Below are 72,089 nucleotides of genomic sequence, written 5' to 3' on the forward strand. Positions count from 1 at the left end.
ATCTTACCTCTTACTTTCTTAGGTCAGACAAGAGAATAAAAACAGCTGTCAGAACTGTTGTAGTTTTTAAGAGAAAGACAATGGAAAAATATATGCACCATGTCTAGAAAACTTTAAGAATCCAAAGTGTCTGAGTGCTGATCATACCAGGTAATTGGATGGGATGAAAAATGAAATGAATATGGGAACGCAAATTTTGACACTACTTTAGTCACAAAGAGTAAATATACTTTTGAGATGAAAGTGGGTAAAGCAAATGATCACTCAAATATCCATTCCTCCCCACTGGGATGAACCCCAGAGCAGAAGCAGGCTTGGGAGGCATGATGCCAGAGGCAAGCCTTTCCATCAGCTTTTACTCTCATCTGGAACAGGGGAAGACTCGGCCTTCTGCTGCTTGATTGCTTGCAGCTCCCCTATGTATGCCAGAAAATAAATTTGCCAATGTATAATAGCTTTCTGTCAGGCAAAGGGAGCTCAGAACACAGAAAGAGAAGAGGGAATGCATTTTTTTTATAAAAAGCTTTCAATGGATGTATTGACTAAACCTGGTTAATTTTAGATCCTCTCACAAAGGAGTAGCCTTGGTTTGTCCCTTGGTACATTGACACTGCTATGCACTCTTTTAAAATATCCCTCAGGAAAATGTGCTAGGTTTTTCTGTTTTTCAGTATGTTGTTCTTGTCTACTCTTAGTGCTCTACTCTTAGTGCTCTAGTTCAAGTTGTTTTTACACAGTACTCACACACTGGTAAGTATGGATTACATCTCTGCTTTCCCCTTTGCTCTAGTAGATTACATATGGTCCTGAACACCGTATGAAAGGCTATCCATAGTTTTTTTTTTTTTTCCCAAGAATATCATCTTTTGAATCTGGAAGATGGTACTTTTTTTTGGTTTAATTCTAACAGAAGCTTTTACCTCCTTAAAGTCATTTGTTATGGATTTAGGCATCTGATGTAAGCTGCACTCAGGGCAGGCATGGGCTTCTGACTCAAACTGGGCAAATCATAACTCGTCCCTTGAGTAGGCACCTGCCCTTTCTTTCTGGAGGCCGAGTTATGAGATAAGATAAATTTTGGTCTTAGTCCTTGTCATGTTGAAGAAGACAGTCTGATTTCTATCTGAAGGAAAGGGTATGCAGAAATTACAAACAGAAATTATCAGGGATAAAAAACCAAAAATGGTGAAGAAGGGAAAAGAGATAAAGAGAAGTAATGGACAGAAGATGGATTGAAGAAGTGGGGAGAGGGGAGGTGGAGAGGAAGTTCTGTGTGATTACCTTATTTACCTCACAGCGCTTCAGCTTACATTTATTTCATTTAACATCAGACACATTTTTACAATCCCATCTTATTTTCCTGACACTTACATTATTATTTTTGCAAGTCCATGATAATTTTTATTCTGAGTTTTTATGTTTATTTACTACTCTGTCTATCTATCTATCTATCTACCTATCTAGAATATTCCATACATCAGTTCACTTCTCAAATGGCCTCAGCACCAGGACTGGGTTATCCAGAAGCCGGGGAGCATGTACAACATGTAGTTATCATGTATGAGTGACACTGACTCAGGTAACTGAGCTATTATCTACAGCTTCCCAGACACATTAGCAAGGAGCTGAAGGGGAAGCAAAGCAGCAAGGATTCCAACTAGTTCTTCTAGATGGGATATGAGTGTACTACATGATGATTTAACTCGATAGACCACCATCCTAACCATCACTTACATTTTGTGTGTGTGCACATGTGTTTGTGTGTGTGAGTATGTATGAAAAAAGGGGGAGGATATATGCTTTTTTTTTCCCAAATTTACTTCATGTTCGGTCACAAAAATTTTCTAAGCACAATGCTTTTGACCTTCATAATGTTCATTATTTATCGTGTGATTGAAGAAGCATTCATTTCAATCCACTGATGCAGGGAGTATAAGTTGAAACAGGTAGAATAAGTTATAACCTATTGTGATGCTCTCTAACTACGTTGCTTCATAATTTGATTCTTAATATTCATAGTCTAACTCCCTCTAAATTTCATTTTAGCAAGTTAATTTAACCTGCGTGTTTATACAGATGAACAACACTTTCTCTCTGAGACTTCCTAATTAGTGTTCTATTATAGTGAATCATGCAGCCGAGTAAATGACTAACTTACATATGAATCTCATTGAATTAGGAAAAGTACTGAACAAATGAGCAAGTATAGAACGTGTTTTAATATTATGTCAGTTCTGTTCAATTAAATACCTGATTATAGCACTTAAATTGACAAAGTTTTAAAAATGTTAAAAAGTTGTAGAGTTGTTAAGGGAAAGATATCAAAGAGACTGTTTTCTGTATTTCCTATTATCATTGTAATTTTGTCTCCTGGAATCCTTTTCTTTCTTCAAATAAATTGTGTCTACTTAAATACAGAAGGGCTTAAAGAACTTACAATAGAAAGAAACCAAAATTTAAAACTGGCCTATAATTTTTACATATGGTCATTTCTAGTGTGATAATATGAATTATGTTAAAGGTGATGTTATGAAGATTGGATTAATTCTCACAATTAAGAATATATTTTATTTTTGATCAAGTTATCACCCTTCTTTACTTTTTTCTTGCCATTTTTTCTTTATTTAAACTAAAAGAATATTTATGTATTAAAAGAGTGTCAGAGAAACATTGAAATATAGAAAGACAGAAAAAAGATATATTCTATTTACTGGATTACTCCTCTACTTAATCAAAGCAGCCAGCTGTGGGTATTCTGGAGCTGAGAGTTGGGAACTCTGTGTTAGAGGCAGCAGCTTAATCCAGCATAGCACACCTTCCCTCAGCTTTAAAGCATCAGACTATCACTAACCTTGTTTGTTGTTTTTTTTTTTTTTCACATGTAGGATGCCAATACTGCAGGTATCTTTACTTGCTGGGAAACAATGATGACCCAAGAATTGTAGTTCGTTATGATTTTGGCTACTAGTTAAAGGATGAATTGGGTAATTCATTTGAAGAAAACTAGTCATTTGAGTGAAAACTATTTTGGAGATGTTTCTGTAAGATATAGTAGCCAGAGAATATAATAGCAAGAAACACTGAGAATATCAATAATATTGTGGTGAATTTTGGAGATAAAATTGATGGAAATTAACAATTGTGTTGGCAGTAGAAAGATGGAATGCTCAATGATTCAAAAATTTAGATGTTGAATAGCAATGCCTTTTTGCTTTTCCAATAAGAGTTGAACATAAAGAGAACAGATGTGAATATGGGTTCAATCAAATTATTATTTAACAAAACTTAGAAGATAAATATTTTATATGATAGCAAAATAATAGAGTATCTTTCGTTGGTCGAAATAAAAATGTACACAAGCCTTATAATCAAGGCTTTTGCCAGGACAAGACAGGTTAGTAGTGTCATTAATAATGATTTCATCATATATTTAATTTTTTCTCTATACATGATAAATTAATGTTGGTTTAATTCTACATTTATGTCTAAGATTCAACGTCTGTTATCAGTCTGCACTAGAAAAGCAAATGGAAGCCAAAACACATACACACAAGAAAGGGAAAATAGAGAAATCACCACGCTAATTACTCAGACCACAGTCAAATTAGTCAAACCACATTATTGTGTGAGCGACATAACCGCAGCATGTCTTGTTCTGAAATGTAATGCAAATGGATTACAGAAGCGCAAAGGGCTGTAGTCCTAGATAGTTAGAACTAAAGAATCTATACAGATTATGCATCGACTCTTCTATTCAGTATTAGAATCCCTGTGAAATCCTCATCAAAACTTAAATATACACCTACAAACCATTAAACTAATAAAGGTGAACTTAGGAACCGCACTCCAAAATATAGGAACAGGAAAAATTTCTTTAAAAAGATGCCAAAAGCAAAGGCAATCACAGCCAAAATAAACAAATGGGACTACAACAAAATAAAAACAAAACAAAACAAAACAAATAGCTTCTGTACAGCAAAGGAAACAACAAAATGAAGAAGCAACCAAAAGAATGGGAGAAAATTTTTGCACACTACACAAGTGATAGGGGACTAATATCCAAGATTTACAAAGAGCTTCAGAAACCCAGGGACAGAAAAAGCAAACAAACAAACAAACAAACAAAACCTGTAACAAAATGTGCAAAGGAAATGAACAGATATTTTTCAAAAGAACAGGTTCAAATGGTTAACAGACATGTGAAAACATGCTCAGGCTACCTAGCCACCAGAGAGATGCAAATGAAAATCACAGTGAGGTACCACCTAACTCCAGTGACACTAGCCTCCATTCAGAACTCAACTAGCAGCACCTGCTGGCATGAGTGTGGAGAGAAAGGCACCCTCCTTCACTGCTGGTGGCAATGTAGGTTAGTACAGCCACTGTGGAGATCAGTATGGAGATTGCTTGGAGAATTGCAGATAAACCTGCCGTATGACACAGCTATCCTGCTCCAAGGAATATACCCAATAAAAAGGAAATCTGCATATTAGAAGGGGATCTGTAATCCTATATTTGCAGCAGCACAATCTACAATAGCAAAGACATGGAAACAATCCAGATGTGTGTCCAAAGAAGAGTGGTTAAAGAAACTGTGGTACATCTACTCCATGGAATATTATTCAGCTATTAATAAGAATGGAACTATACCATTTACAACCAGGTGATCCCAACTACAGACCATTATGTTCAGTGAAATGAATCAATCACAAAAGAACAAATATCATATGTTCTCTTTTATTTAAGAAAACCAGCATGGGAAGTGTAACTTCAATAATCTGATCTGTACTGGTTGTTGTTTGTATGTATGACTGCATCCCATGTGTCGTGATGTTTTTAATTTCAGTTGTGTTTATTCCAAATAGTTTCTTTTCTCTTGTTGAATTCATCACTGGCTCATGGATTGCATGGTGGCATCGTTTTTCCGAAGAGACTTTTGTGTTTTCTTTTTGTCACCCATGTGTTGGTTACTCAGTGGCACATTTTTTCATGGTGCTATAATTTATTGTTGATGTTGTTGATGCTGTGGCTCTTTTGACTCATATCAGTTGTTGACCTTGTTTCAAGGGCTTTTCACTTATAGTAATGTATAGTGATGGAGTACAGGGGTCTATCTTATACAGATGTGGGGGTATAATGAAACATTCATCCCTGTTTCCAGACAAAAGATGGATTGCCAATGAAACTGATGGGCATATTTAGACAATGGGATGCTGGACTGTCTGTACCAACAATGTCAGGATACACTTAAATAGGAGACTGATACAATTATGATTCCTTATGAAGGACTATACCATTATAATAAAATAGAGAAAATCTGTCATGGGATGGGAGTATGATGGGGAATCCCAGCCTATATGAAACTGTACCACACAATTCAAAATTCAAAATAATAATAATTCAAAAAAAGAATTATAATTTATCATTATGTGATCATAAATTACTCAGGCATTTTGCTCAATTGGGAAATGCTTTCAATCCAGAAAGATATTCAGATATTAAAAACTTTAAAAAACATTTTTTCCTCATTTAGATAAAAGATTGCCCATAATTGTCATGGAGCAAATGATTGTTAATTCTGCGATCACATTTATTCATTCATTAATTCATTCATTTACTTAGGTTTGCTTATTTTTTATTTGAAAGTCAAAGTTAAAGAGAAAGAACGAGGGAGGAGAAGAGACAGAGAGAGGTCTTCCATCCTCTGGTTCATGCTCCAAATGGTGGCAACGCCAGGGCTTGAGCCAGGCTGATAGCAGTCTGGAGCTTCTTTCAGGTCAGTCACATGCTTTCAGCATCCCAAACACTTGAACTATTATCCACAGCCTTTCCTGGGACATTAGCAGGGAGCTGAATACAAAGTGGAGCAATCAGGACACTAAGAGGTGCCCGTACGGATATCAGTGCCAGAGGAGTTGGCTTTACTCAGAACATCTCATTGATTCCAGTGTCCAGGATTTTGATTTCATGTATATCTTTCATTGATAATTCCCATTACCTAACTTTATTCAATATGTGCTATTTTAGTATCTTCATTTTATGATGAAGAAAGCAAAGATGAGAGAGTTTAAAAAAACCCTGTCCAACAACCCGTGAATTGGAATATAAAACTCAGCGCATAGGTCTTTAAGACTAGCATCTAAAACTACTTCCCAAGTAACTATGCTGCCTTCGTTAACTAATTAACTTTGTTGCGAGTCCTATTATAAATAACAAATTATTGACTATTTGAAAATATTATCAAATGTAGTAAAAATAGTAGTAACTAACACTTTTTTTTAGTAAATATCAAGCCTTTTTTAAAAACATCAATGATTATGGAATATTATGCTTCAAGCAATGTTTTCATTGGACCATGGAGCTTAACTTGCCATTTTTATGTAGACCCGTGTGCCAAATCAGGCCTTTGTTACAAACCATAGCAAATAAACGGGCCTCTCACTTATGGTACCTTCACTTTCCTTTCAAATGAATGCTTTTCCTCTTATAATAACTTACACATTTGTCAAAAGTCATTCAATTCACAGCATCTCTAGAATTGGAGCAGTTTTTTTTAGTCTCTCTCCCTAAAACATTTCTGATCAATCTTTTATCTGATTGGGAGATGGAAAATAACTTTGGAAAGGAAAACAAAATAAAGCCAGACAAAATGAGATTCAGAAGAAATGAATAATTTTATTACAGAAAATGACTAAATTGCAGAAAACAACTCAAAGAGCAACAAAAACTTTTAAAAGTTCAAACGACACAGCCAAAGGAATTGTGGGATGCTCTTATTTCATTTTTAAATTTTAGAATGAACAGTATTACTTGAAAGATATAAATGTTGCCATTATTTTTGTGGCACTATTGGCAAGTTTTTGATGACTCTGGGACTCAGTTTTCCCATCCATGAAACAATACTAATAGTAATATATACCTCAATGTGAAAATTTTATTCATATATACATATATATATATATATATATGCATCACTGCCTAACACACAATAAGCACGTTTGAGGGGCTGTTCTAATTATTTTCACCTAAACAAGAAAAAACAGAAATACCCCAGGAATAGCATGTGTAGGATCTTACAAGTATCTCATCGGCAGCAATTGGAACACCCGCAAACCAGGGCCACTCTTGTCCTCCCTGAGTGTTTGCTGTCATTCAGTATTGCATTATTCAGCCTATAGACCCTCAGTCTTTGTTTTTAGGAATACCTAGATTACCTCCTGTTTCCCCTTATTTGGAGGCTAGGGGGGGCAGCTCCTGCTGTTTTCCATAATTTGGAAAGCCCCTCTCCTTTATTTAATGTGTTGGAACAGTTTGTTCTTTCTCATTTTTTGTTATATTCCCCATTGTAGCATGGGAGTTCTGAAGATTGCTCTTTTTATAAGAAACAGTTTACACAACAGCAAAAAAAGTTCTTACCATATCGTTACTTATCACAGTAATGTGGAATTGTTTATTGGTATTTTATTCTTAAGAGACTTTTGCATCCAAACTGTAAACACTAAGAACAATTTTCTTGCAATACACTTTAAAATAAGGCTAGGGAAAATGTTATCTCTCTTTTTTAAATGCTGAGATTTTGAATAAATTCTAGTAGCTTTCATATAGATATGACAGAACTATAAACATTCTATTTTTGAAACCTTTCTAGAGCTGGGGCTGTGGCATGTCAGAGTAAGTGGGTGCTTCTGACTCTGGCATTCCACATCGGAACACTGCTTCCAATCCTGTTTGCTTCACTTTTGATCCAACACTTTTCTGCTGGCAGGAGAAAGCAGTAGAAATTGATGCAAGTGTTTGGGCCCTGAGGTCCATATGGAACACCTAGATGTGGTTCTGGCTCATGCTTGGTCCAGCTCTGGCCCTTGGGGTCAGTTAGGGAGAGAGCCATTAGAAAGAAAAACTCATTTTGTCACTCTGTTTAAAATAAACAAAATAAATTCAGATTTTCTTTTCATTTCAGATACTTTAATTTTTTGTAATCTTTAATATTGGAGTAAAAAAATGGTGTTAACAAATCATAAAAAAATTCAAATTGATAAAACAGTTAATAAATTCACACTACACTAATATGTGTCTTTGCCAAAATTCCCAAAATTTGTTATAAAAAAGTGTATGAAATTTCTCATCCATTAGACATTTAATTCATTACTCTTTGAAAATTTTATTTCATATTCATTGAAATTTATTCCACATCAGTTTTTAGATCAAACACATTCCATGATATCTAGAGAAGAAAAAGATTAAGCAAGTAACAGTGAAAGCCCTAATTAGTATTTTTCACCTTCATCATCAAAATGAATAAAAAGTGATCAAAACATTTTCCCAGTCAGAAGCAGGCAAGTTAGGAGATATTATCTTTCATCTAAAATAGCCCTTATCTCTATTACATCTGAAGGTTCATTTGTTGTCCTACTTTGAAAGAGGTTCAGATATTTTAGATTTAAGAGAAAAAATATGGGATGATATTTTATAGCTTTATTTCATGTATTTATTGTCTTCTGAAGTATTTGAAATAACTTGAAATGTGTGAGTTTTATTTATGAAAAGCTAAAAATAATACAAACTTTACTGTAAATTAATTTTCATGGATACATCCATAGAGAGGTTAATGGTTTCATTTTTATTAAAACGCTGTTTTTGCTTTTTTGAAGCAGAATTTTAAAACTATATCTTCAATGGGAAAATTGATTCTGAGATATGACCAAAGAATCTTAAACATTTAGGAACAAATTACGATGGAGGGAATTATCAAGAAATTCAACAGAAAATTTTCAAAACTTGGACATAATAACAAAGAATTTTCCGTGGTATTAATGGAATGTATTATTTACTTCTTAACATCCACATACTTTTTTAATAAAAATCCCCAGTTATCATCATATTTTTGTCTATGTTACTAAATGAGAAAATTTAAGCACTGTTTGATTAGAGGACAAATACGAAGCTAACAGGATATCCAGTATTTTAAACATATTGTTGGTTTTGGTTTACAAGTATCCATCAATACACTATGAGGTGGATATTTTTTTTAAAGATTCATTTTTTTTTTTTTTTTTTTTGCTATTGGAAAGTCAGATATACAGAGAGGAGGAGACAGAGAGAAAGATCTTCTGTCCCATGAATCACTCCCCAAGTGACCACAATGGCTGTTGCTGCGCCAATCTGATGCCAGCATCCAGGAACTTCCTCCAGGTCTCCCACATGGGTATAGGGTCCCAAGGCTTTGGGCTGTCCTCAACTGCTTTCCAAGGCCACAGGCAGGGAGCTGGATGGGAAGCGGTGCCCATATGGGATCCCGGGTGTGTAAGGCAAGGACTTCAACCACTAGGCTATCATGCCAGGCCTGAGGTGGGTACTTCTTAACAAAGTGAATGGCATAGATAGAAAAGGGTAACCATATAAAACATGGATATTGAATGGTTTCACACAATTACAATTTGTAATTGGTTGAACGAATCTACATCTTTGGAATGGAAACTTCGAATGAGTTTATGTAATTATTATTTTTATATTGAGATTTAAAATTATAAATTCAGGTCCCAGCATGATAGCCTGGCAGCTAAAGTCCTTGCCTTGCATCAACCAGGATCCTATGTGATCACCAGTTCTAATCCCAGCAGCTCTGCCTTTTATCCAGCTCTCTGCTTGTGGCCTGGGAAAGAAGTTGAGGATGGTCTAAGGCTTTGGCACCCTGCACCCGCATGGGAGACTAGGAAGAGGCTCCTGACTCCTGGCTTCAGATTGGCTCAGCTCCAGCCATTGTGGTTACTTGGCAAGTGAATCAGAGGAAGGAAGATCTTCTTCTCTGTGTCCTCTTCTATGTATATCTGAGTTTGTATAAATAAATAAATAAATAAATAAATAGAATATATATACATACACATATGTAATCTCTCTCTCTGACACATACACAACACACACACACACGTGAAAAATGTTCAGTTACTATCAGAAAACGCCTTGACCAGAAATCACACACATGACAAAATTCTTGGTCAGAAATCAAATGAGTAAATAAAATGCACTGAATGATAATTATAAGCTCAAATGCAAAACTCTGGAGTGTGGAATCATCATTATGTTTGTGACCAGATAGTTAAAAAAAAGTTTTTACTTTAATAAATTGCAGTATAATTAACAAGGAGAAACTATTAACTGGAAATCTGGAGCTATAAAGGAAGTTAGTACCTGACATCCAGCATAAGGAATATCATTATTTTTCTGTATTTTAGAATTTGAAAGATGACATTTTCTTAATCCTAACTACTCGGTCATGTCTACACTTTGAAATGTTGGGAATTTTTGTTAAACATTTAGCTCACTGCGATTCAAATATACTGACTTCTTATTTCTGAAGTGTGTTCCTTTGCACATTTCAAAAGTTCCTGCATGCACTGGAGAAACTATTCTAGAATTTCTTATTATGGACACAGGTTTTCTGTTTTAGTTCTTTGTAAGGCAGTTTATTTCACTTTCATTTTCAAATAAGGTAGCTGAACATAAGATTTCTTGAGGACAATATATTTTCTGCCAGTCTTGTGAAGATATTTAACCATTTTATGATTTCCTTCTGCTGTTTTTGATTTTGTTATAGGAAATTCACTTTGAGTTATTTTATTTAAAAGAACACTTTTATTGAACTATATTAAATATACAGAGATGTACACATAGTACAATTTTACAGATCTGTGAATTTCACAAATTTAATCTATGCAACCAACTTTCACCCATGAAAAAAAAACAGATCAATTGGTCTGACTGTAGTCTTTCTCAGAATTATTAACCCCCTTCCTCTAAATTACACTTGTTATTTGATTTTCTGACAAAATGTAGCATCTTCAGATTGTTTTTGGATTTTTGTTTTGTGTTTGACTTTTCTTGTTAGGCCACGTTTTAAAAATTGATGCCTACTGACCCAATTTGGTGTAATTTGCTCCTTCACACAATTACATCGTTAAAATGTGTGACTAGATAATATGCATTTTCTGTGTTTGGTAACATTTAGCCTCAGAATGGCAGTTACAAGCAATCTAGTATTGTCTATCCTTCAAAGCAGCTGTTTATGCCTAATTGAGTTGTAATTATATTTTTAGGCCTATGTAGCAATTAAATTTCCTTTGTTAATAGTTCAGGCATATTCTATATTAGTAGGTATCTCAAGAAGTTCTAGAAGATTTGTCCTAATTTACACTCCTACAAATAGTTTCCGTGAGTGTAAGTTGCTTCATACATCAAGTACAGTCCACAAGTTTTCACTTGTCTCAAGTTAAGCATTGTGTTATAATGAGTTATGCCATATATGGAACTCATTTGCATATTCAAACGATGAATACGCTGCAGTATCTATCCTCACGTGACCTGATGAATACCTTTATTGTTGAGTGTCTAGGAAGATTTTCTATTCCTTCTTTCAGGTTTATGAGAATTTTCTTGATTGGCACGGTTTGGATGAAAGTCCTTTAACAAACACATGAATAGCACGTGGTCACACAGATGCTTGAGAGCATCTCATTTCTTTTGTTATTTCTTCAGTGAATCTGTCATGTGTTTATGTAAATGCTCCAGGTAGAATGCAAAGTTCAGTGGCATTAAAAAGACCATTTTATTATGCTGATAGGAATTAGGTGGGTCAACAATTCAGAGAGAAAACAGCAGGGAGAGCTTGTCTTTGCTCTGAAATGTCTAGGATCTCAGCAGGGAAGATGTGAACAGCTGGAAGCTGGGATCATCAGGGGGCTCTTCTCACATATCTCTGGCAGGTCCATTGCATGACTCCAAGGCTGAGCTCAGCTGGATTTTGATCCTAGAGCAAGGCACTACATGTGGCTTCTCCATGGGCCTCATGCTGAGGCTTCCCAGAGCAGGCAGCAGAGTCCCAAGAGGGAGTGTTCTCAGAGAGAACTTACAAGAGCAAGCATTTGGAGAAAAAGAATCAATGGCCTTTTCTGTTCAATGAAGGGTGTCAAGTCACATTGGTTAGAAAGAAAGTCATTCTGGGTTCAAGGAAAACAGAATCCAATTTCACATGTTATTGGGAAGGAGGTGTAGAATAGAAATTGGAGTTCTTATTGTGTCAGTTATTGTTGTAAAATCTTCTACAGAATTTTAAATAAGTTTGAGTTGTGTTCTTACCTAAATAGAAGATTCATATTTTGCTTTTTCATAACTTCTATGCATTTCTAAATCATATGTATATGAGAGAGTATAAACTGTAGCTTATTTGTCATTTTTCTTTTTGAAATACAATACAGAAAATTTAGGACCACTTCAGCTTAACAACCATTCTTTTTATTACCATTCCTCTTGCTGTATTGAGAAAATGTGCTATAAAAGTGAGTTATTCCTTCATTTTCAATCAATTTCATTAATTCTCTTATCATTCCGATCCCTGTGGCAGGCCAACCCAATGCCAGATTCCTACTGATAATCATAACATTTGTCAACATTATAAAGTTTGAGTATTTGTCAAATGTACTTGGGCTTATTTGATAATATCTTGTTCCTAAATGATGATTTTGGCTCTGCCTTTCATTTGTTTTAACCATTCACATCTGTTTGTATTCCATTTCTGAATATTTAATACCTTAATTCTTTGAGCACATTATTTCTGCTATGGTGTGTCTTATGATTCTCATGGTTGCTTCCTTGTGTTTTTGCCAATTTAGGATTAAGAGTTTCACTGATGGAATATAAACTGTACAAATCCGGTGAAGTCTGCTTTGGAGAGAAAAGTTGCATTTTTACATGAATCGAGATGCTAATTTTTGATAATTTGTTAGTTTGGAATTTTTAATAAAATGTGTTAGGCTGAACCTAAAGGCAGGACTCCACCTCTCCTGTGTCGTTCTTAGTCCATGGCTCCTGGCCTGTCTTGTAAAAGGAAAATTCATCCAATTCAGAAAATAATAACATCTGACTAGACAAGGTTCAAATCACCAGAATCATGGAGTCATTTCTTACTCCACTCAATCGCCAATTCATACACACGAATCTTTGGAGAGCCCAGGAATTAAGCAATGGTTGCTTATTCCTTGCCCTGCACTTTGACATACTTAATTTCTTCCATGACCTCGTGTCAGTAAGTTTTTGTGCATGAACACAGCCAAGTTTGAGGGTTCCAAGTAGGTTGTTTTGCAATTTATCCGTAATTTACGTTCAAACTCAGAAACCACATGAAGTCAGGGGTCTCATGTTTTTTTCTAACCTGAAGTTACCCTACCCTGATCTAATAGAAAAGATACAGTTTTATCCCTTCAAATATTTTCCCTGTTGCCTTTGTCAGTACACCTTTGTCTTGTCTGAGTCTCCTTTCTTAGGTATGAATTTTGCAGATTCAGTGTACGGTCTCCAGTACTTTCATAGTTAAACTGCAAGCTTATTGGTTCTGACATTGGAAAGTAAACTTAAAAGAGCTGTAACTTCCCTGTTCATCAACAATCTCTCCCGATAATGCATGATGCCTATATTAAAACAACAAATATTTTATTTTTTCAAATAGTGAGTGTGTGTGTGTGCGTGTGTGTGCGTGTGTGTGTGTGCGCGTGCGTTTCAATGCTTTGGGATTTAGAATCAGGATGACATTCAAGATGTCAAGATGTCGGGCCCGGCGCGGTGGCGCAAGTGGTTAAGTCCTCGCCTTGCACGCCCGGGATCCCATATGGGCGCCGGTTCTAATCCCGGCAGCCCCGCTTCCCTTCCAGCTCCCTGCCTGTGGCCTGGGAAAGCAGTTGAGGACGGCCCAAAGCTTTGGGAACCTGCACCCGCGTGGGAGACCCGGAAGAGGCTCCTGGCTTCGGATCGGCATAGTATCGACCCGTTGCGGCTCACTTGGGGAGTGAATCATCGGATGGAAGATCTTCCTCTCTGTATCTCCTCTCTGTATATCCGCCTTTCCAATGAAAAAATAATAAAAATAAATCTTTAAAAAAAAAAAAAAAAAAAAAAAAAAGATGTCAAGATGTCGTATGCACTTACTTTCTGCTGAAGGAAATCCTCTTTATTTTCCAAGCACTTTGTAAGTCTACAGTTTATCCTTTCTATCTGGACAAGATCAAGGATCCATGGTTTGTAAACACTACTCAGAAGTTTAGCGTAATTAGGCTTCCTTTGAAAATTAATTTTATGTATGACTTTAATCATTCTCTTAGGCATTTGAAGATTAAAAAAATCTTTAAAGTATGCTCTTGTTTGGAAACTCTCTCAAAACTATTTGAATATACTCTTATACAAATCATCAGGGCGTTATAGGTTATTTTCCAAGACAGAATTTTTGTACATCTGAAGGTGATACTGCAAGTGATACTATTTTGTGTCCATGTGTGCTGGACTAAGCACAGTGACCTTCAGCAGGGCCTTTACATTATTTCTGGTGCTGATGGCTTGTGTTGCAACACCCTAACCTTGACCCTTTCATAAAAGATTTATAAATATCTGCTTGGATGCAGCTCGCAGACTTGGGTTTCTGGGAACCAGACAAGGCATTTTTGATAGTGAAGTCGGCTCTAGGAAATCATTCATCCTCCCTCCTTAGCAAACCCATTGACCTTTGGAGCCTGGGGCAACACTAATCCTTTTGTTCTGACATTTCTTAGCAGGGATTTCACTGAAATTCTTTCTGGAAATCTTTAGTTGGTAAAATTATTAAAAAATGCTGAACTTGAATTTTGTATGTGTGTGCAGAAGTCATGGTGATATGAACACCTACTTAAACCATGTTGTTCGACTCTCACACGTGGGAAGTACTGTCCTAGGAGAAAGTTACCTTTTCCTTTGTACCATGAGAACAGGCAATAGGGAAAAGTATGTGAAGATGATGACTCTATGTTTCTAAAGAAAGATAATATTTAAATAGTGGACATTTATGTCAGAGAATAAAATCTCTGAAATTCAGTATGTAAATAGAATTTTAAATCATGGAGATTTGATTCTGTCTTTAGAAATGTGCATTTAGCCAGGGATAATCCTAAAAGCAACTAAATTGTGAGAGTCAGACTCTCGCATCATAAAGTGTGATGGAGATTATGTAAACAATACTGGGACACTTAGCAGCTCGCCATCACACATGTCTACCAGTCCATGCAGAAGATCAGGTTTTGCCCATTGTCTATCATTCTCACTTTAAAAGTTAAAATTGTCTTGATTTCTAAGAGTAACCTATTTTTAATCATTATTTAAATGGACATATAAGCTACATGCTATTTCATGTAGTCACTAATTGACATGTGTAAGAATCATTCATTCATTTTAATTTCTGCATCCTTTGAAACTAGGGTTAGAAACCATAATAGGACAGCAAACCTGGTCATTCCAATGAGGGATAAAGGGGCCTTAATCACTGGCAAATAACAAAATGCCCTTTATATATGTGTTGTAAATCTATTCTCTAATTCTGTAGTTTTCCCCATTTTTTTTTCTGAAGATTTACTTGTGTCTTCATTTATTTGAAAGGCACAGTGACAGGGACAGAGACAACGACACCCTGAGGAAGAGTAACTTTCCACTCCTGGGACACTGTGCAAATGGCTGCAGCAGTCAAGGTTGGGAACTGAAGCCGGGCTGAAGGAGTTCCACAGCAGTGGGTCCCAGGAGTTGAGTCACTTGAGCCTTCAGTCATCCACTCCCCAGCGGGTGCACTAGCATCCCGGTGTGCAAAAAAGAGAGGAGCTGGACTTGATGTGACATGCCACTCTGCCACAATACCAGCCTCTCCTTAGTGTCTGAACGCTCTCTTCCCTCTTGTCTTCATTTGCTTGCACTCTTCCATTCTTTCCTTTTTACCAGAAGTTTAACTGTATTTAAATTTTTCAGTAGTGTTTTCTATGGTAAGTCTGATTTGTCATGAATAAAACCATTGTAAAAATCCAATTATGTACAAAGGTACATAATGAATGGATTTTTGTAAGTTTCTTCTAAAAGTTTTAACGTTTAAAATTTTAGATCTGCATACACAATTTTATACATTTTACTCTAGACAAAATAATATTCAATCATTTATCAACAGAAAAAAGACAATACCATCTCAATTTTTCCATAGTGTTATTTTTATCATTAAAGCAAAATTCAATTCGGCTGATTTTGAAGACTGCTGCTATAGTGCTGGTCTATACATCTCCATATATATAATTTTTATTGTTTAAATTAATGTACTTATAATAAAACTATAGCCTGATATGTATTTCCAGTTTTAATTTTGAATTCTAAAATTATTTTGATAAAGTTGGATTACATGTACACATATTTCTAAATGAAGTGACTTTGTGTTCTGTGATAAAACTAGAATATCATTAGTTGTGTTGATAACGTTTGGAGGACTGTTTTAAAAATAAATTATTCAGTTCATGAGCATAGAATATAATTGTTCAGTTAGATTCTCTTGAATGTATCTCGGTGATGTTTTGACATTTTCTATTTGTAATTATTCCTATTGTGTATTTGGGATTAACAAATCGGTTTTGATGTTTTTATGCTAATGTAAATGACAGAATTTATTCATTTTTTAAAAATATTTCTTATTTTTTTTTTGAAAGTATGAATTACAGAGAGAAGGATAAAGAGAAAAAGAAAAAAAAAAAATCTTCCATTCACTGGCTTACTCCCCAAGTGGCAAGACGAGGTGGAACTGCTCCAGGCTGAAGCCAGAAGCCATGTACTTCTGAGTCTTCCATATGGTGACAGGGAGCAAAGAACTTGGGTTGTCTTCCCCTGCTTTTCCCAGGCTGACAACAGAGAACTGGAATAGCAGCAGACCAACCAGGACACGCACCAGAGCCAAAATGAGACATCAATATTACAGGCTGGAACTTAACTTGGTATGCCTCATTTCCTACATTCAATATTTTTATGATTTAGCTATGTTTAAAATTCAGATATATATATAGAGAGAGAGAGAGGGAGAGACAAAGAAGATCTTCCTTCTGCTGATTCACTCTCCAAGTGACCACAATGGCTGTTGCAACACCAATCCGTGTGCTGATCCGATGCCAGGAGCCAGGAGATTCTTCCAGGTCTCATACACGGGTGCAGGGTCCCAAGGCTTTGGGCCGTCCTCAACTGCTTTCCCAGACCACAAACAGGGAGCTGGATAGGAAGCAGGACTGCCGGGATTAGAACCGGTGGCCATATGAGAATCCTGGTGTGTTCAAGGCAAGGACTTTAGCCGCTAAGCTATCACACCGGGCCCTCTACTGTCAATTTTCAATTGTGACAAAATATGCTGACAAAACTGAAAGACGTTCTATTTTTCCTATATTAAGATAATGTGCTGTATTCATCTGTGTAATGCAATGTTTTAAAATGCTTTGGATTTGTCATATACATGAAATTGTCTTGTGTAAATAATGACCATCTTGTTTCATTTCTTCCAGTGTTGACACATTTCAGTTTTATTTTTGTTCTAGCTCATTAGTTGGTATTTTTAGTATCGTGTTGAATGGTGTATCATGTTTGCTTTATGCCAAAAGGAAACACCTCCATATATCATTAATTGTGATGTGATTGTGTGCTTTTGTACTGCTACTTATAATTCATCATTTAGGGGAATGTATTTTGAAGCTGTTATTAATTTGTATACATCATTTCAAAAACACTATAATCAATCATTTTCTTTGTACACGTAAGGTTTTTATTTATTTATTTATTTTTGGAACAGGTTGGGCAGATTAATCCCTTTACACTCTAATCTTGTTTTAATCACTTACTTTACTGATAGCATGTGCTAGTGGTGGTATTCTGGAAATGTGGACTATTTATATGAAGCTTTTCTGCTCTGGTCTCAAAGTTGTGGAATGCTTACTCAGCCACCTTCCTGTAAGAAGTCTAAGAGGCTAAATGCAACACCCCGTCTACCTCACTGCCCGTAACACACATAACTGGCAAGTTTGCAAGTAAGCCCATTGACATTCAGATATTTCCAATGTTTCTCTTAACACTCATATTGTACTCATGTGAATTCCAAAGTGCACCCGACCCAACCAAACCAGATACTCTTGCTATTATTGGAGTGATGTGTTGCATTGCAAAGGATAACATTGAAGCATAGATTGAATAATTAATAATAATAATAACACGTCATTCTAACATAAAATGACACATTAGATGAATCTCATTATAACTGTGTAAAGGACTATTCAATAAATATTTGATAACTATATAACAATATGACAATGAAGTACAATAACATAATAGTGAAAGATACACCCAGATGAAAGCAAATTTTCATCAAGTTTTAAATTCTCTTAGCCATAATTGGCATAACATATATTTTTCAAAATTTTACTTAAAAAAAGATTTTAATTGATTTAAATAAAAAACATTTACAGAGAGAGACACATGAAGGAGGAGAGAGAGAAAAGAGAGAAATCTTCTATCCACTGATTCCCTATCGAAATGGCTGCATGACGAAAACCAGGGCTCAGGAGGCTTTTGTCTTCTTCAATGTGGGTCCTTGGGCCCAAAGCACTCAGTCATGCATTCATGCATTTCAATTAGAAGTGGAGCAGCCAGGACTCAAAGTGAAACCTAAATGGTATGCCAGCAATACTGGCGGTGGCCTCAACCCATTACGCCACAGTACAGCTCCCAAAGTTTTATTTTTAAGCTTTTGTATTCAGATATTTAATACTCATTTTCTACAAAGATGTTGTTGACCTTTTCTTGTCCTTGAATTTAGTTTTCCACAGTTTATTAAAAATACATATATATATATATATATATATATGTAGACTAAACGATACATTTAATTGTGGAAGAAGTTTATTAAATTAACTGTATTCTTGTTTTTCTCTTTGGCATTGCCCTATTTTTTTCTACCTTGTTGCTTTTTCATTTTATTAGCCCAGTACTCTTATTGATTCACTGTGTTCCCTTGGGAAGTTCATTATTGTATAGTACTGTTTTGTAGAAATTACTAATTTACTTTTCAACAGATATGCTAACCTTTTAAAATTCAGTATGCATTTATACAAATAAAAATACAATAAGAATCATATTTGTAAAAAAACAAATTGAAGAAATATCACAATAATTTTATTTCAATGCAGAATTTTTAAAGATTTTTTTTTAAAAACTGTGATCAAATATTTTATGTGTAACCTCTTTTAAAGATTGGCATTCATGTAAGTGAATAAACTTCTTAACAGTGCATGGCTATGCATTTCTTCTAAAATTACAAGAAAACATGTCACAAAGGAGAAAAATCTCATACAAACCCAGCATTATATTTGGCATGTACCACAGACAAATCCCCAAATACAGCTCCCAAAAAAATCAAAGAAAACAGTTGGCGTCCATTTTATTGCCTGGGTCTTAAGGAAAGATTGTGCATCTAATTTGAGGTTATGCACACTGATTTCATTAGGAAAAAATCAGATCTTATATTTTCTTTTTGAATCTTTGCCTTTCTTATGTATCCTATTAAATAGGATGGGAGCATCTTTCAAGTGATGTTATAAGTTACACTCATTTACACTGCAGGCTTATTGTCATGACTAAGGTCAAGGGAAAAAATATCTGTGCTTGGTGATATGTTGTAGTATAATAGTTTGGTAAATATTTTTAATGTTTTTAAAGGGTAATTTACCCGTCAATCTAGCACTACACTGGCATGCAAATTAACGCCTGTAAAGAAGATATTTAAGCATAAAAACAGCAGGAAAATTGGAGAAAAGGAGGCAGTCTCCAGAAATGATGCCAATGCATTTTCTCATTAAATAGAAACATTCATCCGGAGTAAAGATGTCTTAATAAATAAATATCCTTGTGTTCTTGAAATGTTTACTAATATATTTTTAACTTGGGCATATTGATTTACTAAGATGATATAAAACAGTGCCCCTTGGGTGAATAAATTAAAAATAGTGAGGCTGTGCCTCTAAATTTTTATTCTTGGTGTCGCATCTTCTCAATAACACCAAGTTATAAGTGCGTATCCAGGAGTTAAGATTTATGCAAACGAGGGACAAACGAATGGAGGCAGAGAGTGTGAAGTAACTGACTCCTTTGACTTTACTTTCAGATGTTTCAGGCAGGTGTATTTTGCATCATTGTACTAAGAATGTGCTGGAGCATCACAGATAGTGAAAGCTGCAGAAATCATTGAGCAAAGACTCTCAGATATTTGAGCATGAAGGACCATCCTGCTCTTCCTAGCACGCATCTTTGACAATCCCCTAACACTTTCTATTAAAATCTCAGCAGACTGTTCTCAGGGGGGCAATTTTTTTATACATCCCATTATTCTCCTTTTATCAATCACAAGAAAATAAACCCTTGCTTTGAGAATTTCTTGCTTCAAGCTAGCATTTGACAACACTCAAGTGAATGAGCACTTCTGTCCATTAAGTTATAGTCATCCAGCACTTTTTTTTTTTTTTTTAACCAAAGCATGTCTCAGATTTTAATAGTGGAAATATCTCTCAAACCCGGTGGTCTTGTTATCACATAATGGAAATCTGGACAACAAGATTATCAGTTTTGGGACTTGTAATTAAAAACAATGTTCCTTCACTTTGCCATACTATGTGTACATTTATCAACATCTCATAGGGTTACACACAGCAAAATTCAGAAAAAAAAAAAAAAAACCTTAAATGAAAAAACTTACCGTGTTGTAATTTTTTATTTTTATTTTTAAATTATACTTTACACTTTTTTTATTTTTATTGAAAATATTGATTTACACACAGAAGAATAGAGAGAAAGATCTTCTGTTGGTTGGGTCACTCCTCAAATACACCCAATTATCAGAGCTCAGCCTATCTAATCAGATGATTAGCCAATTAAGCAATTGTGTCTCCCTACCACCACCTTTTTTCTTGCTCATATGTCAAACATAACAGTATTTAAAATTTAAACACACATATTTCTAGAAGAAAGGTTTAATTAATGAAAAATCCAGCCATTTTTAACTAGCAATTGACTTAGTTATGTCTATCATGTATATAAATCATGAGAAATACCAAAAGTCTTAGATCTAAATATTCAACAACAAATGTATCAAGGTAGTTTCTATTTCAAACATTTTCTTTATTTTCCTTTTTATTTGAAAACAGGGAAACAGGGTTGGGAAGCACAACGGATTTCTTCCATTGGCTGATTTACTCCCAAAATATTCACAACAGCTAGACGTAGACCAGGCCAAAGCTCAGATTCCCAGATTCAGTTGCAATCTCCCACACGCATTACTGGGATCCAAGTCCTGAAGCCATCATCTTCTACCTCCCACGGTATGCTTTAGCTGGAAAACTGAATGAAAAGTGGAGGAGCAGGGAAATGAATCAGACATTTTGACCTGGCTGCAGGGGGCCAATGCAGAAAATCATCCATTCTACTTAACACTTTCCATGGCATTGAATATTTTTATCAATTTAGACCATGTTGCGTTTACGATATTGTCAATAATTATCTTGTATTCGAGCATACTGCCTTAATGATAGGAGAAAATCCGTCATTAAGGATTCAGTAAGAATTCTTCACTGTCATTTAATTTGTTATCTTGGATAAAAGCATCTGTGTTTTCACAGGTCAGCACATTTTTAGAATGTATTACAACCTTATTGCCTCTAAAGGGACTCCTTCCCCAGTCGTGTAATCACTAGCATTCTGGAAGGTTGAGTAGACATTCATCCACTGCGAGGCACTAAGCATTTTAGGAATTTACTTGCAGCTAAAATGACTATATAGAGTACCATAGAGAAATGTGACAATAGAGATAATCAGTCTCTCAAGGCTGTAATGTGCTTTTTGTATGCATGGTTACAAGGCAAAGAAGAATGCTGGGGCTAACACACAGGGCATCTGCCATTGAAAACACACAAAAGGATGTGGAAATATTTCAACATGATCTAGTAAATTGATGATACAGCTATTTCATCATGTTTAAATTGAATTGCTTTTGCCATTGCACACTAATGGCAACACTGTTCCTGTTACTGCTGAGTTAAAAACAATGTAGCTGTGTCCATTACAGAAGTCCTTCAATCTAAAATGAAACACTATCTGTGAGCTATCATGAGATGGGTATGCAAAGTGGAGCCGATTAGAAAACTCACTAGAATCTACCACTCCATTTTATAGCACAACTTCAAATTTACGAAACACAAACAATCTATACTGAGTTAGGATGCCAGCAAATATTTCAAAGAAAATAAAATTCAACATTCAATATCCCACTGCAAAATATTTATGGCTTTTGATATTTTTTTTGTTTTGTTTTTACTAGTGGATATAGTTGTCTTGTAACGGCCCTCCTTATTGAATCCTAGAGCAAAGTTTATAAATTCATTGACTTGAGGAAACTTGTAAATGAGTTTGTAACTTTTTTTTTAAAGATTTATTTATTTTTATTACAAAGTCAGATATATAGAGAGGAAGATCTTCCATCTGATGGTTCACTCCCCAAGTGAGCGCAACATCTGGTGCTGTGCCAATCCGAAGCCAGGTACCAGGATCCTCTTCGGGTCTCCCACACGGGTCTAGGGTCCCAAAGCTTTGGGCTGTCCTTGTCTGCTTTCCCAGGCAACAAGCAGGAAGCTGGATGGGAAGTGGAGCTGCAGGATTAGAACCGGCATCCATATGGGATCCCGGTGTGTTCAAGGCGAGGACTTAAGCCGCTAGGCCTTGGCACTGGGCCCATGAGTTCCTAACTTAACAATGGTCAAGTTTCTATCAAAATCAACTTAGTATTGTAATCCTCTTCTTATATTTTCATTCACTGAATTATCACTTGAAACAATAACATGTGTACCAGATATGTTTATTGATCACTGAATTTGAGGATTTGGACTAGAAGCAATTTCTGTTGTTAAGTATCATGCAGCTAACATTGTTTCTGCTCTCATATCTTTTGTACATAATGGGAGATTATCTGCAAAACTTGGGGCAGAAGTTGACAAAGATTTCTTTCTCATGTTTCTGTTGGATAAATAGAGTGAGTAAGTTACAGGCAGCCAGAGAAGGTAGCAAGAAACATGCAACACTGTCTATTGTTTTTCCGGCAATACTGACAGCAAGAATGGGAGTGGGGTGGGGTACAGGTATTAAACATCCACAGAAAGAACATTTCATTTCTTTTCCACATTCTGGAAAAAACAGATGGAAGTGGTCTGAAATGGGAGAGGTCAGAAGCAGGAATGAAAATAAGTCTGATAGAAGAAGTATAACATTCATGTAAATAAGTGCTTATGGCATCTAATTACATTTTCAACCTAGCATGGTATTTTCTGAAACAAAGTTTCTACAGTTTTTTTTTTTTATTCTGATAGAATAATCTGGTTTTAAGAAATGTGGCAATGCTTCATTAGTTGTGTCTTCACTTCAGTATATGGAAAATTCGGGGAGGAAAATTAATTTTAAAAAAATGTGATTTTGCAATCATTAATTTAAAATATGATTTTCATCTATCCTTTGGGGACTGTATAGTTTTTATACCTTGAGGATAATGTGAAGAAAATCCAATGGAATGCAAATGATTTTAAGGAACATCAATGTAATAATAATGAAGGCAAAACATTGCAGCACAATGGATTCATTCCACATCCGGGGCACCCGGAGCCCACATGGGTGCTGCTTCGAGTTTTGGCTGTTCCAATGCCAGCCCAGCTCTCTGCTTATGGACTGAGAAAGTAGCATAAAATGGCCTAAAACTTGGTTCCCTGTTACACTTTGGGATATCCTGAAGATGCGCATGGCTCCCTGCTTCGGACCAGCTCAGCTCTGGCAATTGTGGCTATTTGGGAAATGAACTAGTGAAGGGAAGATGTCTGTCTCTTCCTCTCTCTCTGTAACTGCCATGCAAGTGCAATGACTAAATCATTAAAAATAAACAATGACAGTGAGCTCTAATTCTCACCAAATCCATATATCTAATTATATAGAATTAGAATTGGAATTTCTTGATTTTTAGGTCCTGAAACATTTGTATTTAACTTGAAATATTTTCAATTAAAAAAAAAAATTATAGTAAAACTTCCAGTTCCATGTTTCTCAAGTCAAGAACACAAAAATGCATAATTTAATAGCCAAAAAGCTAAAAGCCTCATGGCTTATCTCTATGAAATTTACTCCTTGTCTCTCAGGCATATAGAAATTCTGGTCCTACACCCTGACTAACAAGAGTAACTTTGTGTTTCTACCGTTCTACACAGCACACTAATTCCGGTTACCTTTACTAAAACTGGGGCTGAGAGTTGAACAATCATTCCATACAGGTCTGTGCAATCCAGGCCTCCTTCTCTCGCTTCATTTTAGAACTTGATGTCTCTCAGGTTGGTAAATATTTCTCTCTCAACTTTGGTTGTTTCATTAATACGTGGATGCTATGACTTCTCACTGAGGACCTAAAAGGAAGTTCCATTTTCTCCAAACCTTAGTGTGTGTATTGTTTTCTTTTAGAAAGGTCTTGATTGCTGTAAGGATATATTGTGACTGACAATTTCGGTAACAGCTTATGAAACCACATGAGAGTTTTACTGCGTGGTTAATAGAGTTTACGGCACAGAGAATGTTCGTCAGGATTGTGTCTTCAGTGATAGATGGTGTTTGACTCTATAATCTCACTTTCCACATAAAAGGATGTATGTGTTTATTCTTATTACAGGTAAGATTGAATAGAGATTGAGATAGCAGCTCTACGGTGCAGTGGAGAAGGTAATCTTGATAATGAATGGATATAGACAATATGGAGTTAGTCCACACACTTGGACATTGTAATAGTCTGTGTTTATGTTGCTGTAACAATATACTGAAGGTTACATGAATTATGAAGAAGAGGTTCATTTGGCTTATGATTCTGGAGGCAAAGCTGAGAAAGCACAGCTGTTAGGGAACTCCGCCATATCAAAACATGTTGAATGGCTTCATACAGCAAGAACAAGTTACCATATCACAGTGCAACAGACAAAACAGACAGGGAAAGACCAGGCTTGCTTTGCTCTAAAGACTAATCTTTGAGGGAATTCAACCATTTTTGCAGGGCGTAATTCACACCTCAAGATCAGAATTACTTCTTTCCTAAACCTGGTCATTAATCAATCACCTCTCACTAGATCTTATGTTTCCAGGCCTCACACTTTTCAACACCATTTTAGCAGGGTGTGGGTGTGGGGAGGAGTGCTAAGCTTCCATGTCATGAATCTTTGGGGTACAAATGATAAACAAACAGTAGCAGGCATATAAAGGAAATATTAATTTTTGTTGTATAAGCAACCAATGGAAGGCATTATTTTTATTAAAAGCGATACATTGCTCTTTCATTTGAGGGCCCTTAGACTCTGTCTGATCAAACCCTTGTGTACTCAAGTAGAGGAGGCCTGCAAAATGGATTGCTCATGGAACTTGGTCACATGGCCCCAAAAGAGTTTTTCACCATGCATTGCTCCTTCTCCCCCCACCCCCTCCCCGCTCCCCTCCCCGTCCTGGCATTGTCAATGCAGACTGTGAGGTTTCTCTTGAAGTCTAAATCATTCTTAACATAGCTACATGTAGAGGCATTCATCTTCACAACTATTCCCCAAAACACCACAAAGCTGAGCCAGGCGAGGCATCTATGTGCAGGATATAGGATATAGGATTGGACACTGCGGTTTAGTGAAAGCCATTTCTTCTGGCTAATGTTACAAGAAACCTCTGCTTGTCTTCTGACGAGGTGACTTGTTTTATTCAAACGCATCTGTTTTTCCTTCTTTGCTGTGCCCTGATTTGTCCCTGTGTGTAATGAGGAGAATGAGTAAGGTCATTGAAACAATAGTGAACACTGACACTTCTCTCTTAGAAACCAAACCTCTCTTCCTGTTTGGCAACAGACACCCAGTCACTTGACCATCACTGCTGCTCCCAGGGTGCACATTGCTAAGAAGTTGGAGTCAAAACCCAGAGCAAATGACGAGCACAGGTACTGTGATGAGAGACACTACATCATGATCAACACGCTGATCACGGCATCAAAGACCAACCCTCAATATTAAAAAAAGAAAACAAACAAAAAAACTACATCCCTGAAACAAAATCTACATACTATAAAATATAATCTTGCTTATTGCAGTATGAGAAAAACACATTGCTGATTTTTGAATGCTTGATTTTATTAATGCTGTTAAAAATCAGCTTTATAGTTTGTAGCTTAGTAGAAAACTTCCGTTTTAGAAGGCTCCTAGATCTCAGGAGAGAAACTGGAAGATTGTGGAGATTTTTTGTAAATAGATTTGAGGTGCCATTTTCAGTCATACTTCTTTATATCAATTGTTCTTTAGTAAATAAAAAAAAAGAATGCATTTCTGAAAAAGCTTTTAAGGTAAATTCATGACAGTTTCATGATTTTCAATGAATAAAACACCGAGTTTTGCTTTTACATGCTACAAATAACATATTCATTTGTGAGCATATCCCATTACTACCTTGTCATGAAAGGTAAGATTTTTAAAGTTTCAGAGTTATCTTCCATGGAAAAGGCATTCTAAAGCCCTACTGCATTGTTTCTTTTAAAGAAAACACTTTTATTGGTGTCTAAAATAGCACCTTAAGATTTATAGGGAACTTATGAAAAATATATGGCTTTGAACATGAATTGATTCAGACTCTTATCTTTTCTTCTTGAGGGGTTTTCCTATCTTCATATAGTAGCTGCAATCCTCAAGAATGTGGTGAAAAGGATAAAGTGCTTCCTCACTGCAAGTCAGATGTTCCATTATTTCAGCATCTCATTTCTTTATCACATTCCACAAGTAAAATCTTTCGAAACTATCAAATTTCTCATTTTTCTCCTACTGAAGAATTCTTTTTTTTTTTTAAAGATTTATTTTTATTATTTTTTCATTGGAAAGGCGGATATACAGAGAGGAGAGACAGAGAGGAAGATCTTCCGTCCGATGATTCACTCCCCAAGTGAGCGCAACGGGCCGATACTATGCCAATCCGAAGCCAGGAGCCTCTTCCGGGTCTCCCACGCGGGTGCAGGTTCCCAAAGCTTTGGGCCGTCCTCGACTGCTTTCCCAGGCCACAGGCAGGGAGCTGGAAGGGAAGCGGGGCTGCCGGGATTAGAACCGGCGCCCATATGGGATCCTGGGCGTGCAAGGTGAGGACCTTAACCACTGCGCCACCACGCCGGGCCCAAGAATTCTTACAATTCTAACACAAGTAAGATAAATGTACTACACAAAACATCTTTGACATATTTACAGATTATTCAAATCTTAAAAAAAAATCTTACATGACTTCTCCACCTCTTGGCTAAGAACAAGTATAAAAACAAATCTCATCAGGCAGTGTTTTCACTTTCCTTGAGAGTTAGAAGTGGAAGCATCAAAATACTAATTTTTGTGACACATCATTCCCGATAACATTTATTGGCCTACTGAAATAACTCGTTTCTTAGAGGGGTAAAATATTTGCATGCCAGGAAAATTATTCAAAGGAAACTCACTACCAGCAAAAGACAGTTACAAGTCTCTAACCTGACTCAGTTGTTGAAGAACTCTGAAGTATTTGTAACAGGCAAACCACCAGAGGATATGGTGTTTGATAGAGTTTGTTCAACTTTCTACTGAAATGTCCATAAGAAAAAATTAAAATCCTGTCAGTCTAACAGGAAAAATAGAAAAGAAATCTGGTGTTGAAATAGAAGGGCAATAGGTGTGACACAAAGATTATTGAGTTACATTGAGAATGTTGCTTAGTGGTTTAAGATTTACCATGCTACATGGAAAAAAGTAATCATGTAAAAATGAGATTTTTATTCATTGCCTCAAAGTCAAGGTTTAAGTAAATTAAACATTTCAAGTACTGTCTATTTACAGTCAATACATTGCCTTCTAGAGTAAATAATTGTTGAATCATTTGAAGAAGTAGGCCCAACAATTTGGTGGAAGACACATTTAATGCACTTTTGATACATAAAGTTCTAGAAGTTGAAAAGAAAAGAAAATGTCTCGGTAACAATAACAAATTTAATCTTATTCCTTTTAGTAAAAAAATTAGTAACAAAGGCTATGGCGGTATATTTTAATCCATTCAAAATAAAGAAAATTTCTCTATACCTTTGTGGCACAAGAAAACAATGAAAAAGTGTGCATTAACTGAGCCCGCAGATGCACACATGATCCTAGCTCTGTGCATTTTGTTCTTTGATTTTGTAGATCTTACATGGGAATGAGAACAAAATAAAGTCCACGTTTCCTAGTCAAAAAGCAGTCTTGTCTTTTTTTAGAAGATTTAATCGTTTATTTGAAGAACTGAGTTACAGAGAGGCAGTGTTGGAAACCGAGAGCACTCTCATTGGTTGCATTGCCCGCTACCAAAAAATTTCAATCCTGCAGCTGAAACAGGCCAACACGGCCCCAGGAAACACTTGCCGGCAGACTCTCAGAGGAAAAGTAGGCAACATGAAACACTTGGCTAAAAGTAAGAAGCAAGAGAATAAACAGAAAGAAAAAGAAGAACAAATTCCATAAATGACAGTGAAGAAAACCAAGAATGAAGGGTTAAAAGGAAGGACTCAACTTGTATGCATTAAGTTCAGATTCATAGTCTACTTAGAGAGGCGAGAGGTAACTCAGTTAAGAACAAAAAAAAGAAAAAAGAAAAGATGAATGATGATGAAATTCTCCCAAGAAATAAATAGAAAATCCACAGAGGTAGAAGTGAGTGTGAACTTGTACAAAAGGAAGTAACAGAACTTCAACAAGTCACATCTAAGTACATTAGAAGTAAGAGCCATAAAAATGCTGCATTTCCATGATAACTTTCTATGTGCTGAGTTAATTGTTACAACATCGTTACATAGTGAATGTCATTGTATCTTCTATACAAATTAAGATACTACAAGAATTCACCGGGGATAATCAACTCAGATATTCACAAATAAAGTCAATTTCCAACTTTCAAACCTGGCTGTCCTTAAAGAGCATCCTGTTACTAAAAATGAAGTTTGTACTTAGAAATTCTTTAAAATATGGGAGGAGAGTTAATAGTTTACAAATTCCACATTTTAAGTTGCAAATTGCAACTTTTGAATCATATTTGATGTAAAAATATGAGAACTCTAAGTTTTCTAAAACGCTCCATTTTGATCTATCATTGTTTTATTCAGGTGCACATTCATGTGTATATATTTGCATTTAAACATATGTATATGTTTGGGCATTCAAACTTGTATATGTAAACATATGTGTGTTTATGCATGTGAGTGAAAAGGTGAGAAAGTCACAGAGAAAAAGAGTTTAAAGTATAAGGTTAAAACGAAAAACTTATTCATGTTTTACCCTGCATTTAAAATCAGCCATTTTATTCTTCACAGATTGAAGAGTGAAAAAGAAGCATGACATCTCCCACTCTGTATGAGGCTATCTGCTCATGTAAAAAAACTGAAGAAAATAAATCATTGAGATCATTTATAAAAAGTGAATCATCCGGGCCCGGCGCGGTGGCGCAGTGGTTAAGGTCCTCTCCTTGCACGCCCGGAATCCCATGTGGGCGCCTGTTCTATCCCAGCAGCCCCGCTTCCCTTCCAGCTCCCTGCCTGTGGCCCGGGAAGGCAGTCAAGGATGGCCCAAGGCTTTGGGACCCTGCACCCGCATGGGAGTACCCAGAAGAGGCGCCTGGCTTCGGACTGGCATAGCATCGGCCGTTGTGCTCACTTGGGGAGTGAATCATCGGACGGAAGACCTTCCTCTCTGTCTCTCCTCTCTGTATATCCGCCTTTCCAAAAAAAAAAAAATAATAAAAATTAATCTTTAAAAAAAAAGTGAATCATCCACCTCATCTGCAAGTGAGTCATATTGTTTGCCAAATACAATACTCCTTAAATATACGATTCTTCCAAAGCCTTTTTGATTATAGCGTAATGATTGGTACTTACACATTATGCTGCTGAAAATGTTTTTGATATTTGGGAACAACATAAATTTGCATAGAGAAAAAATGTTAGATTAACAGAGGTTGTCTGTGGATTACTATCTAATAACAGCGAGGAACTCTAACAGTAACTGAAGTGAGAGGCTTGTGCTGTGATTTCTTATCAGAATCGATTCAAATATTGACTTTGACGTTACTCATATGATACTGGTTGTGGAATTTAATACACTTGGGCTGCCTTGCTTCCTAAGTAAACATTTGCAACATTTACACAGTAATGTAATAGTCGAAAGGATTATTCATATCAATTTTACATACACTAACGATATTCTTTAATACAGTATCAAGCGCAAATTTCACAGGTGCCTCCTATGTACCAGTGACAACATTTTACTAAACAGCTTGCTTAAAAATTTATTATTCTATAGATTAGAAAATGGAGAGATTAAGCAACTTGTTTTAAATCTCTTCTTCAGGTATAGATCAAAATTTATTATCGTTTTCTTAACCAATTTACCTAACTATTTCTTACAGGCCTAGCACTGAAGAGTAGTTTAAGTATATGGAAATAAAAGGAGATTTCTTCTCAGTCTGAAGTGACTGGCAGGCAGTTGAGAATGTATATGTTACAGCAAAGGATAAGTGTGAACCATGCAGAAGGTTAACAGCAACTGCTGCTAGGGTTGTGACACAGCCTATGATGTTAGCATCCCATGTGGACACTGATTCGTGTCTCTGATGCCCTACTTCCAATTCGGCTCCCTGCTAACATGCTTGGAAAAGCAGCAGAGGATGGCCAATATCTTTGGTCGCCTTCACCTGTATGGGAGACCTACATGAAATGTCTGGCTTCTCCTGGGTCAGTTCTGACCACTGCAATCATTCAGAGCACAAGGGGAGGTATGATCTCTCCCTCCTTTTCTGTAATTCTTTCAAAGAAATGAAATAAATTAAAACAATAACAGCAACTGTTTCTTTTTCTTTAAGATTTATTTATTTTCATTGGAAAGGTGGGTATACAGAGAGGAGAGACAGAGAGGAAAGACAGAGAGGAAGATCTTCCATCGATGGTTCACTACCCAAGTAACCACACCGGCTGGAGCTGAGCTGGTCCAAAGCCAGGAGCTCTTCCAGGTCTCCCACGTGGGTGAAGGGTCCCAAGGCTTTGGGTCATCCTCGACTACTTTCTAGGCCACAATCACTTTGCTGGATGGAAAGCAGGGCCACCGGGACCAGAATCAGCGCCCACATGGGATCCTGGTGCGTTCAAGGTGAGGACCCCAACCACTAGGCTACCATTCCAGGCCCAAACTAACCATTTCTTAACAGCAAGCTGCATTCAGTTTAGTTGGAAACCGGGATTTGATTGATACAACACTAAACTGTATGCACTATATTTATTATGTACTGATTCTAAGTGCATGTATTTGAGTTTGGAATTTATGAATGATATTTTACCACTTATACTTTTCAATTATTATTATTATTAAATCCAGAAGCTTGTTTATGATCTTTGTCAAGGGACTTGGTAGGGAAAGGAAAATAAATATACATCCATTCACTTAGATGATGTGAAAACCTGAAAGTACTGTTATACTATGTAATTAGGAGCCCAGTAGCTATTTGTCTATTTTTTTCATTGAATAAACATCATATAAATGATAAATTAATCTGGTATTCAATTCTGATTTTCTGATGAAATGCTCTATCTCTATGATATCCAAATCATCCAACTGCATGATTGTCTAAATTATATGCAAATAATCTCCAACAATCCTTTGACCTGGAACTTGCTCACTTCCCAGCCTGATACTCATAATGTATTTCTCCTATATGTCTTCTGGATGGTAGCATCTTCTCACTTTAAAAAGATTTCACCAATTGATTATTCTGATCATTTAAAGCACAGGGAAATTTATTTAGCAGATCATTTGTTAAAGATAATTATTGGTTGGCTGCAGATATGACTTACTAAATTGAAATCACTTGAGGGTAAAAACCATACCTGCCTTGCTGACCTAGTATCTAGGCCTCTGGGAAAGAGTCCGGTTCATCATATACAATATGTACAGGTTACATGTTTGATTTAATTGCTTTCTTTGCTTTATATTTTGTGAGTGTCCCTCGTGCGTTTAGGGGGTATGCCTACATATGAATTGAAATGCTTTGTATGATTCAGTGATTAAAGTTTTCCATTATGACATATTTGGCACGCTTCTCAACTCTGTGGGATCTGTAGGAACACCAGGTGAAATTTCAGCTCACATACCTTGATCTGGGAACTCACTAATTTCACAGAAGAAAAAGTAGTATTTGTTAACAATTTAAATTCCAATACACAAACATGCAATTCATAACAGGAAGAGTAAGAGAGATAAGAGAAACATTTTCTATGACAAATGTGATGCATATGCAGATTAGTATCTGGCTTAGTAAAGCACTAGGGTTAAGATGGAACAAGGGGCATGTTAATACTCTAATTTATGACCTCCATCTGTCCAGAGAGAAGATAAACAAAGTGTTTTCTACAAAAATACTGCTGTTTAAATATGGGGTATCTTTTTCTTTGCTGTAAGAATAGAACATGATGTTCAAGAACAGATTACAGGTTCATAAGAAGTTTGAGGTTTTCTGTTGGCTCTATTTTTGGGAATCTCAGTGATGATCGTCCCCCACCCCCCACTCCCACTCAGTCTTATTTAACAGAATGGTACATAAAACTTTCTTTAAGTGTTATATGCAGAATAAACGGCAAAAGGTTATTTTACATTAAAATCTTTAAAAAGAACAACTGATATTTTGATTATTAGCTTTATTCACATTTTTCAACAATCCTACAATCTCCCTTAAACAAAAAAAGGCTCCTTTGCAGCAAGAACTGTATTTGATTCAACCATAACTTTGAACAAATTCTTAGTATCGTCTGTTCAGAGAATAGGCAACATGTAGGCAGACAGAAGCTATTTTAATGTTTTTGGCAGTTTATTAAAATCTGTAAAACAAACAAAAATTTCAAAAGTAAATTTTAGTATTCCATGTAGCTTTTTATCCTCAACTTAAACTTTCAGAGGTGTGTGACTTCTTGGAAAAAGTCTTTCTTAGTTATTCGCTCAATGTTAAATGAAACTTCAAACTGTACATGGGTTGGTAGCTTATAATACTACAGATACAATATTTCATAGCACAAAATTAGCCTAACAAATGTCCTTTCAGATGCATACATATGCATGTATGCATATGTATATTTTCATATTTATATATGTACAATATAATGTATAAGTTCTTTTCTAATTTCAATGTATTGTATAACAGGTTTGCCACTATGTTTACCTGTGCTATATGTAGAAAGAGATAGTTATACATATTTTTACCCAGCAGTAGAACATGATTATTTATTTTGTGATATTTTACTTGGAAGAAATCAGCATTCACAAATTCTTTGAGTTCTGATGTTCTTCTTTACAAACTTTGAAATGAATGAATAAATATAATGATGGAAGAGAGCTTGATTATCATGCGTCATGGGGAAGATGGCTTTTTATCAAGCCTGTTGGGAGTTCTGTGCCCTAATAGATGTTGTTTCCTAATTCTTTCTCTAGATTAGCAAAATTTTCCCTTATTATTTCATTAAATATATCTGCAAACCCAGTTTCTCTTTCTGCACCTTCTGGGACTCCCACAACTCTTATATTTGGCCTCTTAATAGTGTCTTTCAATTCTTGAATACTTTTTTTTTTTTTGGCCTGACCCAGCTCTGCTTCCAGCTTTTTGCTTGCTTCCCCCTGTTGACAAGAAATATCTTTCAATTCTGATATTCTTTCTTCTGCTTGGTTCATTCTGTTTGGAGACTCTCCACTGTACTTTTGATTTGCTCTACTGTGTTCTTAATTTCTGATATATCAGCCTTGATTTGCTTTACTGCTGCTACTGCTTGTGTAACATATTCCTTAACATTCTTTGAACTCTTGTATGTGCTTCTGATTGTTGATCACAAGCTTTATAATGATTTTTCTGAATTCTTTGTCCCTCATTTTCTCAATGTCTTCCTCTGTTAACTCTGAGGTTGGCAAAGGGTTTTGCTCTTTGCAGGGGAGTCTTCAATAATATCCATTTCACCTTTGTGTCTTCCTTTGCTCTTGATCATTGCACTTCTAGTTATCAGATTCTCTTTGGGGCAGGTTTCTAAACTGTGTCACCCACAGGTCTATAGTTTGATTTTACTTGTTGCCATTGGTACACAACTCTTTGCTTGCAGCCAATTGTGCCACTCCCTCCAACAAGTCCCAGGTCTGGGTTCTTATGTTAGATTACCACTATGTTCTCCTTAGCCTCAACTACTGGCTCACCATTCTCCACTCCCTGTGTTATCCTGCTGAGCTTGCATTGTTGTCTGTACTGTTGGGAGCCTTATCATCTAGGCATATTGAAGTCATTTTGAATATAGAAAAATGTCAGTGGAAAGCACCAGTTAGCAAAGTGCAACAGAAACCAAGTTTTAAGATACACTGTGGTTTACAAGTCATTTAGCAACACACCCTGTTCTGATCGCCCTTGGTGCTCATGACAAGCTTATGGCTTATGCCCTGTCTGCTGGCACCTCTTGTGAGCATGGGGGGGGGGGGTTTGGGAAATAGCTACCCAGAGTTGTGAAACCATACCCTGAACTTGTTTCCTCTTTCCCCGCACCTATAGGTCCTGTTTTGCAGACTATAAAGCTCTGTGTAAAAAATAAAAGTTTGGTCAGCTTGATCAGACATATTACCTTGCTGTCTGTTCCTTGTGTCTCTTGTCCCCCATTCTCTCCTAGGTTGGTTGCGACCCTCGTTGACTGTCCTGCTGGATGGGACATGCACAACCTTTCTCCCACTCCTGGTTGGAGCAGATCCCAGGATTAGGGAGACACCAGGTGTCCTATATAGATTGGTTGTTGATGGTGTTGATCTTGCCGGAACCTGTTGGACATTAAGTCTGGGTGCCACACAGACCTATTTTGACCCATATGATACCATAATCAGTATTATTTTCCTGTGGGAACAGTGCATTCCATGGAACTCTGTGAGTTCTCATGAGCTCAGTACATGTGAAGCTCGCTGTTGCCCCCTGCAGTCTTAAACTTTTCCCACACTGTACAAAATGGTGCCTGACTCTGTCCCTAGTAGAGTTCTCAATCTGCTACCCAGTAGGTCTGAGGGATACCCAGACCTGTCTTTGGTGGAACCTGTAGAATGCTGCGCTGCTGCAATTCACTGAGTCAAGAATGAGTTCACTCCCAGCTCAGTTTATACTCAGTCCTTTCCCTTGCCTTTGACTCCTTAGGCAAAATGGCACCTAATTCGGCCCTCGGGAGCTGACTGGGCTCTGAAATCCACCCTGTTCTTGCACTACCCATCTAAGATCTGCTGCTCAGACCAGCAGGACAGACAGTTCTTTGTCTGGGTTCACCTCCCAAGCTCCCAGTGAAAGTCCCTTCCCACCTGATTGCTGGTAGAGTTCCAGCTGCTAGTGGAGTTCAGATCACCATCAGCTGAATGCCACTGGATTATCAGTAACTGCAATACTACACCATTGTTATCGTTTCTCTTTTGTGTCTGTCAGTCTCCAGGTACCTCTCTGCTGTTGTTCTATCCTCTCCTATTTCCTGGAATGTGTCTTCTCTGCTTCATCCTGCTTAAATGTTTCTCCATCCATTTAAACGTGTCCTTAACTTATTCTGCCATTTTGTGGCTTTTCTTTTAAGAGGATATGTGATAGCTGTGTAATGGAGACTGTTATATCTAGTAACATGTTATTTAACTTCATGGCATTGCAAACTTCTATTTTTCTTCCTATTGTTTATTTTGTTCTGTGATTTTTCATTTAAAGGAATGTACAGTAACTGTGAAATGGAGACTAACATATCCAGATGTGAGGATACAATATAGTATGCATCTCTGCTTCCAGACAAAGACGGACTTATAATGAAACTATTTACTGTATCTTGACAATGGGATTCTGAACTCTCTGCCAAGGTCCATGCCTGCAATGATAGACATATGACTGTGTATGAAGAACTATACTTTAGTAATGATGGAGAGGAATTAGGTGGTGGGGGTTCAATTGGGGAGGGAATAAAGGAAGTCCCAGGAGCCTGTGGACCTGTATCATAAAATGCTAATAATAAATAGATAGATACATAAATAAATAAATTGATAAATAAATAAATAAAATCCCCTAACACAAAAATATAAAGATGAAATAGCATATAATAATTGTATATTTCTGAGTGGTGAAATAGGACTTAATTCACCAGCTTCCTCGTAGAATCTACTTTGAGACTTTTACAACCTAGTCTGATGTTCATTTGGATAAATTTAGAAAGTTAATGCCTCATGTTATGCAGCAGAGGTGTAAGATTAGGGAGAATAGAAGCCTGGCTAATTAACACTTTTCGGATCTACACACCTGATACTTTTTGCAAGAACTTTTTCACAAACATTAAAAGAGGTCATACAGCAAAAGATTACTTTTGCATTGCCATAAATAAGCAGAAATTGGAATATACATAAACATTTAGAATTTTAGTAAATATTCCAGTATATGTAGTAAACAATATCACTGATCAGACATACTGTTAAGAGATTAATTACTAAGGAGTGGTTCAGCTGATTTCCTACTTCTCAACCACAGTAAAGCCGCTTCTTCCCCTGGCTCTGGAGTTCTCTTGAGGGCTATTTACTAGGAAGATCTTCAGCTTTGATCTCAAGGAAACCTGGCACAAGGACTGCTTCGAGGCAGCTCTGCCTGTAGTTCTATGTTTGAAAACAAGCTGTTAAAGCAGAAAAGTTGATGTCAGATATCCGTTTGACAGTGGCTAAAGTGATGTTTAAACTTTGAAGTATAATTGATAAATTATACTTCAAGTTACACAATGTGATTCTTGCTACAGCATACATTCTGAAGTGATTATCATAATCAAGCTAATTAACATATTCACCACCTTGCACAGTTATAATTTTGGCATATGTAATAAGAACACTTAACAACTAAGCTCTTAGCCAATTTAAAAACTACAGTATATCATTATTAACCATAGTCATCATGCAAGAGTAGAGATCCAGAATTCACTGATTTTGTTTTTTTATCATTCAGACAACATCTCAATTCTTCCCCTCACACAGACATTAGTAAGAGCTAATGAGAGCAGTTTGCTGGAATTCAGATGTCCTTAGTGTTATGTTCTTTTGCTCCCCATCATAACTTCTGCTGTTACTGTTATTAATTAGAAATGTAAAGCACTTTTACATATCTACCTAGAATATATCCTTAGCAAGCTCTCTAGATTAATAAGTATCTTAATGACCAGTTTTATTCATCTAATAAAATTCTTGGGACATATTTTTTTGTAAATTACCACTTTTAATTCTATTAATTTTATTAATTGTGGTATTTTTTTTTTAAATAAAGACCTGTTTATTTTAAAGCCAGAGCAATAGAGAGAGGGATGGACAAATATAAGGGAGATAATGCTTCACTGTTCGAACGCCACAATGGCCATGTCTGAGCAAGGCCAAGGTCAGGAGCAAGGATCTTCATCCTGTTCAATGTGGGTATCATGTTCCCATGCACTGAGGCCATCTTTGGTTGAGTTCTCGGGTGTAAAAGCAGGGATTTGAATCCAGAAGTGGATCAGCTTGGATGCAAGTTGGCGCTGCAACATGATACAACCGTTTTGCAAATGGAGACTTAATCTACAATGCCAATAAGGTAACATCTATATGCCTTTCTATAGCTATTTGGAGTTGAATCTGTTTCTATTTGTTCTTACTTTTAAATTCATTTACTTAAGGATACATATTTTTAAAAGGTATCAGTTTCAAAAGAAACTGAATTCTATTTCTTGAGTTCTTCCACACAGAAAATGTGTAGCCTTTTAGTCAGTTTCCTTGTATGAGGCTACATAATTATCCAAGTTTATACATTAAGCTTGTGGAAATTTGAAATTCAAACTCACATCTGATCACACAGAGAGTTGGAGAGTAACAGTAATTGTCTCTAACATTTACTAAATGCTTGATTGAAGCCAACAGGTTAAGTATCACAAATATAATTATAAACAACAACCAAAAAAATGGATTTGCTTAAAAGATTTTAAGAGTTGGTACAGTGGTGTAGCAACCTAATCACCAATCTATTGTACCCGCATCCCATATGGCTGCCGGCTCTTGTGCTGGCTCCTCAACTTCTGATCCAGCTCCATGTTAATGGCCAGGGAAAGCAGCAGATCATGACTCAAATTCCTGGACTCCAGTATCCATGTGGGAGACACTGAAGATGTTCCTGGCATCTGGCTTTGAATCAGTGCAGCTCTGGTCATTGAAATCATTTGGGGAATGACTCAGAGGATGGAAGATCATTATCTCTCTGTCTCTTCTCCTCTTTCTCTCTGTAGCTCTGAATTTCAAGTGAAATGAACAATTAAATAGTTTTAAAAAATAGAGAAGATTTTGTTTCTGTTAATGATTGCCAGTGTGTTTAAGCAATAGCAAATTCTTGCTTTGATTTCAGATGTTCTCTGTATAATTGATGAGCCAAAATCACTACATATTCTTTCCTAAAGATGGTATAGAGTCAGGCTGGGCAGTACAAGTTTTGCAAATGTGTTCACAAATTACTCTTAAATAATAGAGAAAATTATATGGCATGTTGTCACATCTTCTTCACCTCATCTCTTTACAATCATGCTGATAGCATTTTCAGAATACTCTGAGAATTTACTTGCCCAAGTTAACTATCAATATGATATATAATAAAAATTAGATATAACATCATATAAGAAAAATAATAACAATTTTAAAAGCAACACTCATGAATGTCACTTTGCACACTTAAATATATAGTCAGTACACCTGTGGGTTTTGTTAAGCTTCAAGCAGCAGATTAAGTTAGTCAGTAAAAATCACGGAATATTGCCAGTTATTATTTAAAAAGACTTCTCTTGATACAAGATTGGTGGGCAGTGATATCTTGTTTGGTTTATAATAAAAAGGTACAGTTGAATTGCTAGTATATAGTTAGGAAAAAGTCCAAAGCTAGAGACATACATCATTTTGAAGATTCAGTAAAATTCTAAAATTTGCATCAATTGTAAATATTTAAAAATAGCAGTAAGTACTGTGTGACACAGATGTATGATATGAAAGCTTTTGTTGTCTGCTTTGTTTGCTTGTTCTAGGGACAGTGTTTAGTGAAGAGTTTTTCCAACAAGTGTCTTAACCACACTCCCAATACCTGTTGAGGTATCCATGGCTGAAAAATCACTGGAGAATTCTTAGTGTGCTGTTTATGCTACAAGATGGTCATAAAATAATAAAACATTTGGAACCATATTATGAGAATAATAATGATAAATGAATGTATCTACATATCTGTGCATAACACATACTCTCTGAACACACAAAAATCTTGCTTCTGATTTACAATGTAAAAGGTTAAAATCAATGGAAAAGCATGCACTCAAAATATTTTGTATGCAAAATGAAATCTAATTGCATCAATAGTTTTGTGGCAAAAATGCTTCTTCTTCCTGTTTACATTTTGGAAGAACAAAAGGCCGCAGCTGGAAAATTGGCCCATCATCACATTCTATTAAGCTTTTACTGATATTGCAATAAAAGCAATTTGTTTTTAATGTGCTCCTCCATTTTAACATTTATATAATTTTAACTTTTTTCTCTTTCTCATCTTGCAAATTAACTAAAATTTTGGACTTAATAATTTCCTTTATTGGGTTTTTGAATTCCTAAAATTTAGTAATAGCAACGATTCAGATTAGTGTGCTTATTTTTGTCACATATACCCATTTACTTGTGTGCTTAATATTATAGAACTTGTTCTACTACAAAGGCCCACTCATATCAAAAGCTAGTATTTCATGTGTGATCTATTTCTACTTCATATGGAAATGGAACAAGACAGATCAACTTTCACAACAATAAAGATTGGATTAGTCTTTGGAAAAGTATATTTAAAATATTTCATTCTATATTCAATTAATGTTACACTTACTGCAAGCATAATTAATGGCTAACTTGGAAGTGAATCACAGAAATAGAACGGCACAGACACTTCCATGATGCTAGTTCTAAAGAAAATAACAGGGTAGGGCTACAGATGGGGTTTGCCCAGTGCAATTCCTAAGCTGAACATTTTAAAGATGAATAAAGAGGGCCAGGCATGAGGAATTATGGCAAATATATCTTCTGAAATATATTTTCTCTAATAAATGAGTTCCTCAAACTCACAAACTTGTTTAGAAACTTTGATATCAATTTTAAGCCTGTCATCTGAAGAGCAAATTAGGAATATGCAAGAATGGTTTCAAGGGAGCTATAAGTAAATGACAATGAGAATGATTACAAATTGTTCTTAGACATTTGGTTAACTTTCCATTTTCAAGAAGCAGAAGTCATTATTTTTTGTTGTATGTCACAAAGTGGATGCATGTGATTGTTAGCTGGATAGAAAGTTTCACTTTCTGGTTTCTTTGTGAATGTCTAATCACAAATATGATAGTGACAGCATAAAATTATGTCAACCAGAATGCTCACATCAAAGGTTCTGTAACTACATGCTATGATGTCCACATAGTGATAAAATCATGAAACAAAACATGTCTTAGAACATGTCCTTGTCCTTAAGCGATATGTGGGTCTGTGTTTGATATATATGTATATAATTTAATTTTTTCAATCATTTACATTACAACCATATTTCTTGCCCTACTGAACAAAGATACCAAATGTCATAATCAGTAACAGGGAAATATTTTTAACTTTCCCTGAATCTAAGAAATCAACACATCTCAAAGTGCTTCTTTGAAAACAAAATTTAAGTTATTGTCACAAACACTGTAAGAACTCATTCTTTTTGGTAAAAGCCTTGAAATCATTGTAATAAAACTAGTATGATATCTGTAATAAAGTCTGCATTACATCCCTTCCATCTTACTATTAAATATGTGCATTTAAACACACCTACCTTCTCACTGAGATTCAGAACTACAGAATTTCTTATCCATAAGTTTTTTTTTTTTTCCACACAGGCTCACAGTGAAAGTGAAGAAGAGAGAGATTCAAGAAGAGTTCTGTTAAAAGAAATAAGAAGTTGCTAATAATGCTAGCCATAATGCAAATTTTCACAATTGATAATACAGAAGTTTTGATTTTTTTCTTAAATGGAAGAATGTAACCTACTTTAACAAACTAAGAAAACAAACAAACAAGCAAACAAACAAAAGGACTGGTGTGTTTTGTAAGGACTTTATTTTAGGTCTTAGAGTAAAACGTTTGAACTGGCTTGTCAGACTTCTAATTTTACGTGGCATGCTAAAATGCTAAAATGTAGGGGCTAAAATGCTCTGGTGTATAGCCCAGTCAGGCAGTGTAGCCTGTCTATTCATTAGCCTCTTGAACCATTTCTTGGAGGCTGCTCAGCAACTGCATGAGTCAGTAGCAGGAATCCTAAATTGTGCAGAAAATGATCTATGCTTTTGTCCTGTAGAAAGTCTTCTCAGTACAATCAAATTTGCTTCATGGTTTGATTTCACAGTTTGTGAAGTAGTTGCTGATAGCTCATAGCCCTGTTGTTATTCAAGTCTAAGCAGATTAGAGAAACATAAAGACTAATAACATGCAGGAAGTTAGATCCTCAAAGTAGCAGTCTAATTGTACATCTTCATTTGGCAAATAGATGAAAATAAATTGCAGTTTACTGAACACTGGCAGTAAAAGCAATGCCAGGTCAGTCAGTTATAACACACCCTTATGGGGTGGAAATGTTCTTAATAAAACATCACTGAAGGAAAGGAAATAACAAGAATAAACAAATGGACTGAGGTAGAAAAACAAATATCAACCTCAGTAAGAAGCAAGTAAAAACAAATTTAGACAATAATAAATAGAGTGTGATTTTGATTATTTTTTGGCAAAAATTAAATATTAAGACTCAGTGAAAACACAAATAAGTAAGCAATGTTATGCAATTCAGGTTAAGACAGAGTTAATTTATATATGAGAGTGTTGATATATATTTGTGTAGGGAGTTTGCCAACATAAACATTCACGCAAAAGCAGTGGATGATAATGAAAGATAAATATTCTCATTAGCACAATATGTTACTAGTTGTTTTATTTAGAGGTTTTGATGCTTTATTTGCTTTTATTTTACTACTAGATATTTCAGAGCAGTTTTCCTTTACCATAAAAGTTAAGAGAAAGGTGTATAGATTTCCCAAAAACCCGTCACCACAGATCGTGTCCCCTCCTTTTGTCATGGTCATGGATAAGAATGGAACTTTCATTACAATTGATAAACCTATATTAACACATTAGTGTCACGCAACGGACTAGTTAATTGGTAGCTTTCAGTGATGTATATTCTATGAGTCCAGTGAGCAATGACATGTATCTGCCATTTAAGATCATACAATGGGTTTTTATTGTTTTTTTTTTTTAATCTGTGTGCTGCAGATTCTGTCAGTTTCCACTACCTGCTAGCCATTTGCTGCCCTGCTTTTCTTATTGTCTCAATACCTTTTGTGTTTCCAGAATGTCAGACTGAATGTTTTAGTTTAATAATGCATATTCACCATATATTTCAACGGCTTAATAATTCCTTTCTTTTAAAGAGATAAGTAATATTCCACTGTCAAACTACGTTGTATTGTATACATCTATTCAGTTGCTGAAGGAAATCATACAGTATGATCAGGCAACCAAGAAACATGATACACCAAAAGCAGTTGACAATTAATGTTTGCACAAAATCCTGCATACAGATATCATAATATTGTTATTCATAATTGTGAACGCTTAGAATGACACTGTTTTAAAGCAATAGCGTGTGTTTCCCTTCCTTTTGTAAATGATCCTAGGACCAAATCTCTAGATGTTATCAAACAAATAAACCCATGTAACTGCTGCCGTAATCAGGACGTAATCCAACACCATCATCTCAGAATCTTTGATGCAGTCCCTTGATACTTTGTCCCTTACTCACATATAATTCCTGGCAACTAATGAAAGTGTTCTTCATCAACATAGTTTTTTTTTTTTTTAACAATTTGCTTCTTTCACTCAGCATAATTCTTTTGGAATCTATGGAAGTTACTGTGCACATCCAAAATTTGTTTCTTTTCAGTGCTGGGTAGCTGTAAGTTACTTAGATGTATCACAATTCATTCATCTAGTAACCATTTAGAGGAATTTGAACCATTTCCATATTTTGGTAATTATGAAGAAAGCTACACTAACCATTGTTTTGCAGGTTCTTGTGTGGATGTAAATCTTCCGTTTGTACAGTACATACCCTACTCTGAGATTGCTAGATCATATCAAACAGCCTTCTTCTTTTCCAAAATGAGCACACCACTTTTAATTACCACCTGATATACACAAAAGGTTTAAACAAAAAGTTAATGGAAAAGTCTATTCACCATTTTCAAGTTTTAGCACCAAAATAAATCTGCTTTAATTCTTTTTTACAAATATTTGAAATCGCCTTATGTAAGAGAGCTAATGTTGTAAATCTTTGCCAAAATTTGATCAAAGTAATTCTTACTTTTTAGCCATTGAAATAAAGGGATATTGGCAGCTCATCACAGTTTTAGTTTTCATTTACCTGGCATATATTTAATGATCTTATTTTGCGGCCCTATGTTCTTTAGGCAATGGCTTCATGTCTTTTATTCATTTCTTGAGTGTGTTATTTGATTATTACTGATTTTAAGAGTGCTTTTAGTATTGTCTTAATCTTTAGCATCTTTTTAAAGTCCTACTGTCTTGTCCTAAATTAAAAAAAATAAGCTTTTATTTTATAAAGCTCATTTTATCATTTTAAATATTTTTACTAATTGATTTGAGAGGCAAAGAGAGGGAGAGAGTAACAGAGACAGAGAGAACATTTGTGATCTCAATACTCAGCTGCTTGTGAAAGCTTGGCCTTGGCTGGAGGTGACGTGGGCAGCTGGGAACCCACCGGCATTTCCAATGACAGTGGCTGGTACCTTGCTTCAAGAGCCATGCCAGTTGCCATCCAGCGTCTGCTTTCCTAGGAAGCTGGAGTTAGATGATACAACTTGATATCCAATATGGACACATTGATATGGGAAGCAGATATCTGAAACAATAGATTAAATGATTGCTTCTGATTAATCATTTTTAATGTACTGTTTTGTGTTCTATTGAAAAAGTTTTTTAATGATCTCTTTGCAGATGATAAAAAATTCAAATATTCAACAGAAAGATATTGGTGAGTATGAAGCATTCACACAGGTAAGATCACACATGGCTATATATACATCACAATTTAATTATTAAAAATATTTATTATATATTAGGTGGAAATGGATTCATCTGACATTTTGAGAAACATATAGTTTCATATACACATATCTGAGAGAGTGTACTAACTGTACATTTGAGGAGAGGATATACTAACATATTAATAATTTCACAAGCATTGAGACCATAGCTACCTTAATCTTTTGTGTTTGTTGTTATTTTTTCATAAAGAAAACATATCTGTATATGGAAATTTATTCATAATAATTGGTTTAACCTTCCTGATTTCTTTGACGCTTTAAAGTGCTACCTGTGGATTAAAAGATTGGCTGCTAGAAATATTCAGCTTTAGAAGAGACAAAGCTTTCCATTTTAGCATATGATCATATACAGTGTCCTTAGGCTTGAAAAACTGCGTGCCTTAAAAAAAATTTATAATAAATGATTTCCTGATTTTTTAAAATATATATTCATTTTTCTTGGAAAGACAGGTATACAGAAAGGTATCCAAGAGGAAATCTGTCCACTGATTCACTCCCCAAGTGAATGCAATGGCCTTAGCTGAGCCAATCCCAAGCCAGGTGCCGGGAACTTTTTCACAGTCTCCAATGTGGGTGCAGGGTCCCAAGGCTTTGGGCCATCCTCCACTGCTTTCCCAGGCCACAGGCAGGGAGCTGGATGGGAAGAGGGGCCACTGTGATATGAGCCACCCCATATGGGATCCAGGCCTGTGCAAGGCAAGGACTTTAGTCACTAGGCTACTATGTCAGATCCATATTTCCTGATCTTTTACATAAACTTCACCTGTAAATGCATTTTCTTTGTACTAGAAACTGTAAAACTGTTGAGAATAAGATTTTTTATAATTTCACAAGTAGACTTTCTAATAAGAAAACAAGGTTTTATCACACTTTGACCTGGTGTGTATTTTAACTCTACTACATTTTTATCAAACACACATGATATCAAACAATTCAAAAGGTAAATGTAGAAAAAGTGATGAGAAATTAAAATAGATTTATATGTGAAAAAAACAAGTGCATTTGCAACATGACACTTCTTGTTTGTGTGAAATATATTGCACTTAAAGCAATTCTTACCTTCTTTCCTCCTAGTGTTCCACTATGATTTTTTAATCATATTCTTTTGTGTAAATACATAAATGTATTTTCTGAGTCAGCATTAGTTCAGATCATAGCCTCAACCCCAGAAAACTGGCGTGTCAACTGAGCTTTCTAATAGAAATTTTTGTTCCATCTGTATCAATCATGTAATTGTCATTGCAGCCACTAGAGGGAAGAGCAACAAAGTGCTGCAGCTGACACCAGCTGTGCATCATTGGAGCCGGATTCTATAGATTCTATAGATAGATTTCTATCTCAGGGGCCTATTGCCTTACAAGTAAGAATTCTCAAAATCCTTAGGATGAACTTCCTCTGCAGATTTAAGTAGCCTCACGCTCAATCTGTTCCATTCACTCAAAACATATCAGTCTTCTCTGCTGAAGGTGTATGAAAAATGCTCCCTAATTTTAACGTTCTGACAATTATACTCTATTCATCAATCTAAGACTTATTCATCTATCTCCACATCTAAATATCTGTGGTTACCCAAGTTGTGAAAGAACATAAGTTACTTGTAAAGTTAGTAGAACCTTTGACATATTCCTGATCCTTCCAGACTGGGAGATGCTCTCTCTTCAATAATTATGACTATACTGAACCATATTAATACTTATCATCAGCTTGACATGGAGACATAGCATTCCGTTTGTGAAATATATATATATATATTATATTGTGAAATATATACATAGCTACAATGACCAGGGCTAATTCAAGTCGAGCCAAGAGCCAGGAGCGTCCTCTGGGTATCTCGCATGGGTGACTGGGACGCAAACACATCAGTCATCTTACACTGCTTTTCCCAGGATATTTTTGGGGAGTTGGGTCAGAGGTTAAGCAGTAGGAGGCACAATGTGACAGCCTAATTGCTAATTCCTTACCTTTCAGCTGCCAAGATCCCATAAAGAAGTGAAGCAACAGGGACATTTCAGTGTTCCAACTGGTGTATTGACACACAATGCCACAATGCCAACTCCCATACCATTCTCACTAAATTATTTAGAAGCTGATTTTTAGAACTTTTCCTAGTAAGACTTTTAGAAATTTATTATTTACTTTTGGAAAAACTGAGAAATAGAAACAGAAAAATGTGCGGTAGGAGGAATCTGGATCCGTTAACAGAGCTGATGTCTGTCTGTAAGAGAAGGATTCCAGAAACTCACCTAACAACTGCACCCAATGTCCACCTCTTCAAGCTGTCTTCCATGTGCGGACAAATCCACTGGATACCTGAATAGATTAACCAAGGTTAGAAATACATTGCTTTTTTTTAAATTTAATAAACTAATGCTTGTGTTACAAGGATGTTCTTGGAAAAACGAAGGAGGTTGCCATATGAAGAATTGAAATATGATCCGGAGTTCATTAAATTCTGAAATTTCAGCTTGCAAAAGCACTAAGTTTAGTTTTTTTTAAAGATTGATTTTTATTTTTATTGCCAAGTCAGATATACAGAGAGGAGTGGAGACAGAGAGAAGATCTTCCATCTGATGATTCACTCCCCAAGTGACTACAGTGGCCAGTGCTGAACTGATCCGAAGCCAGGAGCCAGGACCTCTTCTGGATCTTCTGCAGGGGTCCAGGATCCTAAATCTTTGGGCCATCCTCGATTGCTTTCCCAAGCCACAAGCAGGGAGCTGGATGGGAAGTGGAGCTGCCGGGATTAGAACTGGTGCCCATATGGGATCCTAGCACGTTAAAGGCGAGATTTATTTATTTGTTTGTTTGTTTGTTTATTTAATTTAAGATTTGTTTATTTTTATTGCCAAGGCAGATTTACTGAGAGAAGAGTTAAAGAGAAAGATATTTCATCTGGTATTTAATTCCCCAAACAGCCAAACTTGCTGGAGTTGAGCCAATCTGAAGCCATGAGGCTCCTTTGGGTCTCCCATGCAAGTGCATGGTGCAAAGGTCTTGAGCTATCCCCCACTGATTTTTCCAAGATCACTAGCAAGGAACTGGATTGAAAGCGGAACAGTCAGGACACAAATCAATGCCTATTTGGGATGCCATGCTTGAAGATGGAAGATTAGCCCTGCTGAGCTATTGTGCTGCCCCGTTCCCAACCTTTAGGGTTGAAAATGTTGTTAATATATATATCTTAAATCTGTATCAAGCAATTTTTAAAATTTTCAAATGTCTTTGACGGTGGTAAATATACCTGACACAATTTTGGTGCCTTAACCACTTCTTAGTGTACAGTTTAAAAATGTTATAAAATACATTGATATTATCAAGCACATCTCCAGAATTTTTTATCTGATAAAATTAAAACTAAATCCATCAAATAACTCCTCATTTACTCTTCCCTTAGCCCCTGTCTAGCACTTCTATATTTTTTATATATTTGGCAAAAATATCTTGTATAAGTAAAATTAGAAAATATTTTTTATTTTTATGATTGCTTTATTTCACATAATACCCTCAATGCCAGGTGTGTTATAGACTCTGTCCAGATTTCTCTGTTTTTAAAGTTTAAATAGAATTCTATAGAATGTAGCCACCATATTTGTTTATCTGTTAGTCCATCCATAAATATGTGTTTCCAGCTTTTGTTGTTACTTGGTTAAATAATATCACTGTGAGCATGAATACCAAATAATTTATACTCTAGTGTCCTACACTTTGGAAGTATGCTCAGGAGCCACGTTTTAGGATAAAATAACAATTCTTCTTCATCATGATTTAGAAATCAGCACACTATTTTCACAGTAGCACACCATTTTTTATCTCTCCCAAGACTGCACAAGTTGAGTTTCTCATATCACTGCCGGAGTATTATCATGCCTTTGCTAAATGAATGGCTTGCTCTGCTCATATTAGCTTAAATACCACAACGTCTGAATAGCCTTTATGACCTTCAGATATTGCCCATTCTATCAAGTCAGGGTGCTGTTTCTAGTAACATTCATAGCACTTGTACCTTGTTCTGCATATATAATTATTGGCTCGTTCACATTTCTATTATCTATTTTTCTTTAAATTTGTAAGTTTCATAAAAAATAATGTCAGGTATGTATTTTTAATCTTTTTTTTTAACTCTGACACATGTTTAAAAAAACAGCAGTTATAATCTTGACAACTACATTGTTTAGAGACAAATATATTGTTACAATTCAATGAGCTCTACAATAGGGAAAGTTACTGCTTTGGCTTATATACACCTCACCCCCAAAGCTTTGCCTGTTTGAAGGCTGTTCCCTTGTATTGTGAAATCCAGAACCCTAAGAGTCGGTATCTAGTGGGATGTGGTTGGGTTATACTGTGTCAACTCAGCGGAAATACTGATCTTACAGGCATGGTTGACTAGTTATGGAACTGAATTGGTTACTGTGACTGACAGCAGGTTGTTCAAAGATGAGATTGCTTCATGTGTTTTATCTCTTCTGCAGGTACCACTTTCTGCTAGGTGACACCACCCGTCACGGTGCCATCAGCAAAAGCTTCCAGAAATGTGGATCTGTTCCTAATTAAACAACCAGTCTCACGTGTTTTGTTAGAACAAAGTGGACTAGGAAAAAGAAATCTCATGCTGCTCCCTTGCTATTTAGCTGTTTTTTTCTTTTTCTTTTTCTTTTTTTTTTTTTTTTTTGAAAAGGGGCATCTAGGTTTCAAGGCGCATGAATAGTTAGTAGAAAAACTGAAAAAGAAAACAATGGCTACTAGATCAAATAGTCACATTTTCATTGCAATGCCCTTAAGTAATAAATACGTGATTGTTGGATTATGTTGCAATACTGAGGAATCATTAAGCAAAGCTCAACTAGGAAAAAAGGTCAAGAGTAGCCTTGCTGTGACTCAGCCTAAGGTGCTGTGGGCTGACAGCCATTGCAGTGATGGTACAGAGACTGCTTGGCTTCCGGACACTTTACTTTTGTGAGAGGGCAAAGATGGTATTGGTTTTGTTCACTCAAATAATTTGTATGTATGATCATATGTTTTTTTTTCAGAAATTTCTGAACAAAGAAACAAATAAATGGTTGGGTTTTAAAAGAAATACCTTGTTAGCGTACCCCAAATAATGCAATGTGATACCATTGGGGGGAAAAAGAGTAACACCCTCAGACCTACTTATGTCCAAGATAATATCACATTTGACGTGCGAAGTCATATTTTTCTCAAATGGTAAGAATAACAAGATGTCAAAACAACTCATTTCATAGGAAACTGACAACATATTGTCAAAGTGCAATGTAACTTTATTTGAAGTGTTTTTTCTCCTTTTACCACCAAAAAGTTGAACAATTCACAGAATTCATTGCTGTATACATATTTTCCCAATGTCCTATTTATGATGGCACATATCTGTTTATATACATACAAGTGTTTATTTAAATACATATTTAAAGATATATGCATATATAAAGATACATAAATTCAAAGATCTAAGAAAAGCTTATATATATGTATATACATATAAGACAATGAAAGACACAATACTGATTCCATGTCCTAATTCAAGATAAGCAATATTCTTAATGCTAATAAAGAATACAAAAGCTCTAGATTATAATTACCACACTATTTTGATGTATCAGTGTCAGCTTACCTGGAATATTCATGGAATTGAAAACTTCAAACTTAATCATTTAATCACCAAAACCACATTTCACATAACAAGAGTACCACCTTATCTTATTTCTGCTGTTGTAAACAAAGAAACTTCTGTGTGTGTAGATGAGAAGGCGGTCTGCACTATGCTTAAGAAGACTGCAATCCTTTACAATCGTGAAAATAAGCTTTCAAAACTTTGCAAAGGCTTTCTGAACAGATTATTGAAAATGATGTTATTGAAAAGAATGTTAAGCAGCGTTTATTAATGCTTCTGTATGTCCTCTTGTATAAACTCATTAAATAATACAGTAAGCCTATGATACACTTACTGACACTATCATCATTGTGTTACTTTGTAGACAGATAAACATAGTTTCAGCATAATTCTGCAGGCCTTCCCTTTTACACACAGGGTTATACCACTTCCTGGGATATTAAGAAATTCACTCCTAGGTGATAAATTCCGTTTTTAGATTCTGATTAAAATCTTTAGAGATAACAAATTTTTAAACTCTTCTAATGTTTTGTCACCTCTAAATTTTTATGCATGTGTGGATATGCAATTTATAGGCTTACACATTTAAAGTCAACATATTATTTTAGAAATTTTCTAACCTGTCATCACTTTCATAAAAGATATGTTGCAGAACCGGCCCAATAGTCTAGTGGCTATAATATTCACCTTGCATGGACTGGGATCCCATATGGGTGCTGATTCATATCCTGACTGCTCCACTTCCCTTCCAGCTCCATGCTTGTGGCCTGGAGAAGCAATGGAGGATGATCTAAGCTTTGGGACCTCTCACCCATGTGGGAGACTTAAAAGATACCCTGGCTCCTGTCTTTAGACCGACTCAGCCTTGGCAGTCACAGCCACCTGGGGAGTGAACCAGTGGATGGAAGCTCGTTCTCTCTTATCTCCTTCTCTCTGTACATCTGAATTTCAACTAATAATAATGATAAGAACAATTCTTTAAATTCCTTAGAAAATACAGCGCACACTTTTATTACAATGATCATTAAATGATTTTAATTCCTCTCTTATGTTTATTTACAAGTAATATTCCACAAGATAATTACAATATATTCCAAAAGAAATACAAACCACTCAAATGAAAGTCAATTACTTCAGCTAAATATAGAATTCTGAATAAATTTAACTAAATTTGTTTTACTCAGTAAACCATTGTGTAGTTATAATGATACAATCATTAGCATTTCTTTTTTTTTTTAAGATTTATTTTACTTTTATTGAAAAGTCAGATAAACAGAGAGGAGAAGAGGCAGAGAGGAAGATCTTCCGTCTGATGGTTCACTCCTCAAATAACCAAAATGGTCGGTGTTGTGCCGATCCGAAGCCAGGAGCCAGGAATGTCCTCCAGCTTTCCCACACAGATGCAGGGTTCCAAAGTTTTGGGCTGTCCTGGACTGCATGGACTGCCACAGGCAGGGAGCAGAATGGAAAGTGGAGCTGCCAGGATTAGAACTGGTGCCCGTATGGAATCCTGGCAAATGCAACAAGAGGATTTTGGCTGCTAGTCCACCGTGCCAGGCCCAATCATTAGCATTTCAAAGAGATCCTTGACTTATTTTTTTCTTCACACCCTGCGTTGAATGAGAGCTATTAGCAAATATACACCTTGACCAATTGATGTCCAGCTTTTTTCTCTCTTCCTTCTTTGAAGTTTGGAGTGCTTTCCAGATAAAATCCTATCTAACATTTTCAACCTTTATTCTGTGAAAATGGGAAAAAACTGGTCATGGATGTGTTATTGGTGTGTAACTTTTCCAGATATATTGTTAAGTGAATTAGCATAATTGTTTTCAGTTTTAAGACACCAAAGTCTGTTAGATGTTCTTTAAGCACATTATATTTTGGTACTACTGGGAAGGAGCCATATTTCCTTCCATATTTTGTAAAGCATTAAAGTTATAAAATTTGGACAAAAAATATTTTGTATTGTAGTGAAATAACTTGAAATTCATGAAATAAAGTAGAATAGACAATTCATTCTGAATTCACTAGAATACTAAAATTAATGCTAATTTTCAAATACAGCAAAGCATGATTGCTTCATTTTATCTCAAGTGATAATTAATATTAGACAAGTAGAGTAATTCTAAGCATTAGGCTATAAACAAAGCTTTAATTAGTGAGACAGCATAGATTTGGAAAACAACTATTGCTTTAACTGGAACAAATGAAAAAAATAACCAAAGCCTGTTAAACCTCAAATATGAAATACAGGCTTTATTTGTGAACTTATGAAAACAAGACATTCACTGATGTTCATTAATCTATTGAAAACTTCTGACATGCTATTGGCATACAAAAATAATTGAATATATCTGTGAGCCAATAAATAAATATTATCTTCTATCATAAAGGCATTATCTTTTTAAATGGAAAATGGCTGCTCCCTTTTGAAAATTCTCCTGATATGTCTGAAGCAAACAGAACATGTATGAAAGCATGGGCTGTCTACCCCAGCCAAAGGCCATGGGCAGCATCAAGAAGAATTCTAATTAAGGGCAGATGTCCATGGACGTTTCTAGTCACTCACCTCCCAGCAAGGGTGGGACACAGGCAGCAACTACACTATTTTAACCCTTCCCCAACTGGGCACTTCGGGACGATGTGCCTGGAGGACCCAGGGGCAGGTGAAAAGCCGCTAGGTGGCACCAAAAGCTCCAGCCGGAGTAGCCGCCCCTACTCATTTACGTGGAGCCAGTTGATCGGAAAACAGCACATACCTTTGCATCATAGCCCTTCATCACCACTGCTTGAGGAGTGCATGGCTCATTGCAGTGACTTCAGCGGAACACAGAACTTAGCTATCTCGTGGACCAATGAACCTTACCCAGGAGCAGATTTCAATAAATTGGGTTTTACCATCATTCTGGTTTTGGTAATCCCACTGTTTTGGTGCAGTTTTGTATCTAAGAGGAACCAGAACAATTTTATTAATATGTATATTTTTTTCCTTTATGACACTGAGCTCTACTTTTCATTCCATTATGATTTAAAAGATACTTGGTGTGATTTTAATATTCTTCCATTTGTAATAATGGTTGTGAGGCAACAACCTACCAGGAAAGTATTTCCTGTATCTTTGAAAAATGTATATTCCACTGTAATTAGATAAAAAAGTGTACATATCCACCATTTGCCCTCACGTGAGAACTTTTTTTAGAAATATTAATTTCTTTAGGAACACTGTTTTAGTGTCCCACAAGTATCTGGAATGTTCCTTGGTCTTACTGATACTTGCAGACAAGCATCAGTTCCTCAGGTTGCCTCCGGGCATGCTGGATTGCATGGCCGGTGTTGAGGTTTTTTGTTTTGTTTTTATTTTGCCAAGTGTATCCGATGAGCAATAACTTTTCATCTATCTGCTATATGCTCAGTTTAGGGAAGGGCTATAGTGACTGCCAGGACCAATTCCATTCTATTTCCTTATTGGCTCTGAGTGGTTACTGTATGCCAGGAACACGGTTTCATCACTGCTAGTTGGAAACCATGTTCTGGAAAGATGCGATGTTGGAATCACTGTGCACTCTTTCCCTTTCTAGAGAGAAGCTTGTTTTGATTGATTGGAGGAGTTGCAGGAGAAGCTATTTTGACAGAAACCATCTTGACCTTCCCTACCAGCTTCATTATATTTGGTTTTAAATTCAACAAGACAAAAGGGACCTCATGAGCAGATTTTCATAAAGGAAATCTTCCTAACTACTATTGGTTAATCAGATTTTTTTTTGATCCAGTATTTCTTTTTCTACCATGTTCCCAGCCGCATTACTATATGCATTTATTTTAAAAAGTATAGAATAATGCTTTAAAATAAGACTATGGTGTGCATTTCTGATTTTCAAATAGAAAGGAATATATTTGTTCAGAGTAAAATTCAACATTTCAAAACACATATTTTTATGGAGTGTATCCAGTGATTGCTCTTTCACTTTTCTTTGTATACTCTCCACCCCACCCCTACATCCCCTCACGTCCTAATTCGGCCGGGATGTTGGATGCAGATGAGTCCAATTAGTCTTTTTAGCTACAAGCCTAGTTCCTGTTCCTGTTCCTGCCCATCCCAGTGTGTGCCAATTAACTCCTTAACCACAACACTTAGATGAGCCCGCCTGTGACTCATCTATCAACTGAGAGGGGATGGTATTGCATTGTCGTGTAACCATCCCCCTCACAAGCCCCTTTAAAAAGCCTGCGAAGCAGGGGCTCACTCTCTCTTTCTGGTCAGGTGCTTCTGTTACACTGGCACCTCGACTCTTGGCTGATCCAGGATAGCTAATTCCCCTGAGCATGGTCCCTGTATACTACTCATGTGGGGCAATGGATATAGTAGTGTTGTTTCTGGTCTGTGTACTGTCAAGAGTTCGGAGTGATGAGGCCTAGCAGTAGTGGAACATGGACAGAGAAGCCAGGGAAAGGTGAATGTCTGTAGCTTTGTAAGTGTGTCCAGGTTATCCGTTGCATGTCTCTTAGGATAACTTATATTGTTGGGGAAGCTGGGACATAGGTCTTCAGCTTAACGGATGGACTTAAGGATAATGACCATTTGTTCCCCTTCGGGTTATGTTTGGTTGGATTATGATTGGTTGGATTGCCATATGGACTTTTGATCTGCTATTTCTACTGTGCTCTGTTATCACCAAGCTTGGTTAATAAAGGCTCCTTAATAAAACCTTAGACATGTCTGGTGTGATCTCGCTTGCACCCCACAACAATATAGTTTAAAATCTCAAATTGTACAATAAATCTTATAGGAATAAATCATATTTTCAATTTTGCTTCTTATAACCAAAAGTGACTTTGCTTTAGTTTTTGTAGTTTTTCTTACAATACTCTCATGCTTTTAAGTAAAGGTTTAACATAATTTTTAGGTTTTTAAATTTTTTTTCAACAAGGAAGATACAAATTTTAAACAATTTACATTCTCCAATTATTATTTCACTAATGCACTTGTAATTATAATTGTATCTTGTTTTATTTAAATCAGTATTTTTTCCACTTATCTCTGGTTATTAACTTGCACATTGGTCCTTTTCAAAGATTCCTTTAATTTTTTTTCTACTTGAAAGGAAGTTTATGGAGAGAAGTAAAGACAGAGAGAGACAGAGAGAGAGATCTTCCCCCTCACTTTCACTCCCGAAGTGACCACAATGACTAGCACTAAGTGCATCGGAAACCAGGAGCCAGAAGCTGCTTCTGGGTTACCATGTTTTATAGGAGCTGGAGGGCTTGTGCCATCCTCAGCTGCTTTCTCAGGCGATATGCTGAGAACTAGATCAGAAATTGAAGTATCTGGACTAGAACTTGTGTCCATTTGGTACACAGGTGCAGGTGCAGGATTAGCCTGTAACGTCAGCATGCTATCCCAGTTATTCCTGAGTTAATAACTCCCTGATTTTCTCATTGCTTATTTCTAATCATTGTAGTTAGTAACTTTACCCACTGTACCAACATACCAGCTTATGTTTCCAAAATGTCACAGACAGAAAATAAAAATAAAATCTACATTTATTTTATGCATAAAATTTGAAATTCATGAGAACTTCTTTATGACAAAGTTTTTCATGGATTGTTGGAAATCCTTTCTATGTATGTTCAATTAATTTATCTTCACACTGATGAAGTATGAAACATTGTATTTAAGATTAAAGCTTACTAAGAACATTTACTTGAAAAGTGGAATTTTTCCCTTAGAAATATGTAGCGTAATTGAATTGGAGTTGGTACAAGATTTAGTTCATTGTGGATAAGTCTTCTCACATTACTGATTAGTTATGACACATTTCCATCCCACATAGCAATATTTACACCATTAAAAAAAAAAGCATACTCTCCAAAGTAGATTTTTGTTCTACTATTCAAAAGATGGCTTTCCTGGAGTATGCTATTTCCATGGAGTATCCTGTATCCTGCTCATGGTGGACTACTATATTCACTACAAATGTCATGTTGGCATTTATATTTATCCCAGGTAATATTTTTATCTGCATTCTGGGTTTTTGTTGTTTCTTGATTGTACACAAACGTTTTCATTGGTAGTATGTCTTGGTTCCAACAAAGAATAGCTTGTAGAGAATTATATTTTGGTGCATGGGTGAAGCTGCTAGTTACAATGATGGCATATAGGTATCAGGTGGAATCTTGGCTGCTCTGTTTCCAATCCAGCTCCCTGCTGATGTGCCTGGTTAAACAATGGATGACCAAAGTGCTTGGGCACCTGAACCTACGTAGAGACTTGGATGAAGTTCAGGAATGCTGCTCTTGGCCACACATAAACTTGGTAATTTCATAGACATTCAATGGGGGCTGACATTACGATATTGGAGACTAAGCCTCAGAGACACTGGGGTAAGTTGTTGTTGCTACAATTTTGATCCAGCTCCTCACTAATGGCTTGAGAAAGCAGTGGAAAATCCTCAGATCTTTGGTGCTTGTGCACTTGTAAGAAACTTGGAGGACATTCCTGGCTCTAGAGTTAGAATCAGCTGAGCTCTGGCAGTTGCAACGATTTGGGAAGGGAGGTCTCTCTCTCTGTTTCTGCTTTTCTCTGTGTAACTCTGCCTTTCAGATTAAAAAAAAAAGATAAAATAAATATCTTTTTAAAGAAAGTGTACATAATCTGGAGAAACCTCCTACAAATGTAATGATTTAATTCATTTGAAACCAGGAAATGCAACATAAAATTTAGAGAATATGTAATAAATAAAAAAACACAAAATATCCATGAAACAACTGAAAAATAGATATTAACAAATATTTCAGAAAATGATGTACAAGCAACATAATAAAGAGGACGAAGAGAAAGAAATAGAAAAGTCCAAGAACTGAAACTTGAAAAGATGCCTTTTGAGCTGTATAGGTGGTTCATAATTACAAATAGTCATAGTATCCAAAAATATTAATGGAAAGATCTGAAATTAATATCTGGAGATTTTAAATTGCAAATGTGTATGTACCTCATGGAAACACAAAAGCATTTAACTTCTTTTGTTAGGAATCGAAGCATCGATTTTCATACAACTATGATTTTATTCTTTGCTTTCACATGTACTTCCTCAATCAACATTTGGACATGAATCACATTCATTAGAAATTGTGTTTCTGATATAATGATGCCAAAAAAAGAGCTTCTTTCATTATGAGGCAAAGTTTACTGCTTTTTTTTGTCAGCTTAACTGATTTTACCAAACTTAGGAAAATAATACTAAAGCAAAAAGTTAGTTGAGATTAATCCTTCAAGTTAGTGTATCTTGAGAATTTGCACATTTATATAAATTTACATACTAAAAGTTTAGTCACTGGAACAAAGTAAACAGGTTGAAAACAAATCAAAACATGACAAGCGTAATGGGAAATTTATTTTCAGAGACTTAGATATAACTAAATGAAAATAAAATGTCACAGAATATGAAAGTCTTCTTTGTACTGGAAAGAGTGTTTACTGAACTAATCTCTCTTTAATTACTTCTTTGTCACGCTCATTTTGAATGGTGTCCTTAATTCTATACATTCCTAAGATTTTTTTTAATTATGCAGAAACACAAACTAAAACAAAAATACCACTCTATTTTAGCTAATTCTTCAGTAAAGCCATCTAATTATCAGATAACAGGTAGTGATTCAAACTTCTTATCGAATCTTCTTTTCAACTTTGGGAAAAAAAGTTTTTTGTAGCTGCTTTTCCCCTCTTGTGGTCTGATTTTTTCAAAGCATTACGTTTATTTCACTGCTCCCTTTGCCACAAGTGCTTTAGTTTTTATCAGCACTGTACTTCATCTCACACATTATACTGTGCCTAATAAAATAGTTTAAGTAAATTTATCTCAAATTAATTCAAAATCCACTGCATATGAAGACTGTATATAATTAAACATGCAGTTTCCTGGCTTTCTTTCCCAGGGATATTTTGTTGTCTTTCATTTAGAAATTCTAAAAATTAGTTGCTAACACCATTGTAATTCTTTTGTCTTTCTCAAGAGTTGTCTGGGTGTTAAACCTATGTTGATCTCTCACTCATTGAAACTGGAGGTATTTCAAATATATCCTCTTAGGCTCTTATTTTAGACCTAACCTTATGCTTTTTGCCTTTTTAATTTTTATCCTGGAATCTCATCTTTTTTTTTTTTTTAAGATTTATTTTTATTGGAAAGACGAATATACAGAGAGGAGAGACAGAGAGGAAGATCTTCCCTCTGATGATTCACTCCCCAGGCCACTGCAACAGCCAGAGCTGAGCCAATCCGAAGCCAGGAGCCTCTTCCGGGTCTCCTGCGCTGGTGCAGGGTCCCAAAGCTTTGGGCCGTCCTCGACTGCTTTCCCAGGCCACAAGCAGGGAGTGGGATGCGAAGTGGAGCTGCCGGAATTAGAACCAGCGCCCATATGGGATCCCAGGCGTGCAAAGCGAGGACCTTAAACACTGCTCCATCTCGCTGGGCCCAACTGGAATCTCATCCTTAACTGTATGATGATATCACTTGGACAGGGTTTTGACTGCCATTCTGGTTATATTCTCAATAACATACTAAGTAATATGCTCAGTATTAATCTGACGGTATGAATGATGTAAGAAAGGACATGGAGAATGAAAACAGAAAGGGAGAGAAGGGCAAAACTTTTCTGAGAAATTTGAAAATGACAACTACTCAACATTACTTACTGAAATTCATTAAGCCTTAGCTGCAATAAAATGAATATAGCAAGAACTTGAGCATTTTTTCTCAAAAAAGAAACTAATATTTGGAAGTATTGGAGGTCACTTAGTATAATATTTCACTGCCAGTTTTTCCAGAGTAAGTTTATTATCTATGTATATAGGACAAGGACATAAACTGTTAAGAAAGGAAATAATTCATCTCAGATCCTTGCAGCACTGTTCTGTGCTCCTTCAATTCCGCATACATCAGAAGGCTTTGTCACACACTTTATAGCACTCATGCTTCTTGTCAAATGAATTGATTGTTTTGGTATTTTCAAATGGTCCCTACCATAGTTAATCAGAAGCAATATGAAAACAATATCTTAAGCTAGAATGAAATTATTGTTTGTGTCATTATTTTTCAAATGATACATTTTATTTTGTCATTTAAAAAATGGTGTGGATGAAAATAGCTTTATACTAAAGACGTTTCTTTGACAAAGACTAATGTTATTTTGTCCTTAATATTGAATAAGGCTATTCATTTGAATTTCACCGTGTTGCTTTTAATTCTTGATATTTAGAAAAATGTTGTTCACTGTACTAATACCTTCTGATATATCACATCTATTATCAAGTAGCATATTTCCAAATTACTTGTGTCTGTTTCTCTTCACAGAGATAATGTATTCTATATTCATGACATATCCAAAGCAATGCAAGCATACCTAGTCATGGAGATTGATGATATTTGTTGTTACACATGAGCCCCCATAGCAAATGCATACTACATATATGTATACATACATATACATTTGCTTATAGATAATTTCCATACAGATTTTAAATTGATTACTATAAAGATCAAAATAATGTAACATTTGCTGTTTGAGTCATTATGTTATGTGTTCAATGTATATCTCTTCTGTAATGTGCACTGGTTAATACATAGATTTAGATGACATAATTTGTATTTAGAAATCCTCAGAGAAATCTAAAATGAAGACCTATTTTGCTCTAAGATAGAGTAAGTATGTGCTGTAAGAGCATGGAGACAATAAACACAAATGTACACTCTGAGGCCCAAATAGCTTAAAAAGCTGCAACTCCAAAAATCATCAATAGAAAGAAAAATGAAATTTCACTGAGTTTACTCATACCATGGTAGACCAATAGTCTGAGGTATAATAATAATCCAAGGTTGAATAATTTCTGCAGATAAAAATATGAGGATATTTTATGAAATTTTGTAATGATAAATAGGATGTGGTTGAGGGAAGTTAAAAGTATACGTAAGGGGCCCAGCGCCATGGTCTAGCACCTAAAGTCCTCGCCTTGAACACGCAGGAGCCATATGGGCACTGGTCCTAATGCCGGCAGCTCCACTTACCATGCATGTTTCTGCTTGTGGTCTGGGAAAGCATTCAAGGACAGCCCAAATCCTTGAGACGCTGCACCTGTGTGGGAGACCTGGAGGAAGTTCTTGGCTCCTGGCTTTGGATTGGCACAGCTCTGGCCATTGTGGTCACTTGTAGAGTGACTCATCAGATGGAAGATCTTCCTCTCTGTCTCTCCTCCTCTTGGTATACCTGACTTTGCAATAAAAACAAATAAATCTTTAAAAAAAAAATGGTATAGGTAAAGAAGTACAAGAAACAGACTAGTGATATAACTTGAATTCATACAGCATTTCATTTATAGAGCTTAAGGGGCTGGTGCCATGGTGTAACAGGCTAATCCTCAGCCTGCAGTGCTGTGTCTCCTAAGGGTGCCAGCAGAAGTCCTTGCTGCTCCACTCTTGATCCGGGTCCCTGCTTATGATCTGGAAAAAGAGATGAATCCAATCCTTGGGTCGCTGCACCCGTGTGGGCAGCCCTGAAGATGTTCCTGGCTCCTGGCTTTGGGTGGGCCCCATTCTTTTCATTGTGGCCAGCTTGGGGGCTAAACAGTCTAGTGTTTTCTCAGTAACTGCTTCTCAAATATAATAGTAATAATTTTAAAAGTTACATGCTATCATTTTGTCTCACAGTGTGATATACAAATTAATATTTGGTTTGTACAAAAATAGGCAAAACAATAACAGTGAGATTATAGTCGATATGACAGAAAGTAAAGGAGGACAGTTAAAAGGTGTTTCAGGGTTTGAGAAGGGAAGGAGGCAAGGCTCAGGCCCTGAATGGATTATCTTTTGTGTTTCACTTTGCCTTTAAGCGTATACTATCATCTCAGTTGATCTGATACCATTAAATGCTGGGTATCCAGTGATTTAATCTGAACTAGAGTCTGATAACTCACTGCATAGTCTGTACTTCTTTGGGTAATTTTTACCACACAGTAACGTGCTAAAATCCTAACTGATGTGTTGCTATATTTTTGGCGTGTTTTATCACTAGGGATCATGCATCAGTTTAGCCCCTAAAGTGTTTCCATGTGGGGGCTTTGGAAAGTGATTGGATTAGGACAGGTCATTGCAATAGGGTCTGCATGATTGAATCCTGATAGCCTCATGGGCAGGTCGAGTGACCACACCAAAATAGACACACGTCCTGCGAATTAGTATGTGTGCTGTGCATGTAGCGTGGGGACAAACCTCCCCTGCAAACAAAACAAAACAAAACAAAAATACCTGAACTATGCTGTTGAGTCATTGTTCTCCAAGAGCAAGTGAGCCAAAATAAATATTTTCCTTGATGTTGTGGTCCTTGGAGGTTTTTGTTGGGTGGTTGGTTGGTTGGTTGGTCCCCCCCCCGCAAAGTTAGCAAAATATGACTGTTATGGGTATTATTTCCTCATACTGTAATTAAATTTCTTGTCAAATACAACTTCTCATTGAATTGATCCTGTATATATTACTGTTGTTCAGAAAAGAAAAAAAAAACCCTCATGCATGCCTTTGATATGTTCAGAGCCCATTCAGAGGCAGACATGTCACCTATCACTGTGGCTTTTCTAAGCAATGTCTGAGAATAGTTCTTGAAAAGTTCTCTTAGTGATTGGCAGTGGGCCTGGTGATTAGGGTAATGATCAAAGCACCAATGTCCCATGTCAGGATGCTTGGATGTGATACCTGATTCTGGCTACTGGTTCCAGCTTCCTACAGGTACAGACCATGGGACGCAGTGATGACAGCTACTGCTGATGCAATCTGGAACAATCCCACAGTCTACAAGCATTTGGAGAATGGTTCAGCAAAGAAAAATGATTACTTTCTTCATATGTCTCTTTCTCTCAAATAAATAAATGAGATTTAAGCAAGAGCTACCTAAGTGGTCTCTTTGACTCCATTGGCACATACTTGCTTTATATTCACAACATGGTACTTGGAAAGATAAATGTAAACTGTGAATTGCAGGAATGAACAATTGGCCTGGTTGATAGGATACCAGATAAGCTACTCTTGATTTATATTAGAGTTCCGGGAGTCAGTCTCTAACCAAATACCTAAACCCTTAATGAAGATTCTCCGGAGCAGTGTTGATGGTTTGAGAAATTAGGTTTCTGAGCCCAGTGGGGTAGCCTAGCTACTGAAGTCCTCGCATTGCATGCACTGGAATCTCATCTGGTGCTGGTTCTAATCCTGACAGCTCTGCTTCCCATCCAGCTCCCTGCTTTTGCCCTGGGAAAACAGACTAGGACAGCCCAAAGCCTCGGGACCCTGCACTCACATTCAAGACCCAGAAGAGACTTCAGGATCCTGGCTTTGGATCAGCTCAGCTCTAGTAGTTGCAGCTGCTTGGGGAATGAATCAATGGAGAGAAGATCTCCCTCTCTCTCTCCTCTCTGTGTTTCTTTTCCAATAAACATAAAATAAATCTTAAAAAGAAAAAAAAAAAGACAAGAAAAGAAAAAAGAAAAGGAAGAAATTGTGTCCCTATTGCTTACTTGGTGGAGCTGGATTGAGTTCACTTTGGCTATGCTAGACACTGGTTGTGAGTTGTGTACTCATTCGAGTAAAGTGATAGATGGAAGCTCTACCTCTCCTTCTGTGTCTACCTCACACACTCTAGCTTGTCAAATACATACGTAAGAAATAATTTTTAAATGTTAATCACAACCAAAAGAACCAAAAACAAAGTTAAACTCAACTCTAGATCATTTGGATCAATGTGTCTTTAGAACATAGCTAAATGGTGCACTTCTCTCATTAGTGCAAGAAGAGTTCTTCAGGATAGGTTACGTAGAAATCTATGGCATATAAAGTCACAAAATAGCTTTCTAAAAAATTGAAGCAAGAAATTAGATCAGGTATCTTTTTCTATTTACAAGATAATAAAACAAATTTTAAAAAAACCTTAGAAAACTATTCCAATTTTTGAAAATTAAATATCTTATTATATAACAAGTGATTCAGGCAAGATTTATTTTAATTAATGAAATGAATGAAATTCAATAAGTTACATAACTAAACCTACTGGATACCACATAAAGAACACTAAGAAGAAAGCTTAAAACAATATTCACATCTTAAAAACAGACAAAATTCAAGAAAAGAACTATCAGTGCAATTAATAAAAAAGAATAAATCAAACCAAAATTAGCACAAGGAAATAAATAACAAAACTCAGGGGAGAAATGAACAGCAGCTAAGATTAAACAGAAAGTCAATAAAAAGAGAGATTTAATATGAGCAAGAAGACATGTGGATGTTCTTAGCTCATCTTCATTCTCCCAGACTCTGAGCTGGAAGGATTGCCCAGGTTGCTTGCCTTCAGCTTAATGTTGCTAACTGAGGCTGCAGCCTTTCACATGTCCTGTGTCAGCCTCTCTAACAGTGGGTTTCACCTGTGTTCTCCTTGCCTCCAAAACAGCTTAATATTCTTAATAATTTTAGATGCAAAATGAAAAAAAAAAATTCTAGCAGGCCTAATCCAATTGCACATGGTAAAGATGGCTTCATGTAACACACTTTCCCAATTATTGTCTTTATTATTCAATATCATTCTATCCACTAGAATTCAAAACTGTAAGGTTTTTTATCTATGTGCTTTAATAACATAATGCTACTAATTAGTATTAGTATTATTATTACTAGCATAATGATATTAGTTGCACTGAGTAGTATGTACAATGTCAGGTGCATAAAAAAGGACCTACCTTTAAACTCTTTGAATAAATGAATGAATGACTTGAATTAATGATTAACATCATAATAGAAATAGATGGATGCAATATGACAATTTCAGTGCTTGGAAATATTCTGAGTTTGGAATTTATCACATCAAATTCACATTTTATCCTGTATTTACTATTGATTTGAACTGAAGTAGATCAATATACCATTTAGAATAGTAGAAGCAGTTAAGGGTAATATCCCAGAAGTCGACAAAAACACTTTCTAAACCTTGCCACAACCAATTCTGAGATGTACCACAAATAACTCACATATGCATTGAATAACTATAAATGAGAATTCAAAATCAAAATGTTCCAAATTGTCGATGCGTTTTGAGGTCAGACATTAAAACAGGGGAAATTCCACACCTGACCTTATGTAATAAATGCACGTCCACATTACGGTTTAGTCATTAGAACTTCTCAGTTCTTAATGATGCAACACATACACTTTATCTCAGGAATAAAATAATTATATAGTTTTTCAGTCTGTGTGCTTAAAGTTTATATCAAACTAAGATAACATTTAGTTTAGACTTTGTATCCATTACCTAAATATCTCAGTAGGCATATGCAAATATTCTAAGATTCAAAAATGTCAAAAATCCAAAATACTTCTGTCCCCAAGAGTTTCACATAAGGGATGTACAATCTAGAACACTAGAGTTGATTTTAGGATTAGTGTACCTTCGATTATATGAGTAGGCCCTGTGGTATGGGAATGATAAGAAATATCTGTGCAAAAGGGATTCATAATGAACTCCTAGATACTTTTGAATGTGTACATATATGGATATATACTTTTTAAAATATTTAATTAATTTATTTGAAAGGCAAAATTACAGAACAGAAACAGAGAGAGATCTCCCATTTTCTGGTTCACTCCCCAAACAGCTGAAATGACTCGGCTTGGGCCAGGCGGGACACTGAAGACAAGAACTTCTTGTAAATATCCTAAGTGGCTGGTGGGCGACAAAGGACCTGTACGCCTTCCATGGCTTTCCCAGGCTCATTAGCCGGGAGATGGATTGGAAATGCAGCAGCTGAGACTCAAACTGACCCCCTTTTGGGTTGCTAATTCTGTAGGTAGCAGCAGCTTAACTTGCTGTGCTCTGTACTTGTTTCTTTGTTGTTGTTTATTTGCTTGTTTTAAATACTATATTGTTCAACTTTTAGATTTTGTTAGGAAACATACCGTAAAACTTATTTTTGAACCTTCTAATGTAGGCTTAATTTCTACTTTATTTCAATTCAAATGTATTGCAACTCTTGTAAAACTTATTTGTGATTTGATTTATTCTATTGGAGTACTATATGATGATGTTCAGAGCATGCCAATAATTTTAAATTAATGTAAAGAAAAATTTTTCTTCTTAAGGTTGGTGATGTTAGCTGGTTTTTAGTTCCGTGAAGCTGTTTTCTGTGCTCAATACTTACATAAAGTAATTGTTGCTGGTTTCTTATAATGTCATTTCCCCAAATCGCAGACAAGGCAATTGATAAAATTCAGAGTTTTAAATGTCTAGTCTGCTCTGAAAAAAATACAGTCTCTTTATAATGAGATTATCTCAGCACTTTGTTATATAAACGCTTTTTGCCCCTTATGTAATTCAATAGTAAGTTGCCCATGCACATAAAATAACTTAATAATGATTTAGCAGACAATCTGAAGGACAGCTAAAAAATAATTTAGGTAGTAAACAAGCACATAACAATTTAAGCTTATCTTAGTGTATCTTAGATAAAATTTAACTACGGTAAAAACTAGACTTCCAAAGCAAGAAGTAAACTTGCGTAATTTCTCTAAAATTACATAGAACTTGTACGTTTTGAAATGTGCGTTGACTGACATCCCTAGTCATTATCTGTTTACTTCCCTGTTTTAAACTATTAAGTGTTTGTCATTTATAGTTTTAAAATAATAAATACGGTCATGTTTAACTCATCGTTAAATTTATTAGAGATGCGAAACATTGTTTTGCACCAATTTTTTTTTAATTTTTGTTTTCCTTTAACTTTTGTGTATTTATTTATTTGTTTTCAGGTTTACTGATGTCTTTATCTGAACACCAGAGTGATAGATTCATAACACACACAGAGATCTCTTTCTTCTGCAGGTTATTTTCCTAAATAACTAAAGGTCCAGATCTATGTCAACGCTAGCGGCTGACAACTCTGTGCATGAGTTGTCCTTGGACTCCTTGTCTTGTAGCTAGCTTTCATTATGTCCAATGCCTTGGGTGTGAATGTTTCTCTCAGTAATCTGTTTACAAGGACAGCAATCATTGTGGTTTAGGGACCACCAAGGAAATACAGCTTGCACTTGAATAGCCCTGGAGGCCTTCTCTTAAAGGCAGGCTACCTTTTGAGCTTCCGTGAGTTTTAAGACTTCAGTGGGTGAATCTTGTAGATCGACACAGTTCAATCCATTGCACTATTTGTTAGTAAGTTCCAGTAGGAGATCCGTTAGAAAGAACTCGAGGGAAGGGTTATGTTATTTGTCTTCCTTATGTCGCAAGGACTTGGCAGATGTTCAGAAAAAATCATCCAATGTTTTTAAAGTTTGTTGCAAATTTGGTAAAAAAAAAAAAAAGCACAATGCCTTTTTGCAAGAAACACAATTGATCTGGGTAATGTAAAATTAAGTAATTATGGTTTTGTTGAACATTCACCTATAATCTAAAAATATTGGAAAAGAACAATGAAGGCATTTTGAGAGAAAATAATTTCATGGAACTTTTTAAATATCATATCAGTAGACTTTTCTATTTTGCTATTGATTGTTCTTATTTTTTATGTCTCTAGCATATAAAATTAAAGCATATAATTCCTTTGTATGTATAAAAAAGAAAATTTTGTGCATTGTTTGATATTATATACGATCTCAGACATTGATTTGTTTTGGAATGTATCCCCTAAGGATAAGAAGATGCTTTTGAGTGAATATAGCATACTCATTAACACATGAACAGTCCAAGACATTTTTCCTAATTTCATTACAGTTGTATGTGACTTTTAAGTACTAAATTTTTATCTTAGCCTTAAGCAGCAATCCAGTTTCCCTGATGGGGCTAGAGTTATGTCTGAAAAGGCTTGCTAGTTCAATGATTCATACAATTAAACTCTACTGAATACTTTCACATCTATTTAATTTTTTAAAGGGTAAAAGAAACCAGTTTCTCATGTCAGGAGAAACTGAAGAACATTTTCTCAAAACAAATGTATCAACATGTGGTAACTAAATCAATTAAGATCCAGTGACTTTTTATCTCAGAAGAATGTGGGAAGTTGTTGACAACTTCATCTTTCTGCTAGCAACAGGTTCAGAAATTTCCACTTCTGACATTCTTCCTGAGTAATTAGTCTCAAACATTTAATTTATACCCATGGACTTTGCATTCAAATGACCTGTGAAGTGTCACACTCATTATTTTGAACACCTGTTCTTACACTTACTCTTAAGGTAATTAAAACTTATTAAAAATATCCTTATGAACAAATATCACTCAAGAACTTCTTTATGTATAGCTAAGAGGTGATCAAAGGTCCATGGAAAATTTGTCCAGGAAAAAAACTTTGCATAAGTATAAAAATATATCTGCAAAAAAAAAAAAAATGACCTTGTACTACTGAGTAGCAAACTGTCCAAACAGAATTTAGTTTCAAGCATGAAAAAGAGTAAATCATTTATTAAAAAAAAAACAACAACTAAAGAACAGCACAGATTCTACTCAAAGCAAGAACAAGCATCAAAATTCATGATGAATTTTGATACTAAAATAATTATTTTCTGAAAAGATAACAAGGAATGCATCAATGAAATCAAGATATGTAAGTGGATGGCTTTGTTAAGAAAGGATGAAGCAATGGTGAAGACTAAATCTGCAGGGGCACATCATCTGAATCAGTTCAGAAGGAGTGATTGTCCTTGTTCTAGAGATTAACAGCCATAAGGATAGTCAACACTAATGACATTATCATTGGTTCAGTTTACCCAGTTTTGATGAGAACATTGAAATGAAGCAAGCTGTCTGTTCTATGGATACCAAAATTATTGAGCCCAATTTAGCTCCAATTAAAAAGAAATTGAGGTTTCAATTGAACTTTGTATTTTAAAAATTATCATTATTATTATTCCTATTATTATTTTACTTGAAATCAGATATATGGAGAGATAGAGAGGAAGACCTTCTGTCCAAAGATTCATTCCCAAAGTGGTCCTCATGGCCAGAGCTGAGATGATCTGAAGCCAGGAGTCAGGAGATTCTTCAGGGTCTCCCATTCAAGTGTAGAGTCCCAAGGCTTTGGGACATCATCAATTGCTTTCTCAGACCACAAGTAGGGAGCTGGATGAGAAGCGGGGTGGGCGGGACACTAACCGGGGTCCCCATGAGAACCCAGCGCATGCAACGCGAGGACTAGACCACTGCAGACTAGACTACTGAGCAGGGCCTAATAGACATTTTGAACAAGTGGAGTAAAGGTGTGAAGCATTTCTTCGAAGAACATCGGCAGGAGATGAAGCATGGCTTTGGCCGTATAATCCTTGTGACAAAGCACAACCTAAAAGCAGCTACATGAGGCAAAGTGGATGGGACAAGTGCAAAAATGGGCGGGTTAAATCAAGTGTGAAGGTCACAGAAGCTGTTCTCTATGATGGAGAAGGCATTTCACTTGCTAAGTTTCAGGGGGGTCAAGGAGGGAGGGCATTTGCTTACTAGGAGAGTTCCACAGGGGGAAAAAAATATATATATACATATGTATGGATGAGTTTCACCAGAGTTTTTTATCACCACACCTGTGCCCCTGCTTGTACCTGCCACGAAGAAGGAGAGCGGTGAATGCTTCGATGGAAATGCATCGAGTGTACACTTTACAGTTTTGACTTGGCTGCCTCTGAATTCTGTTGGTCTTGTTTTCCAAGTTTAAAAAAAATCATTATTTGCACTTTTTTTTTCATTCCACAGTATGGAATGGCGGAATTGATGTAGTTATACTCTCAGGACCCTGTTTTGTAGGGTCTTGCACTAAAGAGCTGTTCTAATTGCTTACAAGTCTCTTGATTTTTCTGTGGTTTATTAAAAAATAAAGTATTTAATTTTGATGTTTATATTTTAATTTTATTTATACAACTCTTTGAAGTTATTTTGTACAATCTGAATGATTTATAGTTGTCTGCTTATAAGGCTTAAAACAAAGTCCACTTGTACAAGGATTTTGCCTGGAGAAAGTAACAGAAAATTTTGAGAGAATTTTTTAAGACATATCCAATTTATTCGATTTTATTTGCAGTTAACATATTTGTTGACTATGTTAAACAAACCCATGGAAAACAATGACTGTCTAGATAATGAGTATCTAATAGAGTAAATTACATAGACATCTCTGCCTCTTTCCTCTGTTTATAGTCACATTTCAGGTCCAGTAGCCTAAAATAAAAGGCAATAAGATGCCTCAGAATAGTCAAGATAACACTTGCCAATTATTATTCATAAGTATGCAAAATGAATTGCATTTAACATTTAAATAATTCTATGCTCATATAACAATAAATGTTGATTACTCTTTTGAAAGTATTTTGTTGAGAAATAAACATTGCATATACTTGTGTATAAGATTATACATATACCAATGCTATATATTTTCAATCTTTTTAAAATATTTGTTTATTTATTGTTTTTAATGGAAAGGCAGAATAACAGAGAGAAGGAGACACAGAAGGAAAGCTCTTTTATCCCCTGGTGCACTCCCTACGTGACCACAACGGCAAGAGCTGAGCATATCTAAAGCCACAGTCCAGGAGCTTCTTCTGGGTTTCCCATGCAGGTGCAGGCTCCCAAGGCTTTGGACTGTCTCTGCTGCTTTCCCAGCCCAGAGACATGGGGCTGAATGGAAAGTGAAGCACCTGGGATACAAACAGGATGAGTCACCAAATCCGGCCCAGAATAATTTTAATTATAAACATGTGTACTGCTTTGTTTTATATGAATCAGTCACAGTTTATTGTTGAATATCAGAAGTTATCAAAATATTTTGCCTTATATATGTTTTTCCAACAGTTCTACAAGGTTGCCCTATATTACCAAGATTTTTGTGGTATATTTTTATGGAATTAAAAAAGTTGCTGTCACTTTGCAATTACTAATAAGAAAATATGCTGGATTTTTAATAATAATGTAGTGCCACTTTGAATTCAGTTGGCTTAATTTCCCATGGGGTCCTGACCTTTTTATATCAGCCAGCATGCTGACATACTTCGGTACCTTCAATTAGCTTTGTTCAGTTGTATGAACTTTAGATTAGAAGGGGCTAACTGCCAGACAATGTTATAATTAGATCTTCTAAAAAATAAGAGATAAGAGGTCAGCAGCATCTGATACTGTCAAACAATGCTTGTGATGATAATTTTTAAGTAAAAATATAAACCTTTGTTTCTCTGAAAATAGGAGAGGATCAAACATATTGCTTAATTTCTCAACATTAAGGTCGGCATTGTTCTAAAAATACCTTTCTCTAAATTCTGATGCGTAATTTTGTTGCTTCTAATATACCCTATAATCATTGTTTCCATTCAGAATGTATAGCCTATATGTTTTACAAAAACTTTAATACGTCTTTCTATGATGCTGTTTTGCTTATATTAGCACGATTCTTCCACTTCTTTTTACAGGGCCCATTATGTTGGGCCCTGCAAGATGGAATAGTGGTTAAAGTCCTCGCCTTGAACGCGCAAGGATCCCATGTGGTCACCGGTTCTAATCCCAGCGTCCCTGCTTTCTGTTTAGCTCCCTGCTTGTCGCCTGGGAAAGCAGTCAAGGTTAGCTCAAGACCTTGGGACCCTGCACCCATGTGGGAGACCTGGAAGAGCTCCTGTCTCCTAGCTTCTGATTGGCGCAGCACCAGCTGTTGTGGTCACTTGGGAGAGAGAACCATTGGACGGAAGATCTTCCTCTTTGTATATCTGCCTTTCAAATAAAAATAAATAAAATCTTAAAAAAAAACACCAGTGTATTATGTTTGGAAGGATTCATTTTTAGTAATACATTTGTATAAAAATTATATTTGAATATATCTACTGTTTCCATAAGGAGAATTAATTCGCCATAAATTATTTTAGCGCTAACATCACATAATCATTTTAATTCATAGTTGCTTCTATATTTTGTATTATTCATATATAAAGTTTATAAAGTAATATATAATATACATACATAAAAATAATAGAAGATAATACATAGGCTTCTATGTATATGTGCATATATCAATACATAAACAAGCAAATATAAAATTTCATATTTTTTGTGAGATCATATACTTAAAACATTCAAATACACTGATTTGGTTTAGCATGAAATTCAATCATAAGATTCAGAAACTGCTTGGATGAAATATGTAATTTAACAATATCCAAATTACTTTGTTTCTGCTTTGTTGTTTTATTGCTTTACTGCTATTTGCACAAATACTATAAACATAACTATATTAATAAAAGAAACACTTAAGTTACTTATATTTATTGTCCAATACAGTGACTGCTCTTCACAAACATGCACAGCAGTATCTCATGTTTTATTTGCAGCAGTAATCTAAGTTCTAAAGCATCAATTCACAAATTTCAAAAAAAAAATGCTTCTTATGGAAATTTATATTTTTTTAAAAAAAAACATATTTATTTCTATTAAAAGGGCAGATTTATAGAGAGAAGGAGAGACAGAGAGGAAGATCTCCCACCTGCTGGTTCACTCCTCAAATGACTACAAAGGCTGGAGTTGAACCAATCCAAGGCCATGAGCCAGAAGCCTCTTCCATGTCTCCCATGCGGGTGCAGGGTCTCAAGGTTTTGTGCCATCTTCAACTGCTTTCCCAGGCCACAAGTAGGGAGCTGGAAGAGAACCGTAGTAACCGGGGTGTGACTTGGCATGCATACGGAATCCTGGCATACACAAGGTGAGAATTTAGCCATTGAGCCAATATGTCAGATAAGAAACTTAAAATTTGGAAAAACATCTGTACTTAAGAACAATTTAAATTATTTAGTAATAATACATACTTAATTAGTTAAGTGTTAATATAAAATGCATTTATGCTTTTTCATCTCATTTCATTCTAATGTTTTTATTTTCTTTTTAAAGATTTATTTCTTTATTGGAAAGTCAGATATACAGAGAGGAGGAGAGACAGAGAGGAAGATCTTCTGTTCGATGATTCACTCCGCAAGTGAGCGCAACGGCTGGTGCTGTGCCGATCCGAAACCAGGAGCCAGGAACCTCTTCCAGGTCTCCCAAATGGGTGCAGGGTCGCAAGGCTTTGGGCCAAACTCGACTACTTTCCCAGGCCAAAAGCAGGGAGCTGGATGGGAAGTGGAGCTGCCGGGATTAGAACCGGCGTCCATATGGGATCCTGGTGCATTGAAGGCGAGGACCTCAAGCGCTAAGCTATCACGCTGGGCTCCATTCTCATACTTTGAATATACATTA

The sequence above is a fragment of the Ochotona curzoniae genome, unplaced genomic scaffold, assembly GCF_017591425.1.
Source record: "Ochotona curzoniae isolate NIBS_2020 unplaced genomic scaffold, NIBS_Ocur_1.0 scaffold_4506, whole genome shotgun sequence".
In the NCBI taxonomy this organism is placed as follows: Eukaryota; Metazoa; Chordata; class Mammalia; order Lagomorpha; family Ochotonidae; genus Ochotona; species Ochotona curzoniae.